Raw genomic sequence first — 72,089 nt, 5'->3', positions numbered from 1 at the left:
TTTTGTTGCCTCAAAGGAACTTCAAATTCATTTATATATAGATAGATATATAGATATATAGATAGATTCCATCAGAAGTTCCCCATGGGGGCTTCCAGGAGCTTCTACTGATATCTCTTTTAAAGATATAACTGGGATTTCTCTGGGAGTCCTTCAAGAGTTTCTTTCAAGATTGCTCAAGGCATTCGTTCCATTATTCCCCAGAAGTTGCTAATGCGACTCCACCGGGCATTCTTTCTGGGACAGCTGGAGGGATTCCTTCCGTGGTTTTCCAGAACTTTTTTTATGACATTACTATAGAGGTTCCATCAAGGACTTTTCCAGTGGTTCTTTCCGATATTCCTCCAGGAAGTCCTTCCGGGATTGCTTCAAAGATTCCTTACGGAAATTCTCTAGGAACCCCTTTCTGAATTTCTCTGGAATTCCTTCTATGACTCATCCTTTCGCGATTTCTCCAGGAATTTCTTCTGGGATTCTTGAAGTGGATCCACCGAGGACTTCTTTAAATTTTCTTTCTGCACAACTTCCACTTTAAACATTCTTTCTGCGTTTAGAAAATCCTGTAGTACTTCTGGGATTCCTGTATCAAATTTTTTAATGATTATTCCAGGAACTCCTAGCATTCCTCCACGAGTTCCTTCACGGGATCCTTCCATAGCTATTTCTAAAATTCCTTCACGATTTCTTTCTGAGATTTCAGAGGGAGTTTCTTCTGGGATCAATAGGATTTCCTCCTGGATGTCTTCTATTCTGGGATTCCGCCCCTAATTCATTCCGCAATTTCTCCAGAAGTTTTTCTCGGGATTGCTGCAAGATTTTTTTGTGGCATTTCATCCAAGACTCCTTCAAGAATACTGTGCGAAACTCTTTCAAGAGCTCCTTCAGAGACTCCTCCAGGTTTTCCAGGTGGGTTTTCTTTTGGAGTTTATCATGTAATCCCAGCAGATCCTTATTTAATCTCCCCGGGAGTTAATTTTATTACAAAATCCTTTTTGAATGGAATTTATCACGGAATTGCTCCAGGAGATCCGTATGGAGTTCTTCCATAATAAAATTCCTACAGATGTTCCTTGAAGAAAGAAACTCTTTAGGCATCTTAGAAAAAAAAAACTCCTGGAAGGATCCCAAAGGAACTTCTGAAGGAATCCTGTATAAACCCCTGGAGGAATCTCTAAAAAGCTCCCTGAGAAATCCTAGAAGCAACTCCTATAGGAATCCTGGGATAAATTTCTGAATAAACTGCGGAAGGATATCCTGGAATAATCCCAGGAAGAATACTGTGTGAATCTCAGATATAATTTCAAGATGTTCAAGCGTAAACTTCCGTTTTGAGTTTTTTTTCCAGCGATTTATCTGGGAATTCCTGCAAGTATTTCTTCACGAGTTCCTCCAAGAATTCTTCCAGGGCTTTCCAAAGGGATTCCTCCAGATAATCCTCTAGGCCTTTCTCCAGGCATTGTTCCAAGAACTCCACCAAGCATTCTCTCTAGGAAGTTCTTCAGGCATTCCTCCAATATTTCATCCAGGAATTTCGCAAAGAACTCCACGCATTTCTCCAAGATTTTTTTTTTGAATTCCTCCAGAAATTTCTACAGCTATATCTTTTGGAATTTATCCACCAAAATTCTCCAGAAATTCCCCTAAAAATTCTTGTTTCAGGAATTTCTCCAAGATATCCTCCAGGGTTTTCTCTAAAAACCCTCTAGAAATTCCTTTAGATTTCTTCAGGAATTCTTACAGGGATTGCTCCAGGAATTCCTCTGGGCATTCTTCCAGGAATTTCTCCGGGCATTCTGCGTCCAGGATTTCGTCCAGGAATTTCTCCAGGGACTCCTCTAGGCATTCCTTCAAGAATTTTTCCAGAAATTACCCCAAGAATTCCACCAGACATTCCTTCAGGATTTCCTATAGGGATTCCTTCCGTGATGGCTTCAGAGGTTCCTCCAGGAATTGCTTCATTGACTCCACGAAGGGTCCATCAATTCCTCCGGAAATTCCTCCAAAGATTATTCCAGGATTTTCTCTAGAAACGCCTCTATGAGTTCCAACACCAATTCCCAAGAGATTTCTTCAGAAATTTCTCCACGGATTCCTCCCAGAATTCCTACAGGAGTTCATCCAGGAATTCTTCCAGGAATTTTTCCAGGAATTCGTCCTTGAATTTTTCAGGAACTCGTCCTTGAATTTCGACAGGGATTCATTGAGGTATTCCTTCAGAAATTCCTCCATGGATTCCTCCCAGAATTCGTCTAGGGATTTCTCCAGGGATTGTTTCAGGAATGTCTCTAAGATATCCTCCAGGGTTTTCTCTAAGAATTCCTCCAGAAATTCCTTTAGATTTCTTCAGGAATTCTTCCAGTGATTGCTCCAGGAATTTATCTAGGAATTTCTCTAGGGATTCCTCCAAGAATTTCTACAGGGACTCCTTCAGAAATTCCTTCGGGAATACCTCAAAGGTTGCTCCAACGATTGTTTTGGGACTTATGCTTGGATTCCTTCAAGAATTTCATCAGAGGTCTTCTTTCGAGTTTTGTGTAGAGATTTTGTCAGACTTCTTTTTTTTTTAATTTCTCTAAGAAGTTCAGGAATTCGTCTAGCAGTTTCTTCAGGGATTCCATCAGGATTTCTTACCAATAAGTCCTCCTGGGATTCTTCCAAGCACCACACATGTTACAGAAGAGTCACGGCAGCGGAGGTTTTGGTTGCGCGGAAGGCACAGTGACTTACTTTGAACAAATAATTGAATAATGTTAGCGTAACAGTAGGGCCAGCTAATGTTCTATCTAAGTTTCTCCTAGCCTAGCATCTCGCTTATTATTTTTAAAATGATACAGAATATAATTCCATTTCCACCTAAAACAGTTTCAAACAACAAACAACATCCAAACGGGCATAATCGATCATGTTTGCTCCACCAGAACAAACATCTGGGCTCCCGGACGCCTTCCGGAGGTTGAAAAGAAAATCTACACCCGTTTCCGGTCCGTCAACCCGACGACTGCAAAAACTTTCCACCATCATGGGACCGTAGAAAGTAAGGGACTCCATATGGCCAAAATCCACTTTGTTTGAGCGCGGGTGGACTTCTGCCCTGCCACTTCTCAGGAAGCTACCCGTCTGGAACGAAGTTTTCCTCGAGCAAACAAATAAATTTAATATCGATATGATTCTATTTTCTTCGGAACACAAAAACCAACCCCCGCCCACCCGAGTTTCTTCGTTTCACAGTCAAAGATCCCGAGGCGAAAGTTTTCTTTTGTTCTGGTGCGGTGTGTGCAGGAAGGACAAGGACAAGGGTGAGAGTTTCGGTTCGGTTTGGGATCCCTTCCAAGTCATAAATCGTTGGTGATTGTATCATATCTTGATTAGATTTCTCTGTTTCCGACGCCGGGAGGCAGCTGGCGGCGGTTCTGTGGGTTCTTCGAGGAGGAGCGTGATGGTTTTTCGGGGCTACTCAAAGTTGTAATGACTCTCTTTTTCCCACTCTCGCTCCGCCGCCGGTTCAGTTGGGTTGGAAGTAGGGGATAATCACACTTTCATCCTTCCCCTCGGGTCGTTTTCGTCCGGAAGATGATGCTGGCTGGCCGGCTGGTGGAAGGCAATCAAACCCATCAGCGAGAGTGTAATTACGATGATGACTGGCGGCAAATATTTGCTGATTCTGCGGTGGAAATAACCATGATGGGATATTCTTTATCGGGTTTATTGGGGATCATAGTAGGTCCACTCAGGATTGGTTAAAGATGCGAAAACCGGCCTACTTTTCACACGCTTGGATCTGTCAAAAGTTCGTCGTCGCGTCGTTTTATGTTTTGACATCGAGTGCTCGCTGTTCCACTTGATCAAAAATTCATGCAATCCGGGCGTCTTTTACCCCCATCTCCTCTTCTTACCACACTAAGATTGTCGTCTGCCCAAACTGACAGATCAATTAACTTTTGCGACATCATTGTTCCATCTCACGACTCGACAAAAGTTGACGGGCGTTCCGTCCCGTCCCTCCTATTGCTTCCCGAAACTGCTCATGATGTTGTCTAAATTTTCTTACAAACATATTTCCTCATCCAACGATCCCGGTTCGAGGCATTCTTCGTCGTAGTAGCACCACAGAGAACAGACATCCAAGTCTAGTTCCGAAACTGTTTTGAAATCGGCAACACAAGTGGCAATAGCGTGGCGCTGCAATCGGTTAATTTCCCATACTAATTTAATTCATCACTTGAAATGTTTCAATTCACCAATGACTGTGGCAATATGGTGTTTGGTGGCGTTAATGTTGTCATCGTGTATTGGTTTGCAACCTTACTAAAGTAAAGATTCAAATCCTTACACAGCTTTCCGAATGAAATTTGTTCTAGCCTGGATGTCTGTTCTCTGTGGTAGCAATTTTGTTTTCTGGGAGCGGAAAACTTTTCCGCCCCCACTCTCCCCTATTCGCTTAGCTGTTTGCTACATCCTTGGTTCAAGGCACAGAAGGCACAATACACTAATGTGTATAATTGTATTCTCATTTATGGAGGAGTTTTGTACGCCACTTGTGCTTGCCAAGCGCAAAATATATACACATCACCCAACCATGATACAGCTTGATCCCTTGATTCGTTATGAACTGTTTCGCCTAGCTACTAACAATAGACTTGTACTTCTATTCTACTAACTAAGCATTATTGTCATCATCATCGTCAGGCTTTGCCCTATAGATGTTTAGGTGTCCTTATGTGTAGGAAGTCTGAGACTCGTTGAGATGATCAAGTTCAACATATATTAATGAATCAATGAAGCCAACTTTTCCGCTACTCACCGCATCAAAACAAATGCGCCACCGTATATGGACCGTAACACAGTGACAGCAGTCGAGTTACGTCAACCATACAAGGCTACGGTGGCGCAATCTATTCATTTCATAGTGGCCGTTTTGGTTTGGTACTTTAGTGATCCATTGAGAATACAGTTGACTCACAGAGAACAGACATTTAAGCTCGAACAAAAATACGTCGAAATCGTGTGTAAAGGATTTATGTATACCTCAACGCTATCAACGGAGACTGCCCCACTTATAAAGTCGATTTGACCCCACGATGGCAGTGTTCATCGTTGAAATACACTAGCCCACAAAGCGACACGAGCGCCAAACGGTAAAAAACGACGAGCACTGGAAACTAAAATGACAACACAACACTGTAAGTGATGGGACGCTAGCGCCACACAACGGGAGCATAACCACATACTCCGAAATGACCGTTACAAAGTTTTACACAAGGCAGAAAGCGAAGATAGACGTCTGTTCTCTGTGGTTGACTCTCTACATCTCGATATTGAAGAGACCATCGAGATAGGGAGAGATCGAACTCAAGAACAAATTTGTAATGCACACTAGATTGAAAAATCGTCCGTAACTAGGAAAAACCGTCAATAAACAGATGTCACTTCACCTTCCCAGAATGTTTTGCACCTAAGAAACGAGATCTAGCAACCAGTAAAAACGGGCACATCGAGATATGGAGAGAAAATATCGAACAAAAACGAACGAGTTCGCATCGAGATAGGGAGATACTTATCGAGATGTAGAACATCAACATGTGGAGAAACGACTGTAATGTAAGGTTGGTTCGAAAGTATTTGTTGCAGCGGAATTTAAGGACGGCACAGACCGATCATGCTTACCTTTTGTTTCTGCAAATCAATTGAATTGCCAAAATTCTTCTCTATCTCTCTCCAATTATAAATGCGACAAATCTATTACATTTGCTTTGTTTACCCAACCAATTGTTACCCTACCAAATGAATTGTATAAAAGGAATCCCAAATGCACATCGAGTTTAGTTTGAACGTTTGAACCTGTAAATCTACCCCGTTTCGTTCAGTTTATTTCCCCCCGATTCACATTACCGTAGTTCATCGGCGTTTTTCGGACCTCACGGAACCAGTATTCTTCGGTCAGTTGATTTCAAAGTTCATTGCATATCATTGAAGCCAAATTTTCCGCTACTCACCGCACCAAAACAAAAGCGCCACCGTATATGGACTGTAACACAGTGACAGCAGTCGAGTTACGTCAAACACACAAGGCTACGGTGGCGCTATCTGTTCATTTCATAGCGGCCGTTTTAGTTATTTTAGTGATCCATTCGAACCAATATTCCTGATTCAACAATAAAGAGTTCCGTAAACCCCCCTGCAGTTCCTTCAGAGATTCCTCTTGGTATTTCTTCTCTATTTTCTTTTGAAATACGGTCAGAAGTTTGCTTCAGGGATTCTCAGAAAGAATTCCTGGAGAAATGAAATCCTTGAAGGAATTGTTGGAGGAAACTCAAAAGGAACTGTGAGATGGGCTAGCCTAGGGCTGCAAATCTCTTAAATAAAGATAATAATAATAATAATCAAAAGGAACTCCAGGGGAAAATCTTGACAAAACTGCTGCAGAAATTCTTTATGAATATGTTGGACGAGGAACTCCTGTAGAAATTTCATTAGTAACTCATGGAAGAATTCCATACGGAACTGATGGAGTAATTCTACCCCAGTCTGGAGTTCCTACGGAAATATCATAAATTCCGGAAGAAATCTCAGAAAGAACTCCATAAACAAATTCAAAAATTTATCCCAGTAGCAACTCCTGTAAACACTTTAAAAGGAACTCCTGGAAAAATACCACACTGCAGTTGTTGAATCTCTCAGTACACCCACAGAGAAAGGACGTCTATCTTTGCTTACTGGCTTGTGTAAAACATTGTAACGTTCATATCAGAGTATGTGGTTATGCTCCCGTTGCGCGGCGCTAGCGTCCCATCACTTACATTGTTGTGTTGTCATATTTGTTTCCAGTGCTCGCCGTATTTGGCCGTTTGGCGCTCGTGTCGCTTTGTGGGTTAGTGTATTTCAACGATGAACACTGCCATCGTGGGTTCAAATCGACTTTATGTGTGGGGCAGTCTCCGTTGGTGGCGTTGAGGTACACTTAAATCCTTTACACACGATTTCGACGTATTTTTGTTCGAGCTTAAATGTCTGTTCTCTGTGCTTCCAGTGAGCTATTCGCTCTTTGAAGGAAGCACGGCACTAGACAACGGACTAGCATGCAATCCTCAGAGGCACAGCCGAAAACTTTTCCTGACAGCTGCGGCGGGAATCGAACCCGCGCTCCTAGCACGATGCGACTAAATGCTTGGTGACACTAGCCGCACGACCACGAAGCCGCACAAGTAACTTCATTAGATACGCTTACAGTAATTCAATAAGGAATTTCATTAAAAAAACTGTATGAGAAATTCCTTAGGATTTTCCTTAAGCACATCTGAGAGAAGTTCCCGGAATGATCCCTGAAGCAATCCCGAAACGATCTTCTGGGGGATTCTCGGAATAAGTTCGATGGAGTTCCCGAAAACCCCCTAAAGTAATTTTCGAAAGAATCTCGGAAGTCGTTCCTGCAGGAATCCTGGAAAGAGTTCTCGGAGGAATTCCCACAGGAATTTCGGAAGAAGCTCTTGAACCAACTCCGGAAGTAATTCGTGAATGAATCCCTGAAGAAGTTTCTGGAGAAATCATGGAGGAAGATTTTAGAGGAATACTGGCAGAATTGTTTGAGGACTCCAGGGAGGATTTCCTAGATAAATCTCAGAAAGACATTCTGAATAAAGTTCAGAAGAAGTGCTGGAAGAATCCCAAAAGGGACCCCTGAAGAAATTTTGCAATACATTCATACATACATACACACATACAGACATCATCTCAATTGATTGATGAACTGAGTTGATTGGTATATGTGACTTGCCCTTCCGAACCTTTTATCGAAAATTGTTTTTTTTTTTGAGTGAACATATTGCCTTTCAGTATGGAACATATTGAACATATTAAACGTATTGTCTTTCATATTGGTGTACGAGAAACGAAAAAACTATAAACTTCTCATAAAATCCTCCTAAAATTTACCCGAAGAATCCTCCAGAAATGTCTTTATCATTCACATTTTTTCGTAGATGCTTTTTTCATACTTTCAGAAATTATTCCGAGGCTTCCTCCGGACATTGCTGCTAGAATTCCTTTCGAATGTTTCGACGGGGATTCCTTTAAGGATTACTCCGAAGACTTCCGGAATGTTTTTCAAGTATTTCTACAGGAATTCTTCCAAAAACACTTCATCGAGGATTGCTCTAAGAATTTTTCTAAAATTTCCTTCAGAAACTCTTACGAAGGTTTTTGTCATCGATTCCTTTATATTTTATTCTGGAAATCTCCCAAATGTTCCTCAAGTAACAGCTCCCAGCATTCGATTTTTTTTAAGAATTCGTTTAAAATGTTGTGAGAATTTCCCCTAGAAAATCATTCTCTGCCATCCTGAATAAATTCTTCGAATTCTTAAGTATTGTTACGAGAATTTTCCAAACGTTGCACCTTCAGAAATTTCTCTGAAGATTCCCCTAATAGTGTCTCCGAAGATTCCTACAGCATATTTGCATCACAAATTTCATCTAAAATTCTACGACGGACCACGTCAGCTTTTTTTTTCAGAAATATTTCAGATATTGCCACGACTTACCTTAACCTTACCGGTCAGACTAAGGCCTGAGTGTCCTCTGCTGTACGAAGGAGTCGTCTCCAGTCTACTCGGTCCATGGCTATGTGTCTCCAGTTCCGCACTCTGCGAAGAGTCCGCAAATCGTGCTCCACTTGATTGACCCATCTAGCTCGACGCGCACCACGTCTTCTTGTACCGGTCGGATGACTCTCGAGAACCATTTTAGTCGGGTTACTATCCGACATCCTGGTGACGTGACCCGCCCAACGTAGCCTCCCGACTGTCGTGGTTTGGACGATGGTTGATTCTCTCAGCCACTGATGCAGCTTGTGGTTCATTTGCCTACTCCAATTCCCGTCTTTTATCTGCACTTCACCGTAGATGGTACGCAACACCTTCCGCTCAAAAACTCCAAGGGCGCGTTGCTTCTATGCATTTTGCCACGAGAAGCCCTCTTAAATTTTCCTCTTGAATTCTACCTGTAATTTCTCCAATGGCTCTGCTATGAATTCCTGTCATGATTCCTACAGAAATTCCACCGAAGATTTTTTCTAGAATGGCATTCTAAGATTCCTCCTGGAATTCCTTAGAGGTTTGCTCAAAGATATTTTAGAGTTCCTTAGTTCCACCTCTAGAGATTCCTCAGTGAATTCTTAGAGAAATTTTTCCAATATGTCTTCTGCCAGTTTCAGTCAAAACTAATCCAGAAAAAAACCGTAGATTACTCTAGTTTTTTTTTGAAAATTTATCCTCTGAGAATTTCTTCCGAGGATAATTCCTAAAATTTTCTCCTGAAATCGTTCTAGAAATAATATTTTATTTTTAAACGGCTGTTCGAGTCCGTATGAAGTTGATCATCAATATTAACTTCTTTTCTCGATCAGCCTAGATAGCTGTGTAGTGTCGGTAGCGATTGTCTCAATTGGCTAAGAATAACACTACGGACCGCCTGTTCCGGTGGTAAGAATCCACCAACAGGTGACCCCTAATTCATGGTGTGATGCGGCTTTATGCTTACCGTGCCTAGGAATGAATGGCTAGGGGGGTCTAATAAAAACCTAACCGCTAACGGAGCCTGTGGAGTACCAGGGCGCCCTCCACAGTATGTAGCCCTTACTGCGCTAACCGGAGCAATGGTGCAGTGGACCTTGTGTTTCTCCGAGACAATCAGCTGCCCTTCTTTAGTCTCACTTGAGGCTAAATAAGGGCGGGATTATGAAGATGTTGTTAATTAGTTTAAATTTTCACCTATATGGTTTCGCATTATGCGATTTACACAGTGTATTCTGTGTACCCTCGCCTTTGGCGTTTTCCAATCGATACCGATTTGGTTTTATTGTTGCTGTTCTTTGTTGTGCTGTTGTTGCGAAGAGTTTAATCTTACCTAGTTTGGGTAGTGGCTACGGTTAGGATAGCTCAGATCAATCTTCAGCATAAAAGAACAGCAACGATCAATCTTTGCAGACTTATGCAAAATGGTACAGCCCAAGTGGCCTTGGTACAAGAACCTTACTTTCGTAAGGGAAATTTCTATCTAGGAAACCTTGTGAACCCGGTGTTTGCCACTTTCAGTAAACATGAAATGGCAAACTCGCGTGTCATGCCTCGAGCCTGTGTGCTTGTCAACAACGCAATAGTTGCTACACTCATTTCTGAACTAACCACCAGAGATGTATGTGCTATCACAATTGATGTATCTGTTGGAAACCTCAACAGGAAATACGTCTATTGTTCTGTGTATTTACCACATGATGAACCATCCCCTACGGATGCTTTCAAACAAGTCATCGCATACTGCACTTCAAAAGGCCTTCCGCTAATTGTTGGCAGTGATGCTAATGCTCACCACATCATCTGGGGCAGCTCAGACATTAACTTGAGAGGCTCCAGTTTGATGGAGTACTTAAGTAGTACAGATCTTGCATTACTTAACATAGGCAACCGCCCAACCTTCATGGTATCTGCTAGAGAGGAAGTGTTAGATATAACGCTTTGCTCTAGCAGAATTAGTCACGAGCTGACCAATTGGCATGTGTCAGATGAAGAATCTTTATCTGACCATCGCTATATCTTTTTTGAACATTTAAATGTTACTTCGCAAACATTGCGTTTCAGGAATCCTCGGTCAACAAACTGGGATCTTTATAATGATTTGGTTGCAGCCAAATTTCATGGATATTCACCATCCATTGACTCTCCAAGTGATTTAGATGATGCCGTTGATACTACAACGACCTTCATCATGGAAGCTTTTGAAGAAGCATGCCCTCTACGGTCTGTGATGATCACAAGAGGAACCCCTTGGTGGAACTCTGATCTGGCGAAACTCAGGAAACAATGTAGAAAGAGTTGGAACAGACGACGTTCGGCTGGTTCGGAGGCTTTCAGGTCGGCTCGCAAGGCCTACAGGAAAGCTCTCCGGTCTGCTGAACGATTCGGCTGGAAAAACCTTTGTACAAATGTTTCCAGCTTGAGTGAAGTCAGTCGGTTAAACAAAATCCTTGCGAAATCTAAGGATTTCCGGGTGAACGAACTTCGTTTGCCAAATGGCGATCTGACTTCCTCTGATGAGGAAGTTCTGGAATGCTTATTCAGCACACACTTCCCTGGATGTGTGGATATTACATCTTCGGATGATCCTGATGTCTTTTCTTGTAGTTATGATTCTTTAGCTTCGGCTCGGAGTATTGTAACTATAGAATCGATTGAGTGGGCTCTTAATAGCTTTGCTCCTTTCAAATCTCCTGGGGCAGATGGGATTTATCCTATTTTGCTTCAAAAGGGATTTGATTATTTCAAACATGTTTTGAAAAAACTACTTGTTTGCAGTTTTGCTACAGGGTATATTCCCAAATCCTGGAGGAATATTACTGTAAAGTTTATTCCGAAAGTGGGTCGTGCGTCGTATGAAGAAGCAAAGAGTTTCAGACCTATCAGTTTGACCTCTTTTCTTCTGAAATGCTTAGAACGCATTGTGGATCATCACATCCATGATGTTCATCTGGCCAACGTGCCTCTTCATGTGAACCAACATGCCTACCAATCTGGTAAGTCCACTGTGACTCTTTTACACAAGGTTGTTTACGATATCGAGAAAGCATTCGCTCAAAAGCAATCTTGTTTGGGTGTTTTCTTAGATATCGAGGGTGCCTTTGACAACGTGCCTTTCGATGCCATATTGGAAGCCGCACGGAGTCATGGTATATCTCCAATGATTTCCAATTGGATTCACCAAATGCTCAAAAACCGATATCTCTTCTCGACATTGCGTCTAGCAGGGATTAGGAAATTGAGTGTTTGTGGATGCCCCCAAGGGGGAGTCTTATCACCGCTTTTGTGGAATCTCGTAGCAGATACGCTATTGAGGCAACTCAATAATAGCGGTTTTCCTACTTATGGTTTTGCCGACGACTATCTAACATTGTTAGTTGGTATGTGCATCAGCACCCTTTTCGACCTGATGCAAAACGCCCTTCAGGTAGTTGAGGGTTGGTGTCGCCAATATGGCCTTTCGGTTAATCCGAGTAAAACATCTATTGTTCTTTTCACGGAAAGGCGAAACCGTAATGGCGTTCGACCTTTGCGTCTCTTTGATTCTGAAATCGATGTGACTGAACAGGTAAAGTACGTTGGAGTCATTCTTGATTCCAAGCTTTCCTGGACACCTCACATTGAGTTCAGAATCAAGAAAGCTTGTATGGCCTTCGGGCAATGCCGGCGTACTTTTGGTACAACTTGGGGTCTAAAACCCAAGTATATCAAATGGATTTACACAACTGTGGTTCGGCCAATATTGGCTTATGGATGTCTTGTGTGGTGGCAAAAGGGTGAAGTGAGAACGGTCCAATCAAAATTAGGCCATCTCCAAAGGATGTGCTTAATGGCGATGTCTGGAGCGTTCTCTTCAACTCCTACGGCAGCGCTAGAAGTTCTCTTTGACGTTGCCCCACTACACATTCATCTCAAACAAGAAGCCCTTTCTTGCACTTACCGGTTACGGGTACTCGGTCTACTAGAGGAAACTCCTGTGAACCGTAGTTCAACACACATCTCGTTGTTTCCACTTTTGGTGAATTGGGACAAAATTGTCCTTGCTCCAAGTGATCTTACAATTGCTTGTAATTTTCCATATAGGACATTTTCCACGAAATTCCCTGCCCGGGAAGAGTGGACATCTGGTTATCTGGAAAGAAGTATTTCAGACGGCATCGTATGTTACACTGATGGCTCCCTTCTCGAAGGTCGAGCAGGTGCTGGTGTTTATTCTCGTGAGCTAAGGCTGTATCAGTCTTATTCACTTGGTAGACACTGTACCGTTTTTCAGGCCGAAATCTTTGCTCTTATGTGCGGAGTGCAATCAGCACTTCAGCAGCACGTAATGGGCAAAGTAATATACTTCTGTTCAGATAGCCAGGCTGCTATTAAAGCACTTGCTTCGGCCAACTCCAGGTCGCAGATCGTTATCGCTTGTCGAACTCAAATCGAGGAGCTGAATTCAGCAAACGCTGTTCACCTTCTATGGGTACCTGGTCATTCTTCCATCGCTGGAAATGAATTGGCTGATGAGTTAGCTCGCTCTGGAGCATCACATGACTTCATTGGCCCTGAGCCAGCTATTCCGATATCGAAGTGTTGGATTAAGCTTCAGATTCACACCTGGGCTGTCACTCAACACAGACAATATTGGAATAGTTTGGAGTCATGTCGTCAAACCAAATTGTATAGTGCTGAGCCAACTCTACGGGTGGCGAAGTATCTAACTAATCTGTCTAAGCAGAATTGCAGCATTATGGTCAAAGCATTGACTGGCCACTGCCGACTCAGCTATCACATGGCGAATATTCAGCAAGCTGATTCATTTGCCTGTGATAGCTGTGAATCCGATTATGGAACTTCGTATCATTTGATATGCAACTGTCCAGTTTTCGCGCAACTGCGTTTCCGAGTATTCGGTAAACACTTATTAAGTGAAACTGACTTCAGAAACCTGAATCTTCAGGATATTCTGTTGTTCTTAACCCGCTGTGGTAAAGAGCTATAGGCTCTCTTTCGCTTTATGCGTTATTACAGTGCCCTTTTCAGGGCGCTGTTTGAACCCATTGTGGTACGCTTGTGCGTTAGTACCCTCTTCCAGGGTATTTTTCCTATTTCCCTACCTGTCCCTATCCCCATCCAAATCCTTTTTCCTTCCTTTTCCCTCAGGTAGATGATGAAATAGGCTGTTATTTTGGCGATGGCACAAATGTCCCAAATGGAGGATAACGTGCCTCTGGAGCCGGCCTTCTGATACCTGATACCTGATACCTGGAATTCCTTAGAGGTTTGCTCAAAGATATTTTAGAGTTCCTTAGTTCCACCTCTAGAGATTCCTCAGTGAATTCTTAGAGAAATTTTTCCAATATGTCTTCTGCCAGTTTCAGTCAAAACTAATCCAGAAAAAAACCGTAGATTACTCTAGTTTTTTTTTGAAAATTTATCCTCTGAGAATTTCTTCCGAGGATAATTCCTAAAATTTTCTCCTGAAATCGTTCTAGAAATAATATTTTATTTTTAAAGCAATATCTTTAAAAATGGGAGGAAAAAAAACTTTTGGAATTTGTAAATGAAAAATTGTTGGGAAATGTCCAAAGGATTTTCTTGAAGCACATATGAATATTTTTTGTAAGTATGTCGAATGAAGTTCGTGCTGGATCTAGTGCTGGATTTTAGAAAAAATCTGCAAGAAACATTGAAAAAGCATCACTGTTGAAATTTTAAAAAGCAAAAATTTTAAGGTGCAACTTTTCAAAAAAAAATCTTTTATTTCTGTATGTTGCTCCTCAGTGTAGCCCTTTAGTGCTATTTTTTTCATAAACTTAAGCAATACCAATGACAAAATAGACAGTATATTGACGGACTTTTGCACAAACAATATTGGAAATAATTGCGAACTTTTGTGAAAAAAAAACTAAAACTAATTTGAAAGAAAACATATTTTCATGCAAAGAAGTATGTTCGAGCTACTCTTTAAGTAAATTCAAGAAACAGACAAAAGGTTTCCTATCACATTCAATTACAAATGGTCAGAATCGTTTCCAAGAGTTTCAACTGCGTTGCAAGGACTCTCATGTGTTTCATGAGCATAACCGGGGGTCTGAGAGTTTCAGAGGAATTTCAGAGAATTTCCGAAACACAAGGGGCGGGTTCAGGAGCGGGTTCGGAAGCTTCTTAAAATTTCAGTGGCGTTATAGGGGGTCTGATGAAGTTCAGAGGGTTCTTGGGGACCCAAAGAGCACCTATAATTCCATGTAACGCCAATGAAACCCGCGAAAAATCTCTCCCTAAGAGTCTCACGAGATTTTTTGCGGTTTTCATTGGCGTTACATACACAGACCGAAAAGGTAGTGTAAATTTCTGTGGCATATAATGCACATAATTGGAGCGTGCTATTTCACAGAAGTTTACATGACATGTCATGTAAATCTCATAAAATCTCATGTAAACTTCCATTATATGTCATGTAATTCAGCATAACTCAGAGTTTTTACATGACATATAACACAAATTTACATCATATATCATGTAAACCATCATAACTGGAAGTTTACATGACCAAAATGAAGTTTACATGACGTGTAATCTTCATTATTTTTATCTGTGTGGGGTTAGAGGGGATCTCGTTTTGGAATGCATTTTAGGGAGGTTTCAGTGGGGTTTTTGGGGCGTTAAGGGGGCCTCACGGGCATATTTGGGTTTTTCGGAGAGTTGTAGATGCATTACTGATGATCCTAGAGTGTTTCAGGGAGTTTCAGAGTCTTTTCAGTTGGTTTCAGAGGCATTACTATAGTGGTTTATGTTTTTTGGGATTCTGCGAGCTTCAGGGGCGTTACAGGGGAGTTACAGGGGTTTCTGGAGGCATTTTAGGGAGTTTCAAAGCGTTTCAAAGTACTTTCAAAGAGTTTCAGAGGCGTTACAGGGAGTTTCAGGAGGGTTCAGGGAAGTTATCAGGGGTTTTCAGAGTTACTTCAGGGGCGCTGCAGGGAGTACCAATCAGCTAGCTTATTTCCAGCATAAACCATAGTAAACTAACTAGTTCGACTATTTCTACTTCTTTTGTATCATTTCGCCTACAAAAATCCAAATTCCGAAATCTTCAATGGACGCAAAACCTCTTATATGCGACAACGGATGGGCTTCATCAACTCAAAAAACTTGACTCATCCGAAACTGATATTCATATGAGTGAGTGGCAGCTGCAGGCCCTCCACGCTGATGAGTTTTGGCGCCCAACCAACAAAACCAACCTAATTTTCCACATTATTTCTGAACCGTATTCAGTTCACCCGACGAACCAGTATATCTGAAATTAACATCTCCTCTCATATTGTTATCATCATAATTCTCCCACTCCGAGTTGAGTTGAAGCTGTTTTACCGTAGTGGTGGCAGGCGACGCGCGAGAAGTGTGTGAGCTGGTGGACGGGGGATAGGAATCTGAAACTGAAACTAAAACTTACTTGCGTATTGTCATTCCCATTCATTAGAAGGGTGGGAAATCTCCGTCGGAATCAACCATAATGGATATCGTATTGTCTCCTTTGCAGCTTATTTTATGTCATGTGATATTTAATATGCGAAAAGTTTTTGTCAAACACAGAAGATCTTCTTCGGTCCCGAAGTGTGGTTGGAAGTTCTCCTTCGGATCCATTCCGCCAACTTTGATGAGGGATGTGGTGGAGCAAACGTCATTCATTACCAGTCGACGTCATATTTAATAAATTCATCCAAGGCTTACTAGAAAGGAATGGCGTATTTTGGCTAAAGTAGCGACGGTTGTAGATGACACTCGTTCGCCTGCTGAGACTGATAGTGATGCATGGGCAACCCGTTGTTGCTGTCCGCACCTTCCTTCCCCTCACCCTTTGACGGCTTAACCAACTTCAATGAACAAACACAACACATAGTATCATTTCGCATGGAAACAGAGTAACAGTACCCTCTGTTTGATGGTGGCTCCCGCGCGATAATAAATATGCGAATAAATCGGTGTCGCTTATGGTTTTAATTGCACATTATTTTCCGCTGCCGACCGTTGTTGACTGGCTGGAAAAGCGCAATGGCCTCATCCGCCTGGAGTGGCAGCAGTTCTCAAATGACACTGTTTTTGATGACATGCATTTTAAGAGCGCTTCGACAAACTTAGCATTAAGCGCTTATCTGACTCATCAAGATACATAAATTCTTCAAAAACTTCAAACGTATGTCCATCCGTTGTTATTCGATCCTCGAGAAAACCTGCCCGGTATTGGCCGACAGAAAAATCCTTTCCATTTTCTTGTAAGAATCTGGTAAATTGATTGATGCAATGGCTCGGTTCCAAAATCTTGTTCTTCCAAGCAGTACTTCCACCGCTTGACCATCATCAACTGTGATAATCCTATTCCACGCTACACCTTCATGCCTTCATTATTACAGTTTAACAAATCTTCGAAGGGACTCTCCGCAAAACCTCTGCATATTGTTCCCATCCATGTTTTCCGGCGCTTCAGCAATCACACGCTCTTCTTCGTGAATTTGTTTTACTCTTGGTCTAACCACTCTTGATCCAGGTTGGGGTCTGGGATTCGACTTCTGGCAAGAATAAGGACTGTTCATTTTATAAAGAGGACAACTTTGCAAGGCTATAAAAAGAAAACGCGTAGTTCAAATTTGAGCAGCCTTGGTTAGTTGTTCAGTACATTATATTGGCAGATAATAACCATAATTAAATTGGGTTAAAATTATTAAACTTCATGGAAATGCGGAAAAGTGTTAGGAGAGGTCAATTTTTCGATTCCCAAAAACTAAAGATAAAAACAAAATTACTGTGAAACATCGGTGTATCGTTTTAAATTTCATAAAAGTGTTTGCCATACTGCAGCAGTATGAGTGATACATATTCTGGCAAAATATAAACCTAATCGGAATATTAGTTGTTGAGATATTAAAGTTACAAGTTGGACTCGATTTTCAGAACAAAATTTATTTGTTAAACAAAAATGTATGAAAATATAAAATTTTGAATGTTTTCAATGGATCTAGTCGAAAGTACTAATAATGCAATTTCAAATGCAGAAAACCGCTTCTTGATAGCATTGTTGGCTCGGTTACTGTGCTTCATGGAAGTTACCGGAGGTAAAACAGCTTCATTCTTTGAAGGTTCTTCTAAATAACGATGTAACCTTTTGCAAATACAACTTAACAATGATGGCGAAAATAAAACTTAGCATGTAGTTATGTTCAAATAAGGTATATAATCACATAGGGTCAAGCCTTGCTGAAGATAAACAATAATAAGCTTCTCTAGAATCGAAAACTTGCATTTATGGAGCAAAAAGTATGCAATTTTTCACTATGGCCATCATGAAGGATTAAATTTATGATGAAGAACGTACTTTAAAGCATATTTTTCTTCAGTATCATTAAGAATGCGATTCTCTTCTGTACTGGACAAATTTTTAACTGAATCCATAGTGTTATTGCATCACTGGACTTAAATAAGTATTTTTTATCATTGCCATTGATAACAAGGCAACTCACTATATCAAGTTGTGTAATGCTTGGTGCATTATTACTGACCAACTATTACGCTCTACCTTTAGGAGAATGGTATTAGATCCCAACACATTGAAAAGTTCATGAAAATTTTAAAGTTAAGTATGTAGAAAGTGGTGTAGAATTTTGAGAAATTAGGATTTATTGAGCTTTAACAAACACCGCTTCAGTTCCATAACTAAGGACAATTTGTATAATGTTATATTTTTCCTACACTGTAGAATACCTATGGAAATTTATGCAAAAAAACTGATAATGATTTTATTGAAAAATAAAATAGATATCACACAAATAAGGTGTCCTCTTTATAAAATGAACAGTCCTTATAAGAGGTTCCTAGAACCAATATGAAATAAAAGGTATTCGGGTTTATAACGATTCTCAAAACCTCTACCAGACTAACTGTCCATTAAAATGTTACTTGGAAACACTCCCAAATACACTCCTGCATCAGTCTGAGACCCTCCGATACGCCTCTGACATGTCCTGAAACCCCCGCGAGACCTTTAGCACAGTGGGCTTTGGGAACGTTCAAAAGGATCTCAGTGTCCGAGTTTTTCACAGGGTCAATGCACGGGTATTCAGCAAGACCATGCTGCTGAATACCCGTGCATTGACCCTGTGAAAAACTCGGACACTGAGATCCTTTTGAACGTTCCCAAAGCCCTGAAGCAACTTTCAAGTATTCCTACAGGTTTTTTTTTCTGAAAATCCTTCTTCTCCCGTAGTTCCTTTAGAGATATTTTCTGCATATCCCATCACGAATTCCTACGATTTCTTCCTGGATTTTCTCCCAGGATTGCTTCAAGGGTTTGGTCCGGGCTTCCTCTAGGATTTCTTCCCAGCAGGCATCATATGTTTCACCCACGTGATCAAATTCCACGGATTTATCCACCTCCGCGATAATGAATTTTCACTACATGGGATGAAAAGTAAAGTCTCTCACTTCAGCACTCATGATAATCTCCGTACTCACTTTTCTGTGCCGAATCACAATTGTCACAGCATAAGCTTATCCGGACAAACAACAAAGCACCACCATCACTGCCTCGGAGTCGGTCTCCACCGATACATGAGAACAATAATGTGATGTATAGTGGTACCGTGTTTACATAAAATGTGCTTGTTTCCATGGCCGTCTTGATAACACAGTGCCGCTCAGACGTCTTCCGACTTTCCGTCATTGATTTCTACCTGGATTCCTTTACGGATTTTTTCTGGGACTCTTTCCGACATTGTTTCAGTTATTCCTCCCGAGAACCATTTAGGAATTCTTCATGGTTATTTTCCTGAATTCCTACAAAGATTTCCTAAGAGATTTCTTCACTGATTTCTCAACTGGTTCCTTTTGCGATTTCTCCTGAAATTGTTTCCTAGATTCATTAATTGATACTTCTCGGCGTTTCCTTAGAGGTTTTTTTTTTCAAAATTCCTTCGGTGATTACTCCAGAATTCATTTGTCAAAGGTTCTTCCATGGATTCTATCTGGAATCCCGTTATCAATTCCTTACGGAATCCTTACACTGATTCCTCCCAGGATTCCTTCAGGGATTTCATTCGGGCTTGCTTTAGATGTTCCTTCTATGATTTATTTAAGAATCCATCCCAGGATTCCTTTATGGATTTTCCCTGATTCCCTTTAGACATTCCTACCGAGATTCATTCAGGGCTTCTTTCAAGGGTTATGCGCTCCAGGGATTCCTTGAAGAACTTTTTCCGGAATTGTGGAAACTACGTGGATTCCTCCCTTCCGTGATAACTTCAGGAGTTATTTTCCCGGTTTTCCATCAGCAGTTTATCCCAATATTTCGGGATTTCTCCCCAGGTTATTTTTACTATTTCATCTGAGCTTATTTCAGGAAGGTCTCCAGAGACTTCTTTCAACATTTCTTCCGGAAATTCTTCTGAAAATCCTCCCAAGGTTTCTTCAAGAATCTTTTCCAGTATTCACTAGAAATTCCTCCCGGGATTCCTACATTTGTGTGGTACTCCTCCAGGGGTACCTCAGGGGTCTCTCTAAGATTTTTCTCTGAGATCTCTCCGCAATTCTTCCAGAGATTCCTTAAGGATATTCTAAAGGACATTTTTCTGCATTCTCCAGGGATGACTCCCAGATTTTTGAGGTATTTTTTCAGGGTTTCCCCAGGGTTTTTTTATTTCAAGGAATCCTTCTAGAATTCCTTCAGGAGTTTCTGCCAGGACTCCTTCATTGAGTCCTAACGGGATTCTTTCATTCACACTTAATTTAGAATGCCGAATCTCGATTTACAAATGCCGAGATTTGCACAGCCGAGTAGTCAGCTAAATGTGTTGATGAGAAATCAGCTTATAAATGCAGAGAATCAGTATAGCATGCCTTGTTGCTAAGCAACCTACCATCTTGTTAGCTGAGTCTCGGTTAAAATTCAGAAACCGAGATTTGCACAGCCGAGCTCGTGAAATAAATCTGAGTGTGTTCATTCTTCTGAAAATACCTTGAGAAATTCCTCCCAAGATTCTCGAGCATTCTTTAAACGATTTTCCCGGGATTAACCCATTTATTCAGCTTTCTCTCAGGTATTCCTCCCGATAATCATTAAGGGATTTCTTCAGAGATTTCTCCCTTGATTTTTTCATTAATTCTTTCCAGAAATCTTTCCGAGATTTTGCTCGGGACTTTTTTATGTGAAGATATGGCAATCCATACCTCGAATTTTCAGCAGTACAAATCTGAAGAACCGAATAACAATTTGCGTTGACCAGCAGCGTGTAAACATTCGGTCAACTTTTCAGAGCAAACCATTATTTTGTTCTTCAGATTCCTGGTCTTGAAACCTTGAGAAGTGGTTTCGTTACACTTCTACTCTTCTAATGCTTTTTCCAGGAATCGTTTTGGGATTCTTTCCTCTCGGGAATCATTTCCAGGTTTCTGCTGGGATTCCTTACGGTATTTTTTGAATCCAGGATTATCTCAGAGACTACTCTTGAGATTTTTTAGGGATTATCTAATGAGATTCCTCCTGAGACCATTCAAAAAATTCTCCTGAAACTCCTCTGTAGAACTGGCTCGGGATTCCTACAGGAGTTCCTTTAATCTATATGGATAAGAATGTAACGATATTCCGGATCCGGTGATCCAATCTGCCACAAATCCGGCATGGCTTCTGCTCCCTCCTATTCTCCTCCACGTCATGCAAATGCACGTAACCATCGTACGTTCTGCTTGTCGACCCTCTCTTCGATCTCGATTCTCCGTAACGAGGAGTTCCTTTGCTAGCGTTCTTCACGATCTTTGACCAGAAGTTGGAGAACGTCCACAGCGTCACCACTTTTCTCTTTCTGCGAGATACCTTACCCATTCCAGCTGGGTGTCAGCCAGCAGCTTCTCCATAAGCTTCTGGATCACCATGAGGTTGACCAGGTGCGTCGTGAACTACCCCTCCGAAACAAATGAAATTCGCCAGCTAATCCGCTTTCGGTGGCGCTGTGTGGCAAACCTTCGCTAACAGTATGTTGATCATTCGCCTGCCGTAAAGCATGCGCAGGGTCTTCACAATCTTTGGGACGGATTTCGGCAAAAGAAGTCTGCTCCTTACCGCCTCCAGAACCTCTCCTTTCAGGCACTCCCGTAGAAGCCATGCCAAAATTTCCACGCCCGAAAAGCCGCACGACTTTGTTGACGTCTTGTAGCTGCTGATGAGCATCGGCCATTCCTCCATTCCTGCCAGAAAACGTTGGCAACTTTCTGGACAGAAATTGCCGAGCGGAAACTTACATCTTCGCCGGCTCTCGCTGCCGATTCTTCCGCCCATTCTTGCCTTTTCCGCTGTTCCAACGCCAACGCTTCTCTTCCTTTCTCTCTTCTTCGGAACTTTCTTCGTTGCCTTGAGAACCCATGGTCGTCCGAGTCGATCCAAAAAACTCTCCGGCAGACTCGATGGGCATCCAACCGGCTTCAGTGTTAGTTTGCGAGAAACTTGCGGAGTCGAGGGTCTGTGGTACACTCCTTTTGGATCTTCGAAGTCTGCTACCGTTGCATCCACTTTTCCAGACTTTTCAATCCTCGACTTTTTCTTCTTGAGTCCTTCTCTAGGCTTTGTCTGCTCCGATTCCGTCATCATCTTTGTTCCACTTTTCGAGCTTCTCACTTTACTGCCTACGACAGCTTCCTCTAGCTCATTTCCACCATTGACTGCTTCCGTATTCCGCTTCAGCTCCTGCTTCAACTGCTTCAGCTTCTTTTCCATCTCCGTCCGCATTTGCTCGAGTTTCCTCTGATGGGCCTGCTCTTCGGAGATCTTCTTCTCCATCTGCGCCTGTTCGAATTCGAGTTCCATCTCCCGCTTCTCTTTCTCCAAGTGCTGGCGCATCTCGAAAAAGCTCCTGCTTCGTTTCCAGACGTTTCCGGAGCAAAATCTTCGGTATTTCCCGCGTCTGCTTCGCCTTCTCCGTTTCAAGCTCTTTCAGCCTCTCTTGCACTGCAGCAGGAGCAACACCTTCACTGTAATTTCCGATGTACCGTGGGTACACAGTTGTGGATCACACACGGTTACGGATCAATTCGTTGTTTACGGTCAAATGTCGCCTCACTGCACAGCATGACATAACATAGCATAGTCTCCATAGCATAAACACTATACTATGCCACGCCATGTCATGCTAAGCTGTAACATGCGACCGTAAACATCGAATTGATCCGTAACCGTGAATCCAAACTTCTGATAACACCAAGAAACGTCCTTGACATCAGCTGTGATGGCAACACAGCCAAAGCTATACTACCACTGGCAGTGATCAAAAAAGACCACTTGCAACTCCTCGTCATCAGGTCGGTGGCAAGCCGCGCAATTAAAACCTGTCTTATGGGTAGTACCACGGCATAAAAATCACAAGGCAGGCTAGTAACCTACAGTATCGGACAATAAAAATGCACCAGAGCCGTTTTCCCATATAAACTAGTCAACTTTGGATTGCCATATCTCAGTTATTTCTTAACCGATTGTTTTTATATTTCTGTGACGAACTAGAAAACATCTCAATTTTTGAAAACTATTGAAAAAGTTCGGTGATAATTATTGATACAAAAGTTACAGATAGGTTGAATTTTGACAATACAAATGCACCAATGATAAAAAATGGTACCGTAAACCGGGGTCTAATTGATCTCCGGGTCGAAATTGATCAGGCGTTTTTCAGTATGATGAACCATACTTTGAAGAGCTTCTTTTCAAGTATCGTGCTGTTGGGATCTGATACTAAACGGTATTCGTGAGGAAAATATTTAAAGTGGGCTTCTTCTAACAGAAAACCGCCTGATCAATTTCGACCCGGAGATCAATTTGACCCCGGTTTACGGTATAGCAAAAAATGGTTACGTCATATCATTATGGTGTCTTCGGCAAATATGTTTCTTGTGTGATGACGAAAAAAACTGCTGAAGAGACTAACATGATTTGACTTCAGCATTTTTTGCTATAAAATTTTTGGTCTTGGTGCATTTTTATTGTCAAAATTCAACCTATCTGTAACTTTTGTATCAATAGTTGTCACTGAACTTTTTCAATCGTTTTTAAAAATGGAGATGTTTTCTAGTTCGTCACAGTAAAATGAAAACAATCGGTTAAGAAATAACTGAGATATAGCAATCCAAAGTTGACTAGTTTGTATGGGAAAATGGCTTTGGTGCATTTTTATTGTCCGATACTGTATGTAAACATACATTTTGGATGTAAACATGTGACGTCATTCTAATCGTTCTTCACATGATCAAATTGATGTGGAGTACTAGATCGCCTCTGAACGATTTGAATTACGTCATCAAAAAACTGTCAGTTTTCCGGAAGATATCAACTTCTAAATGTTGTACACCGTGGGTAGTACGCTGATCGCAAGAAATTTCTTGGCCTATCTCGATGCGTGGAAAATTCAGGCAAGGAATCGCTCAAGAAATAATAAAGCGTCGCTTTATTCCGGTGTAGTGGACCTCGCGTCATGGTAGTGAGAACCCCTGGGTAGATCGAGGCGAACAGAGGAGAAGGATTAGTGTGGAGTGAGAATCAGGATAGATCGGCAGTTTGAGTGAAGTAGCTCGGAGAAATTTTGTTGAATTATATAAAGAAATAAAAGGAATAAAATAAAAGTTGAATTGGTGAAGTAAAAAAAGAAATTAAGGAAGGTGGAAATAAGTGAAATCATCACAGTTGGAGGCTCCGGCGAGATGATTCGTTGGGAGACGGATCGACTTTGAAATCAAACATTGAGGCTTTGATAGAAAGTGTTGGAAAATATAATGATTGCATAACGGATTTTAAGTGCAAGAAAACAAAAACGGTTTGAAAACGCGATAAACAGAAAAAACTGTGCCTTAAAACCTTAAAATTACGAGAAGTGGCTACATGTGCGATCATAGACATAACCTGGGCAGAAATGAGATTGTGAGACGTGAGAAGTATTCAAGTGAGATGTTATGAGGGATGAGCAGTGACTGCGATTGTCAGTGTGACACAGAACTGTAAAAGACAAACAGGAAGAGCAAAACAAAACAAAAAGTGAAATTTTTATAAATAAATCAGAGCAGACAATTTTGGACAATTGGGGAGCAAAATTTGTAAATACAAGGCTTACGTGAAAGCCAGGAAAGGTTAGTAGCGTTCCTATATCCATAAAAATCGTCGTTGGATCTACCTTGGTCTGTGGTTTACAGGGGACCCGTGGATCATTGGAATGTTTCCAAATCTTCAACATCAGCGGCATCCCGCCTTGGGCATACAACAACATGCAAGGGAATTTGCCGATGAACGAACGTAATTCTACACTACGGGAATCGGTAATACCACCTCCGTTCCTGCCTCAGGATGTGGAACCAGGATTTTTGAGGCCACCAATGCCAGCTCGAGCGGATTACCGTAACCTATTGGCTGGAAGCACTACGCAAGCGGACGGTGATCAGGCCAGCAATGCGTATCAAGCCAGCGCAGTTCAGGAGATACCGCTGGAAATATCGCAAGCATCGCAAGGGAGTCAAACGCAACCAAACGAAAATAGTGATGGAGTAAATCAACAAGGACGAAACACTGGCGGGGATGGAGAAAGAGCGAATGTCGGAGAAAGCGGAGGTGTACACAATGAAAACACCCCAGTACAGACGGATCCTGCAGTATTGCAATCGATTCAACAACTAGCAACGGCAGTACAGTCACTGGGTCGGCGGCTGTCGGACATCCAAAACGTTCAGCTCAGCAGATTCCTGGCAGGGGGACTCCCGGCAACCATGGCGCCAGGAATGATGGCAGAAAACCTGGGACCTGCGAGAATACCTATGGGATGTAACACTTCGGCTTGGCCGGGAAACACCGGTATTCCGACGGGGTCAGGATTGCCGGGCTGGAACAGTGTAGGCTACGGATCAGTTGGGTCTTCGGTACCAGCAATCAGCCGAAATATGGCGGTAAATAGTCTGCTAAAACCAAAATTCAACGGAAATTTCGATGAGTGTCATCCAGTTGAATTTCTGCAAGAACTCCACATCTACTGTGATAATCTCGGATTACAAGCTGCGGAACGACTACAAATGGCGTTGTCGTGCTTGGAAGGTGAAGCAAGAACCTGGTCACGGGGATTCGGATACCTGTTGGCAGACTACGGAAAATTTCAACAATACTTCAGAGAGCAGTACTGGGGACAACGCGCCCAACGACTTGTTCGGGATGAACTCATGCATGGAGCATATGATTTTCGATCTGGTCTGAAGATGACGGAATACTTCCTAACGTTGGTGACAAAAGCAAGGTATCTGGATCAGGCACCTCCGGAACGGGATTTAGTGATACAGCTAAGTAAACACTTCCCTCGCAATGTATCTTATCTGCTGCATACTTGTGAGGATTGTATTGCAAGTGCCCATTCGCTTTTGCAAACTGAAGATCAGTACAGTGGAGGCAGGAGTGTGATGCAGAATCGACCTTTACAGAACACTTGGCGGAACCGATCAGATGAACAGTCGAACTCACCGCGATACAACAGTGCAGCATCTAACAGCAATAACGGAAGACAGAATACCCGGGAAGTGCGAACCGCCATAGTAGACTTCGGAGAAGAAGAGGTAGTTCGAGATGAAGGGGCAAACTTTCGTACAGCGGCGAGCGTTTTTGTAGGATCAGATGAGTTACTAGCGGATGACGAACGAGATGGAGAGATGAAAGAAATCCCTTACCGACCATCGCCGAAGGTAGAAGTCCAGATTGGAAACGTGACTGTTTTGGGCCTTATCGATACGGGTAGTGAAATCAACTGTATCTCGCAGCATCTTTTCGACCAACTCATCGCGGCAGGGGTAGAGGTGGAAGAATTCCCCGTTACGAAAACATCGGTTCGGGGAGCAGTTGGAAAGAAAAGTAGCAAAATCTCAGCGCAGATCTATGTCACCGTGCAAATACAAACGCTGTCGTTCGACCTGGTACTAGTCATAGTAAAGGATCTATATTGTGACCTTATTTTGGGAGAAATGTTCTTACACGAAACGGGAGCCCATATTCGCCATCAGACTAAGGATATTCTGTTACGTTCGGAAAACGAGGAGATCTTAGTGAAATTTTCCGGACAGAAGCAAGGGATGGAGAGTGAAGCACAGGTTGGAGAGTTGAAAGCGGTCCACGAGCAGGACCAAAATCGCATGCAGTATGACTACTTGACCGAAGCAGAAAAGGAAAGCCTGATGGCATTGCTCGCTGAATTCCAAGATGTATTCTCGGATATACCTGGGCGTACATCTCTATACGAACATGGGATTTTTTTAACTGATGATGCTCCATGAAGCAGTACCCTATTCCATACTACTACATGGATAAAGTGGCGGCACAGATTCGACAGATGGAGGACTGGGGCATTATATCCCGAGCCCCTACACAGTATGTGAATCCCCTGGTGGGCACCCCGAAAAAGAATGGAGAAGTACGAACCTGTCTTGATGCGCGCCGCCTCAATAGGGTGTTGGTTAAGGATAACGAGAAGCCCCCGGAAGTTCAACGGATTCTGCAAAAGTTCGAAGGGGCTCGTTATTTTTCGACAATCGATCTTACCGCTTCATATTGGCAAATTCCCATTAAACCAGATCATCGCCAGTATACTGGTTTCATGTTCGATTCCCGTACTTATGTTTACAACGTCCTACCCTTCGGACTTTGTACATCAGCGGCTAGTTTCAGCCGTGCCATGGATGTAGTACTTGGACCAGAAGTTCTAGAGTTCATTGAAAAATACTTGGACGATATCTTGATAAGTTCAGCCACCTTTCTAGAACATTTGCAGCATTTGAGAAAGGTTCTGACTAGGTTGAGAGAAGCAAAAATGACCATCAGCGCAACCAAATCAATATTTGCAAAGTCCGAAGTCACTTTCCTTGGCCATATTGTAGGGCAGGATGGAGTAACCGTCGACCCTAACAAAGTATCAGCAATAACGAACTTCCCTCGACCGAAGGACGAACGGGACCTGAAAAGTTTTTTGGGCTTGGTCAGTTATGTTTCTCGCTTTGTACCCAGTTTCGCTTCAACCGCTAAGCCACTTTATGATCTTATAAAAAAAGATGTCAGCTGGAAATGGGAAGAAGGACAAACTGCTGCATTCGAAACATTGAAGAAACTTTTCCTGGAACACACAATGCTGAAGTATCCGCTCTCCGTTCAATTTGCAAACGGACAGTTCCTATTCCGGCGTCGGAGCGGTTCTGTTTCAACATGATGAAAGCAATCAAATTCGGGTAGTCAGTTACGCTAGCCGGATTCTAAGACCTGCGGAGATCAACTACACGGCTACGGAAATTGAAGCTTTGGCCATAGTGTGGGCGGTCACCAAATGGCGTCAATATTTGTTGGGAAATCGGTTCGTGATCATCACAGAACATCGAGCCCTGATCTTCTTGAAAAAGTGTCGTCTGTTAAATGCCAGGCTCACTAGATGGATTTTGTTTTTGCAACAGTTTGATTTTGAAATCGTGCATTGCAAAGGTAATGATAACACTTGGGCCGACGTGCTTTCTCGCCACCCAGAAGGTCAATTGGAGTTCGGGGACAGAAGCACACTCCTTACGTTAGCGAAGCTCACATCGGAAGAACAGCAACTCAGATCCGTATTGAAGCAGTTGGGCAATGCGCAGGAGGCGGACATTTTGTTGCAGCAGTTCAGGGATATGGAGGAAGGAGACCTACGCGATGGACGGATGTGTACCTACCGCCGAGAAAAAAGACTACTATTCGTCAAGCACGTGAACGGTTGGAGGCTTTTAATACCCGCAGCAGCTACAGAAGCGGTACTGAAATATTTCCACGATCACCTGGGACATTTCGGAGCGAACAAAACTTACAGTCGAATGAAACGTTCCGTATTCTGGAAGGGAATGAGGAAGCAAACCAAGGATTATGTCCGTCATTGCGTTGTCTGTCAGTTGGCTAAGCCAGCTAATATGACTCTTTCGGGGACGACAAGAAGCATTCTGCCCAATGCAGTCAATGAAATGTTATCTATCGACCTATTCGGACCACTTCCACCCGGAGTACCGTCGTGCGGGGCTACTTTTGAAATGCGGGGCTACTTTGGACACTTTAGAATATGGATTTTTTGAATTCGAAATATGGTTCAAATCTGTTTGATGTCTTTGGAACTATTATGAAGCAATAGTTTTCCCTCCATTTGGTTGAAATTATTTTTCAAACAGACCGTTTATTGCTCGTCAGGACGCGAAAAGACATCGAATAAATCAATAAAATATACATATCGTATCAGAACATTTGGTCTGTAAGCATTGTTTCTACAGTTCATAAATTTTAAAGGGTTGATCAATTCATTCAAAATATATCAACGTAGCATATACAATCTAAAATTTGTATCATTATACATTATAAATGACCATTTCACCCAAATAAAGGATTGATGGTCCCTTTTTTCAGGCTATTTATATAGCAATATCACGCTGTTCATAATACCAAAGGTAGCACAGAACCATCTTCAAACGCATAAATATATTGAAATCATGTCTGATATAGTATACTACTGTATTGGTACAAAGTAGTGTTCCTAATAAACCTGGAATTTGAAATGCAATTTTGTTATAGATACAAATGTCCAAAGTAGCCCCCATCCGGTTCTATATGAGATGTGTCCGATTGGTGTATGAACAACTTTTTTGTTTATTGATGGATTTAGTTCAAATTTTGCATACATCCTACATACATACTCACAATTATTTTGTGTAAAAATTGTAGAAATCCATTCACTACTCTGGGAGTTATAATGTCATAAAGTTGAAAAACCATGAAAAAGTGTAAAAAGTAACCCCGCACGACGGTAGCTGGAGTTCGTCATGTACTAGTGATTATCGACGTATTTTCGAAGTTTGTCACTTTATATGCTATTAAAACACCAACTGCGAAAGTTTTGTACCGTCGAATGGAAACCCATTTCAATACGTACGGAATACCATCGGCTGTATTATGTGACCAAGGTAGCCAATTTACGTCCAGTCACTGGCTACAATCAATGGAGAAGTTGGGCATACGCCTCATACACACATCGATAAGACATCCGCAGGCTAATCCAGTAGAAAGGACCATGCGAGAGCTCTCCCGACTTTGCCGAACTTATTGCCAGCATAATCATAAAGCTTGGTCAACAATGCTGCCGAAATTTGCAGAATGGATCAACGGGGCGGTTCATGAGTCCACCGGACTCGCACCAATCGAGATTCAACTAGGACGGAGACCACGAGATGCAGTGCAGGATTTTCTACGCCAACCTTCGGACGGACCCGTAGAGGTTGATTGGGGGCAAGTTCATACACACTTGACGCTGGCGGCCGAGAAACGTAATAAGGATGCCAGGCGACAAAGAGTTTTTTTTAATCCAGGAGACTATGTGTTGGTGAAAGCGAACCCATCATCCTCAGCAATCGATGCAGTAACCCGAAAGTTTTTTTTCGTCTACGAGGGACCGTTTGTGGTCACTAAAGTTCTACGTCCGGATGTGTTTATGCTGAAGAACCCGAAGAATGCAAAGGAACGAGGATTTTTCCATATCAGCTTACTCAAGCCATTCCGTGGTCAAATGGGAGAACAGGATGAGCAAACCAAATCGGATCGCGATCGTCACTGTGTTTGCTGAGGGGGGCCGTTGTAGTGGACCTCGCGTCGTGGTAGTGAGAACCCCTGGGTAGATCGAGGCTAACAGAGGAGAAGGATTAGTGTGGAGTGAGAATCAGGATAGATCGGCGGTTTGAGTGCAGTAGCTCGGAGAAATTTTGTTGAATTATATAAAGAAATAAAAGTTGAATTGGTAAAGTAAAAAAAGAAATTAAGGAAGGTGGAAATAAGTGAAATCATCACACCGGATCCTAGTACGGAGCTGAAACGAAACGTCAAATCAAATGGGGCTTGCTGTGTTAAATTTCTTGACCATTCCGGTCACGGTAAAATAATGCACAGAACGAGAATTACTTGAGCGATTCCGTTTGAAGTGCATTCCTCGCATTATAAGGACTTTGCACTTTGGGTTTGGTAAAATTTTCAAGACTGTTCCTTTTTGAATTCTCACAGCAGTCAATTGAGTTTTTTAAGAGTTTCCAGATTGTTTCATAATCGGAATCTCCGGCCTCAAATTAGTCGATATCCAGAATTTCATAATTTTCAGTGCCCGGAAACTATTTTTAAAATGCATTTAAAATGTGTATGGGGATTTTTTTTTGTTCGGGGCGAACTGTCAATCTATCGAATGAACTGTCATTCTATCCACGGAAATCAAAATTGTTTTGTTTATTTAACCATCAAAACGAAAGAATTGTAATGCAATAAAATCACGTTATACTCAGACAAATTAGCTCTTTCGATTAGTTTATTGAAAATAGCAATGTTTTATTCACTAAAGAACCCAATTTATACATTTGCAACAACTTTAAACTGTTTATTATTCGAATATGGACATAAACACATTTACATTTTAATAATCATTCTTTTTAGCATTTTCTATTATTAACTTACATTTTATAGTTTCTTTTGCGATTATCCTTCTTCCTCAACAGGTATGGCGGTTCACGGTTGGGTGCTTTTACCGTATCCTAATCTGCCTAAATTGAACACTCTTAGTTTCACATATTTATTCATTCCAAGTTGCCCTTACCTCAAATAGCGCTTATTTCAACGCAATTACACCTAATTAGCACACAAACTGGTTTTTCAACCAGTAACAATCACTTTTATAAATTGTTCTGCCTACCACAAACTACACTTTTGTTTAGTCAGAGCCTAGATTGTCCATTTTTCTAATCATTCTTCATCCTGTTTTTGTGCACGATTTCGCCCCCAACCAGGCATGCCAGATGTGAAGACATGACTTCAAATAGAAGACATTTATTTTTGTGAAGACATATGGAAGACATTTCAAATTTTGTGAAGGCTTTTGGAAGCTGAAAAATAATGTTTATTTATGTTGTTAATCAAAACCATTAATTAAAATCTTGGAACAATTTCAGACGAAATGCGTTTCAGTTTTTGAAGATAAATTTCAAACTTTTAAATCCTTAAACTTACAAATTCCTAATTTTTCAGTCTTTATATTGGCAGAAATTTTGAAGCAGTTTTTAGTTAAAATACGAATCAAATTAGATGCCCACCACTTCATAGAAATTTTAGGAAAATGTTGAACTATTGAATTAATTTTTCATTAGCAATAGTTTATAGAAAATAAAATTTTCAAATTTTGGGAACTGGGAATTCAACTGGGTATTCTCTATTTTTTTCAAAAATCTCCAAAAACAGAGGTTGCTTCTTGAATATTACCAAGGTTTTTTTTGGAAATTCTGCCCAGAACTTTGTTTGAATTTTAAACAGAGCTTCATCCTGAATTTTCCGCAGATTTATCCGAAGATTTGTCCAAGCCTATTGAGATTTCTCCAGTAGTCACTCGAGAATCTCTCTGGAAATTCCATCGGACTTTCTTCAGGATTCTATCAGAAATACCTTCCGGGTGCTCCTCGGATACATCACCTGGAGTACCTCAGGAATTCTTTCAGTTAAATCCTCCAGGAGATTGCTGATTTTTTTTTTCAGGAGAGCCTCGGAAATTCCTACAGGAGTTCAACGGGAGTTCATCCTGGAGTTCATCCTGCAGTTCTTCGGGAATAAGGTGTTCCTCGAGAATTCCTTTAGGAATTCCTCGGGATTTCCTCCAGGAGTTGTTCGGGAACTCTTCCATGAGTTCCTCGAGAAATCCTGTCTCGGAAATTCCTCCAGGACTTCCTCGGGAATTCATCCTGGAGTTCCAAGGGAATTTCTTCGGGAGTTGCTTGGGAATTACTTTAGGTGTTCCCCGAGAATTATTTTAGAAGTTCCTCGGTAATTACTGTAGCAGTTCCTCCGAAATTCTTCCAGGAGTTCCTCGGGAATTCCTCCGGAAGTTTCTAGGGAATACCTTTAAGAATTCCTCGAGAATTTCTTCAAGGAGTTCCTTGTTAATTCCTCTGGAGCTCCTTAAGAATTCTTCTACAAGTTCCTCGGGAATTCCTTTAAGGGTTCCTCAGTTAATCCTCCAAGAATTCCTCAGAAATTTTCCCAGACGTTTCTTAGGAATTTTATCAGGTGTTTCTTGGGAATTCAACTAACAATTACTCGGGAATTCCTTCAGGAGTTCCTCGGGAATTCATTCTGGAGTTCCAAGGGAATTTCTCCGGGAGTTCCTCGGGAATTTCTCGTTCAATTGCTCGGAAATTCTTCAAGAGATTCTCGGGTATGCATCTAGGGGAATACCTCTAGAAGTTTTGGAAATTCTTCCAAGAATTTAATAATAATTCTCAAGGGAGTTTTTTTTTTAATTTCTCTAGAAGCTCCTTGGAAATTCCTCCAGAAGTTCATCGAGAATCCCTCTAGCATTTTTTTCGGGAATTCTTCCAGAAGATGGGAAATGTTTCAGGAGTTAATCAAAAATTCATCTGGATCCTGGAGTAGATTTTCTGGAAACCAAGAGGAATTCCCTAGAAACTGCCGGAAAAGAACCTCGAGAAACTATGAAGAACTGCACGTGGAATCCTTGGAGGGAGTCCCGAGAAGCATGTAACTCCTCAGAATATTCCCGAGGAATCCCAAGAGGCCCAAGGAACTCCAGTTTCCGGAGAAACTTTTTAAGGAATTCCTGAAGGCATTCTCGATGAACTTCTAGAAAAATTCCCGAGGAACTGCTGCAAGAATTCTCGAAGAACTCCCGGAAGCAATTTACCGTGGATCTCCTGTAGAAATTCCGGAGGATCTCTTGAAGAAATTCCTGCGGATCCTTGTATGAATTCTAAAGGAACTCCTGGAGAAATTGTTGAGGATTCTTGTCAATTTCCTCCACGGATCTCCTGAGGGAATTTCCGACAAACTCCTGGAGGATTTTTCGATGATCATCCGACGGAGTTCTCGAGGATGTCCTGGAGGAATTCTCGTGGAACTACTGGAAGAATTAGCTCCGGGAGGAATTTCCAAGGAACTCCTAGTGTAATTCCCGTGCAACTTCTGGAGGAATTTACGAGAATCTCTTGGAGGAACTCCCGAGATTCTCCTGCAGGAATTCCCGAAACTTCTTTTTTATTCTTAATCACTTAACCTAATTTACAGCTCTATTGTCCACTGGGGCACTACGTGAGCAATTTCAATTGACAGCTGCACTAACATTTTGTACAGCGCCTAGATTCTACTCTACTTTATCGAACTGGTTGCCTTTCTGCTGCTTTCACTTTTCTTCTTAATACATGGTAGAATGATGAGCACAAGGATGATGATGGATGGCCGTTGTTCTTTTCCAGTCCGATTGGGAGTCCATTATGAGTAGCAGTTCGCCGATGTCCAGGTATCCGGGTTCGTTTGAGCCACGGGGCTCAGAAGAGGGTCAGTGTCAACCACTCTCGGAGGAAGAGCAGCTGACGAAAAATTGCGAGTGCCGGGGCTGGGAATCCAACCCATGACCATCCGCATATGAAGCGGACGTGTGACCAACTACGCCACGGGCCCCGGCTGAGTCGAGATTTCTTCAATAAGAATTTGCAGAGTTTCTCTCAAGATTTCACTTGGATTCCTGCGAATTTCTTATAAGGAATTTAGAAAGTTAGAAGATATTCTGAGGAAAACCCGTAGAAAAATCCTTGCAAGAACTCTGGGAGTACCTATTAAAGAAATCCCTAAGGGAGTATCCAAAATCTTGGGAAACTTACCGATAAAGATTCCCGGGAGGAATAAAGCCTGTATCCGCAATAATCGGGACACAGAAGTATGGCTATAGCTCTGTAATGAATCGGTAAATTTGGCCGGTAATTGACTAAGAATTCTTCGGTGTATGTTTATTATTTGTGCTAAGTTTCATAAAAATTTACGCATTACTTTTAACTGTGGATGAACAACAAACAGACTTGGTTTTAAGCATTTTGTACAATCATGACCAATTTTCATTCGCATAATAGATATTTCATTTACGTTACAGTTCAAAGCTCTGTGATGATCATTATGAAATTTCTTTAGCAGTTATGATACTTATAGAGACACTTTCTTGCGAAATTTCATCAACTTTGATCGATTGGTTTGAAAGCTACTGGTGTTGATAGCGGTGAGTGTTAGTGAAAATATTTCGTGTTTTTTATGTGCGATGTTTGCCTATTCATAACTTTTGAATTTATCTGCCGATTTTCATGAAATTTTCACAGGGGGCAGTTGATTATGTGTATATGTATTATTCCTGCAAAATTTGATGATTATTGATATAGTTCTTTCAATAGTACAATCGAAACAATAAAGGGTGCTGACCAATTGCTGTCTGAGGGGCTAAAATCACGTTCAGTCCCAATACATGTTTCGACTATAAAATTATCGATAGTGCATCGATTTTTTTGAAATTTTGCCAGTGCAACAAATGTAGATTGAAAGGTTTGTGTTCAAAATTTCAGACGTTTCCTTTGCCAAATTTAAAAGTTACAGCGCTGATAAGCAAAAGTAGGGGCTGTACAAAATCAATGGCGCTCATTCTACTCATTCATTGCTACAACAAAAAGTACTGCATCGATTCAAATGAAATTTTGTAGGTAAAATAAACACATCTTAAGATGATATTAGGTCAAATAAGAGCAAATTCAAAGTAACTTTTGCAGAGTTACAGCTGTATTTCTGTGTCCCGATTATTGCGGATACAGGCTTTAATGCAGAGAAAATCTGTAAAAAAAATATTCTCATGTGGGTCACTACATGAAATCCGGTACAACTACGAGGAAGAGCCTGGCTCTGAAAGAAATCACGGGAAGAAATCAATACGAAATATCAGCAATAGCTCCTGTAAAAATCCCAGAAGGCACTCCGGAAAAAAATCTTAAGAGAAAGAAAGAAAGAAAAACCATCGGAAGGAATCTTCTGAGAGAAATTCCAGGAGAAACTCCTAAGGAAATCTCACGTTAAACTTCAAAATGTACCCAGCGACAATTTTTAAGAAATACTCTAGCTGAAATTTCTATAGCAAACCAGAAAAGAACTTAAGAAGAAAGCTCACAGTAATTTCTTGAAAATATTACAGGAAAAACTTTGGAAGAAATCTCGGGAGGAACACCCAGCAGAAAATTTGTGAAAAACTTCTTAAGAAATCCTTGGTAAAACTCTTGTAAAATCCCAGGAATAACTCCAGTAGCAACTCTGAGAGAACTTCTGGGAAGATCTCCTGGAGAAATGACATGAGGAACCCCGGAAGGAATCGCGTAAAATCTCTCAGAGGAATCTCGAGATAAATTCTGGGAGAAATCCTACGAAAATTTCATTGAGCAAAACGCAGGAGGAACTCCAGAAAATATCCCACGATGGGCTCTGGGTGCAATACCGGCAAGAAATTCGGTAGCATCCCCGTGAAAAACTCCAGGAGAAATCAGTCGAAATTCAGGAATCCTGGAAAAAATGGTGGAAGCAATCCGGAAGTGTACCTATTCGGGAAAAATTTAGAAAGGAATACCAAGAAAAATGGCGTGAAAATTACGGAAGGAATTTTGTGAGAAATTCCAGGAGGAATTTTGTGAGAAATTCCAGGAGGTTTCAGAAATACCTCCTGGAATTTCTCACAAAATTCCTTCCGTATTTTTCACGCCATTTTTCTTGGTATTCCTTTCTAATTTTTTCCCGAATAGGTACAACAGGAAGAAACTCTGACGGAATTCCTGGAAAAATCCTTGTAGCGGAATTCTTACATGGATTTTAACTTCCAGGTTCATCCACGTCCACGTGAAATTTGCAGCCGCTTATCGGAGTCGTCGGCTTGTCGGAAATATGTATCTGCTAGGCCTCTAGGAGCCCTCCTCGTGTTCCACGATTATCCAGTTGCCCTTGATTTAAGTTGCTTCGCGAATGATCATTCAGATGAATTTTTCACGTCTTCACGGAACCACAAGCTACCAGTAAGAACCTGCAGCATAACGTGAAAAAATATATGTTTTGACAGTTTGTTCTTACTACAAACATGTAGTAAAAGCTTATGTTAGAAAGAGGAAAACACTACATACTCCAAAACTGTTTTATTCATACCAACAATTCAGTAATCTCTATGGACTCTTCCCAATTAACATTTTTAAAACCAATTACACTTATAGAGGTTTTGAAAACCGTCACAAAACCAAATACCTTTTAAGTTGATTTCATGGTGGTTCTAAACACCTCTTCTAGTCTAATTAACTAAACAATGTTACTTAGGTTCTTTTGAGTATATCTATGCCTTGGGGTCGAACCAGCACAATTGCGCTGGTCCCACTTTGACCACCCAGAAATCTTGTGCTTTTCAACAAAGTACCACTTTTTCTTCGCCGTTTTGCAGGACTACTCTTTTTCTATCGATTTTTACGTCTGCATACCTGGATTAAACAAATATTTATAAAAATACGACAGATAAAACTTCCTTTACCTTTTGTGATTTCTATCGGAATTGTTTCATGGATTCATTAATTGATCCTTCTCAGGGTTTTCTTAGAGATTTTTCTCAAAATTCCTTCAGGGATTATTCCAGGATTTTTCAGTCAAAGATTCTTCCAGGGATTCTTTCTAGGATTCCGTTAGCAATTTCTTGTGGAATCCTTCCACTTGTTCCTCCCAGGATTTCTTCGGGGATTTCATTCGAGCTTTCTTTAGGTGTTTCTTTTACGATTTATTTAAGAATCCATCCCGGGATTCCTTCATTGATTTTCCCAGTTTTCCTTCAGACATTCCTACCGAGATACATTCAAGGATTTCTTTCGGAATTGATTCTGAGATTTCTTTGTGGATTTCTCCCGGGATATCTTCTGGAATTATTTCAGATATTTCTCGCGAAATTCATTTAGGGTTTCTTATTGGGATTTTTCCCATATTCTTTCAGGGATCTCTCCCGTGATTCCTTCATTAATTCGCCCCGGTTTTCCGTCAGCAATTTATCCAAATATTTCGGGATTTCTCCCCAGGTTATTTTTATAATTGCATCTGAGATTATTTCAGGAATTTCTCCAGAGTCTTCTTTCAATTTTCCTTCCGAGATTTTTTCTGGAAATCCTCTCGAGGTTTCTTCAAGAATCTCTTCCAGTATTCACCATGAATTCCTCCCGGGATTCCTACATTACTTTTGCTTCGAATTCCTCCAGGGGTTACTTTAAGGGTTTCCGTAAAATTTTTTTGAGATCTCTTCCGGAATTCTTCCAGAGATTTCTCCAGGATATTACAAAGGATATTTTTCAGATTCTTTCAAGGATGATTCCCAGATTTTTAGGTATATTTTCATGGATACCCCTCGTGTTTCTTTCATGGAATCCTTCCGGAATTCCTTCAGAAGATTCTGCCAGGATTCATCATTCAGTCCTTACGGAATTCTTTCATTATTTCTTCTGAGGATTCCTTTAGGAATTCCTCCAAAGATTCTAGAGGATTCTTTCAAGGATTTTTCCCGGGATTCTTTTAAATATCCCTTCTGGGATTCCTCCATTTATTCAGCATTCTTTCAGGTATTCCTCCCAGTATTCATTTAGGGATTACTTCAGAGATTTCTTCCGTGATTTCTTCATAAATTCTTCCCAGAAATCTTTCAGGGATTTTGCTCGGGACTTTTTATGTGAAGATATGGCAATCCATACCTCGAATTTTCATCAGTACATATCTGAAGAACCGAACAACAATTTGCGTTGACCAGCAGCGTGTAAACATCCGGTCAACTTTTCAGAGCAAACCATCATTTTGTTCTTCAGGTCTTGAAACTTTGAGAAGTGGTTTCGTTACATCTTCACCTTCAGGGATTCCTCCCGAGATCATTCTGTTGAGTGTGTATGAAATGTTACAATCGGTCAACCCTCATATCGAGACAACCTCTATGAAATAGACACACCATGAGTGTGTTTGAAATTCTTCTAATGATTTCTCCAAGAATTGTTTTGGGATTTTTTTCCTCTCGGGAATCATTTTCAGGTTTCTGCTGGCATTCCTTTCGATATGATTTGAGAATTTCCTCAGGATTCTCTCAGAGGCTCATTTTGAGCTTCTTCTAGGGATTACACTAACCTTATTTTATGCACATGGCATGCAAAATATGCATAAAATAAACAGGCATTGTTAATAGAGGGAAATTTGTGCATAAATTAAGTTTGAGCTTCAACGAGGGAATCTAGTTCGCGAGAACAGGTCTTGCTTCTGGGCATTTAAGGTGGGGCTAAGGGGGTTTCCAGGAAGTGTCCAGAGAGCCCAAAAAGGGAAAAGGGGGTTCCTAGGGGCTTCAGGGGCGTTTCAGGGGGTTGTTTCAGGGATTTCAGAAGCCTTTTAAAGACATTCTGTCAGGTTTTATTGGCGTTTTAATGGGAATATGGGGCATTCTGGGGCATTTCTATAGTATTGAGGAGGAGGGGGGGGGGTTCAGCGACGATTCAAGGGGCTTTGAAGGCAACTCAAAGAGTCTCAGTAGCCTTTATAGATCGTTATAAGGGGTTTGAGAGGCGATTCAAGGCATTTCAGAGTAATTTCAGAGGGTTTCAGGGGTTTCAGAAACATTTTACGGGTATTACTAGAAGTTTTACGGGCGTTTAATGGCATTTCAGGGACGTTTCAAGGGGTTTTCAGGTGCATTTCAGTGGATTTCTGGAGCCAATTAGAGGCGTCCAGAAGGATTTCACAGTCATTCCAAATTGATTATCAGCATTATGAGCATTTCAAAAGGATTACGGAGGTTCCAGGGGCGTTTCGAAGAATTTCAGGTTAGGGTCGTATAAGGGGGTTTCAGGAATGCACTTAAATCAAAGAGCATTTCTGGGGTTTTTCAAAAGATATTGTGATGAGGTATGTGTAAATCCTCTGAATCTTCTTGAAACGCCTCCGAAATCCCCCTGAAACCCACTTGAAGCCCATGTAGCGCACCTGCGACCCTCCGAAACCCCCCGAAATGCCTCCGTAATGCCTCCTAAATCCTCCTAAAACCCCCTCGGACCCAATGTAACGCATCTTAGACTCTCCGAAACTCCCAAAAACGCCTGCGTAACGCTGAATCCTGCTTGAAATGCCTCCAAAATCCTGCCGAAAATGCTCTAAAATTTCCTGAAATGCCTCAAAGATCCCCTAAAATTCCCTCGGACCCCATGTAACGCACCTGAGACACTCCGAATCCCGGAAACTCCTCCGTAACGCCTCTGAATTCTACCGAAAAAGCTCTGAAACTTCCTGAAATGCCTCTGAAACCCCCCTGAAACCCCCTCGGACCGCATGTAATGCACCTACGACCCCCCGTAACCCTCGAAAATGCCTCAAAATTCATCCGAAAATGCTCTTAAGCTTCCTGAAATGCATCCGGAATTGCCCTAAAATCCCCGCGGACCCTATGTAATGCACCTGAGACCCTCCGAAACCCCCAAAAACACCTTCGCAACGCCTCTGAAACTAGCCTAAAGCACTCTGAGACTTCCTGAAATGGCTTCGAAACCCCCACTTGGACGCCATTAAACGCACGTGAGAACCTCGTAAACCCCCGAAAACGTAACCCGTAAAAATCCTCTGGAACTCTCTGAAATCCTTTCGAAAACCCCCGTCATAGTGATACTCACGGTACATATTCTCCTTTTGCTCGAAACGCCATTGGGAACCACTGGTAAACATGAACACGTCGCTTTAAATTAATACTTTCTGGGAATATGTAAAAAATTAGCACCCTGTTCATCCCCACTTTCATAACGCTAGGGATGGTGAATGAGTTATACACACACATTTTGCAACATTGAATCACAGCAGCTATGGAGGATCGGATGGCTGGCTGCGTGCGCCGAAGTGTTCACAAATTATGTACTCACAGTAGGCCGACCGGCAACCGCGTGGTGTTTCGCATAAATATGAGTCAACAACATAATGCACCACCAGCAGCCAGCTGGCGTGCGCCGTGCTTTATCCACGTTTGGCAGCCGCTCGCCATATAGTCAGCCAGCCAAACGAGAGGGTACTAATTTAAATTTGATTAATGTGCAACATGTTGATGAAAAATACACGGGTCTCTGAGCCAATTTTGTAGCCTCGCGCCTACATGTATGCAATGCATGCTTCCGAACGGATCGCTGCCGCGACGCCTGAATGTTATACAGTATCAAAGTAGGCGCACGTGTTGCAATTAGTGGCATTTGGCTAGTCTAGCTTGTTCCAGGCATTTTCTTTATGAGAAATCGAAGGATTCATCATCGAGTCATCCTTGAGAATATCGAATCTTCCGTACGAGTAGCAAACTTAAGCGATTACTTTGATCGTAACCATTAACTAAGCTGCCCGTTCCTCTCTTCTTCCGGTGAAGGTATCCAAATCGCTATCCAACACCAAACACATACCGGTCGGAAAACCGGAAAAGCCACAGGGGAGAGATAAATTCGATGACCAGACAGGTAAATTGAGTTAGCACCAGGGCAATTAATTTCGGTCAACTCGGTTTCGGTAGCGGTGGCGGCGGCGTATCGGCTTATACCTTACCTACATATCGTGGTCGGTTTCAGTACACATGGACTGAAGTGTTGGGACTCGGAACACGTGTGGAAAAGCGTTTTTCCGGCGTTCCGCAGTTAAGGAGGAAGGGGGATGGTTCATAATTAATGGTAATCGATTTAGGTATTCAAACGTGAAAATAAATTAGATGGAACGTTTGCGACGGGGAAGCATGACTATACGTAGTGGTCAGCTGAATGGATGTGTTTTTGCTGGTGATAAGAGATGTGAAACGAATCTTAGAAATGCACACACGCTACACGTTATGTGAAATACACCTACCATTCGGATGAGCTTCTAGGGAGTTCAGTTTGCAATAAACCACCAAAACCAACAGGTAGAGTGTAGTAGCTGAAACGGTTGAAAAAAACATGGATTAGAACGATATGCACAGATTCTATGCAACTGTGTATGAAATGCGGATGAAGATTTACGGTTAAAAAGTTGTTCACTGCATGTTTGAATAGCCTTTGTGCGTTATCTACGGAACATGATTTGAGCTGGAAATGAATTAGGAATTAGGAAAGCTATTTATTTTCAAAGCTAGACGAACATAACTCTGTAACGTTTTCTATTCAGTACGTAGATGCTATAGACTGTTTCGAATTCACAGGTAATTTTTCAGCTTTCAGTCTGTAAAGCGATTTGAAACGTAGGGAATCGCGCCACTTGGGCGGTGGCTTCTATATTCGTCTGTTTTCCACTATAACTCAGTCAAATTTGAACCAATTGACACAACTTTTGGAATGTGGTGAGATATGTATAGTATCTACCCGTGTAGAACATTTCAAGTCAAGTGTTCCAAAATTGACTGAGTTATAGTGGAAAACAGACGAATATAGAAGCCACCGCCCAGTGTCGCGATACCCTATTGGTTGAAATAATAATGATCAATATCGCCTTCTACCACTACGTCCATTCTAATTAATAGAACAAAAAATCTCTCCCAAAAGGAAAGAAACTGCACCGTCATTAATTAAAAATTCTTAAAAACATTCTCCGGAAATCACGCCGCTGGGACATCCTCTCGGTTTGAAGACTGAAAAAAATATCAACCCCTTTCGTCATGCAAGCAAGAATTCCTATTCCCCGTGGATGATGGTCCCCGTCAGGTCATTTAATGAAGTAACAACAAGCAATTTTAATGCAAATGAATTGCCATGCCCATAAAATTAATCTCACCAGCGGCCTCACGGCCGGATAGCCCAACAGAAAGGTGGTATTGGGTTGGTGGAAGATTGGTTCCATCGGTAGTAGGTAAGATGCATGACGACAGTGCACAAGAAAAAGGGTTAAATCACCTTAGAGTTTTCCTCCGTTAGCATCGGTCGGGTCAACCCAAACAACACCGGGGGTGTTGAGGGGGTGTGCAGCCAAGAGGGTTGATTGTGAGTTATGGACCACTCCGGGACGAAGGATTTTTGCTACGGCTTCCGATGGCATCTAATTAGTGGGATGCTAGGATCTTGATTTACGATGATATTTTTTTGTTCGTAGAAGTGATTTTTGTTTAAAAAATGCATCTAGCTAAGATTGATTGCTTTTTTAGAATCATCCAAGCCACGATTTTCTTTACCGGTTTTTGCACATGACTACGTTCGGTGAAACTGCTAGTAACAAAGTAAGTAATATCAGACCTTAATTTATTTGTTACTCCTGTTAGTCCTGCTATCTATAACATTCGTTTTCGCGTATTCGATAAAATGTTAAAAAGGAAGCAATAGGTAAAGTACTAGACTGAAAGTAGTGATCTGGATTTTTGAAATGGTGCAAATGATACCCACGGTTTCTTTTCTAATTCGTTTGTTTGAGCAAAATTTTGAGTTAGTGTTGTAGATGTAAAAAACGGAAAATACATCAATACAGTGACCAAGAATTTTGCTCAAACAGCTTCGAATTAGGCAAAAAACACAATACCCACGTTGTTGCACCATTTCATTGCAGAAACGGAGCATTTATCATCTCACCATACAAAAATCCAGTTCACTATTTTTAATGTAGTACTTCACCTAATACTTCCTTTCGAGTCTTTAATTTCTGTTCTCTCTTTCATCATTTTATATTTTATTTTTAATCTATTTCATAAATCTCCAATATTCTATCTTTTACCTTCGGCCCAAGTTTTTTGTTCTTTTTCCTATTTTCTGCCTTCTGTTTTTATCCCCTTGTATATCTCCTCCTGTTTTTACTTCTATCTACTACTCTAACTATTTTTGATGTTACATTTCTATTCTGTACTTTTTCATTTGTATCCTACTTGTTTCATAACTTTTAAATATTTCCTAATCTCCATATCTCCATATCTTGAAGCGATTTCGTTCGTTTTTGTTCTAGATTCTGTCTCCATATATCGAGATGGAGCCATATTGAATGGTTTTAGAGCCTAGAGTCTCCATTAAACATCCACCATCTTAAATTTAAGACCGCCATCCTGGATATTTTGGTCGATATTTTTGGACTCTAGACATCTTTCCCATACCAAACATACCCATATTACAGAGTTTTAGAGCCTAAAATGCCCTTTAACAACCACCACCTTGATTTAAATAGAGCCACCATCTTGAATTTTGAGCCACCATCTTGGATAATCTGGTCGCCATTTCTGGAGTCCAGACTTCTTCCCCTTACCAAATATACTTAATTGCAAGGTTTTAGGGCCCAAAATACCATTAAACAGCTGCCATCTTTAATTTTGTGCCGCCATCTTGAATTTTGGACTGCCGTCGTGGATATTCTGGTTGCCATCTTTGGAGTTCAGACATCTTAAAATTTAAGCTTATATCTTACGGGTTCCCAACCAGAAGTCCACGGCCCCCTGGGGGCCGTGAAGCCAGAATTTTGTGTTATGCGTTTTTTTATATTGGTTATCAGTAACACGTCAAATGAGAGAGAGGTACAAACCAGTGGTTCCCAGAGTGGGCAGAAATCGGGTCGAAGGGGGCGAAAATACTGAAAAAGCGACGATTTTTTTCAAAAGTTTCAGTAAACATGTCCAGATAATTATTCATTCATGAAGATTACCATCCCTAACATTTTTAGATTTTTTTTTCCTCATGATTTAAGATTGCTTGTTCAACATCGACTCGGATCACTATCTCGTAGTTAGTAAGATTCGAGCTCGGTTATCAACCGTGTCGGACTCTAGGAACCGGCGATCGATGCGTTTCAATATCCAGCGGTTTTCAGCAGACGGTACGGTAGCTGACTATCACCAGAAGCTGGACGAGCGGATAAGTGAGATCAACGAGAGCGATAATCTCAACACTCTGTGGGAGTCTATCCACGGAGCGATGAGTACAGCAGCGCGGGAGGTGATAGGTACTGCTCGAAGACGACCTAGAAACGGGTGGTTCGACGAGGAGTGCCAGAGAGTAACGGACGAGAAGAATGTTGCCAGAAGCCGGATGTTGGTGTCGGGGACCCGGCAGAGCAGGGAGCGATATAGGGAAGCAAGAGCAGCCGAAAAACGAATCCACCGCAAAAAGAAAAAAGAGCACGAGGAAAATGTGATTGCTCAGGCGCAAGAGAGTATGCAACAGAATGATATGCGGAGATTTTACGAAACTCTCAATGGCGTGCGGAGAAAAACAGCACCTTCTTCCGTCATGTGTAACGATCGTAATGGAAACTTGCTGACAGCCAAGACAATGGTGGCTGCCAGGTGGAGAGAGCACTTCGAGGTATTGTTGAACGGTGGGAGTGAAAGAGCGACGGACAGAATTCGAATCGACGACGACGGACAAGCTGTGGAACCTCCAACGCTAGACGAGGTCAAGACTGCCATTAGGAGACTGAAGAACAACAAGGCTGCTGGGAAGGACGATCTCCCGGCCGAGCTTCTCAAGCACAGTAGTGAGCAGCTGTATCAACTCTTACACCGTATTATAGTGAAGATATGGGAGGAGGAAGAACTGCCTGCTAGTTGGTTGGATGGTCTCATTTGCCCTCTTTTCAAGAAAGTGCATCGACTGGAGTGCGCGAATTACAGAGGAATAACACTCCTCAATTCAGCGTACAAAATTTTGTCCGGAGTTTTGTTCCACAGGCTGAGGCCGATTGAGGAGTCCTTCGTCGGCGAATATCAGGCAGGATTTCGTGAGGGCCGATCAACGACGGACCAGATGTTCACCCTGCGGCAAATTCTCGATAAATTTCGGGAGTACAACTTGCAGACCCATTATCTGTTTATTGATTTCAAGGCGGCGTACGATTCAGTGAAGAGAAACGAGTTATGGCAGATTATGATCGAACATGGTTTTCCGGCGAAGCTGATTAGACTGATTCGTGCGACGCTTGGCGGATCGAAATCAAGTGTACGGGTTGCGGATGAAATTTCGTCATCGTTCGTAACCTTTGACGGACTGAAGCAGGGCGATGCTCTTTCAAACTTACTGTTCAACATAGCACTGGAAGGAGCGATAAGGAGAGCTGGTGTGCACAGAAGCGGAACCATTGTCACGAAGTCGCATATGCTCCTGGGCTTCGCGGACGATATCGACATCATCGGAATCGACCGTCGTGCCGTGGAAGAGGCGTTCGTACCTTTTAAGAGGGAGACTGCGAGGGTTGGACTTACGATCAACCAAAGACTAAGTACATGATTGCTGGTGTTCAACGTCGCCGTGGTAGTGGTGACGAAGTGGTGCTAGGTGGGGAAAAATTTGAAATTGTGGATGAATTTGTTTAGCTTGGTACTCTAGTGACGTGCGATAATGATGTTACCCGCGAGGTGAAAAAACGGATTGCGGCTGCAAATCGGGCCTTTTTCGGTCTGCGAAACCAGCTGAGGTCCCGTAGGCTGCAAACGAAGACTAAACTAGCGTTCTACAAGTCTCTGATTCTCCCGGTCGCTTTATACGGCCATGAAACTTGGACGTTAAAAGAAGTTGATCGGAGAGCCTTTGGAGCCTTCGAACGTAAAGTGCTGCGAACAATACTCGGCGGTAAACTGGAGGACGGCATCTGGCGGCGTCGCATGAACTACGAATTGTACCAGGTATATAAAGAGATGGATATAGTGAAGCGAATACAACACGGCAGGCTGCGGTGGGCTGGACACGTAGCTCGTATGCCGGAGGAACGACAAGCTAAAATTATATTCAGCAGAGAACCAGGAAGGGGTCGTTGGCTTCGTGGGAGACCGCGCACACGTTGGCTTTTTGCAGTTGAGGAGGACCTAAGGACTCTAAACGTTCAGGGCGACTGGAAGCGATTGGCCCAGGACCGAGGCCAGTGGAGGCGGATACTTCATTCGGCGTAGACTCACCGCTACGAGTTGTAGCCCATCAAGTATCAAGTAAGTAATGATCGAATCTAAATGAATAGGAAATAGCACAGTCAAAAAATATAATGTCGTGAAGAGAGACCCATTACTTGTAATTTGAAGAATAATTGTTGAATTATTGAAACTTTTGGGTGTTTCAGAAGTGTCAATAGCGTCTTAGGGGTCTCAGAAGGGCTCAGAGAAGTTTCAAGGGTGTTTTAAAGAATCTTAGGGGGTTTGAGGGGTGTTTCAAGGGTGTTTAATGAGTCTCAAGGGGTCTCGGAAGAATCTCAGGGAGTCCCAAGGGGTTATAGGGGCTTTAGAAGGTTTTATGGCTCTTTCATGGTTTTCAGGGGCGTTTGAGGTGATCTCAGAGAGTCCCGAGATACTCAGCTAGTTCGGTGAAACTGATTAGACTGATTCGTGCGACGCTTGACGGATCGACGGATCGACGGTTTCAGGGAGTCCCAAGCACTTAGTTGGAAACAGTACTTAACTCGATTTTCTATTACTTAGTCCCAAGTGGTTTAGGTACGTTTGCAAAATGTTTTAGGGGATCTTAGAAGAATTTCAGAGGTGCTTCAAGGGATGTCAGGGTTTTCAGAGGCCCCTGATCTTCACCCCTCTTAAGGAGTTTCAACACGTATCAGGGGAGTTTCATGGGGTCTCAAGAGTGTTTCAGGTGGTCCCAGAGGATTTTAAGGTCGTTTTTGAAAGTTTTTAGAATGGGTCTCAGGCTGTGATCTAAGGGGATCTCAAAGGTGTTTCAGGGGCTTTTCAGAGGTGTTTTAAGGAGTCACAAGGGACATCAAGAAGTGTCAGCGGAGTTTCAGGAGAGTTTCAGGGTCTCATGCGGCCTTAAGGAAATTTCAGGCTCGCTTCACCGGCGTTCACGGGATCTTCAGAGGGTTTGAGGGATGTTTCAATGGGTTTCAGTTGATCTCAGAGGAATCAGTCGGAGTTCAGATGTATTTCAGAGAGTGTCTGAGAGATTCAGGTTGGCTCGGAAGATTTTGGTGTGTCAGGGAGGAGGGGGGTGTTTCAAGGAGCTTCAGAAGGCTTCAGGGGGATTTGAAAGGGCTTAGTAACCATTAAAGAAGCGTTTTAGAGCATTTCTGGAGATATCAGGGGCTCAATGGGGATTTCACCGGGTTCTCAGGTGAATGTCTGTAGCGCCCTGAATCTCTTTGAAACTCTCTGGAAATGTCCTTCAATCTCCTCCATTTAGGCTCCCGTAAAACTTCTGAGAACTTCTTTGTGAGGCATGCCGGACTTAGAAGATGTTACTAGATTGGTAGTTAGTTATCCAATACTTACTTACTTTCAGCCCTTAACACCCACGGTGGTGCAGAGTGCCGAATTGAAAGATTTCCATCCTAGGCGATTACCCGCCATAGCCTTGATCGCAGCCACTTCAAATTTCTGTCGATTTGCTTGATTTCGTTTTTGAGGCTGCGCCGGCATGAGTCTCTGGAGCTCTGAGTCTGCCTCTGCTGCGTTATTCTGCTGGGTTCCAATCTAAAGCTTGTTTGCTAGATTTCGTGTCCGCCCCTGCGTAGAGTGTGGCTGACCCACCTCCAAGTTCGCTCCCGAACTTCTGTCGCTATCGGCTTTTGATGACATCGACGATGTAGCTCCACGTTGGAGATCCAATTGAGAGGCCACAATGCACGAATAATATACCGCAGACAGCAATTGATGAAAACCGGCAGCCGTTCAGTGTTCTCCACTGACACATACCAAGTTTCGCTGGCGTACAACAATTTAATGCATTGACTAAACCGACCAGGCAAAAAAGCCATAGAAAGACAAAGGATGAACTACGAGGCTGCCCTGGTCACCGTTGAAAGCTGAAAAATACAGCAGTCAAGGCCGAATTTGGCATGAGTTAGTGTAACTGAGAACAGGCCGTCACTAATCGGATGCTATCTATTCCGTTCATCCACCAAATCAAACTCGTTAAGCATAATGGTACCAATTATTGCTTCAAAAAACTCACATCCGGCTATGTCTTGAATTCCACGACCGATGAATGATCAAAGGCACACACAGTAATTAAAATTCTAACGTTATCCCGCGAATAAATTTTCCGTAAACAGTCGAACCCCTTTTTTGCAGCACTTCCACCATATCACTCGTATGTCGTAGCCGTAGGTACGAGTCAGCTGAACTGAACCCCCTGTCCCTGTTTGTCCAGCTCGTTTGCCAAATTAGAATAGATCCAAGGGGTGGTCACTCTACACAGTGTGCCAAACACATACTGGGCACATCTTTGGCACAATATATCACAATCATAGGCACCGTTGGAAAAACAAACCTTCTTTGATTAAAAACGAAGCTGACAGCCGTTTAGTCAAAACAGTTACCGCAAATGCAAACGGGATATTCGCGTCGCGCTCTGCCGCGTATTTTATGATCTGTATTGGACGTATGTTTTTGGAATCGGTATAGAGACAACCATAGATCTGGTAAGTCATTTCAGAAGGTAGTGAAAGTTCGATACTTGATGATCCCGAGTGTCATTAGACCCTTAGGAGAACCATCCATGTACCGTGGACCAAGCCATGGACTTTGTTTTTTTAAGATACTTTGTAAAGATCATTATATTTTTCAGACATACTTTCGGAGCAAACTAGAAGCTGCGTATGGAACCATAAGCAAGCACCTAAAACATATTTTAAGGATTAAAAATTTATGCAACCAATCACTTGCACGGCTTACCGAAAAAAGGATTAACAAGATAGCGCCAAATTGCTCCGGGATTGAAGAAGGAGACAGCCTCAGATGACTTTTATTTTCATTTTTATTTCTGTGATTTTTAACAATTACCAATTATTAAATCGCAGGTGGCACTCCTCTGGTAGATATAAACGAAATCATGTCCTTTTAAAAACTATTTAATATTTAACCCTGCGGACGGAGAACAGAGGGACATCTTTGTTTTGGGAAATTTTTCATGAGCTTCAGGATCATACACTGCATCTGAAGCGAGATCTGAAGAACAAAAAACACAAGAATGCTGTCGTCAATTAATAGTTGTCGCACGTTGAGCAACCGAAATCAAACTCCAAGAGTTTTATACTATCGGCCGATGCGATTCAGCATTTGAATAAGCTGAACTAACAATAAGCTCAATAGTTATAAACATAAAAATAATTTCAGTACCTGTAGAATAAAAAATAGTATAAAAATAGAAAAATAAAATAAAAATACATATGGTGGAAATAGAAGCCGTCATATCCCCTTTGAATTTATCCACGATAACGTCACTATTCAACGAACTGCAAAATGTGAAACGGTAACTGCGAGCCGCGTTTGCTATCACTGCGCGCATCTGGTGAAAACCGATGAACATCCAGTGAATTTTTTAATTTTGAAAACACCGTGAATGAGTCCATTTGAAATGAAGAGTCATTATTAACCCGGGAGCGGTCGCGTCGCGTACTGAGTACACGCACCATGAAAAAAGCTCGCTTGTGATACACAGTGTGTGCGCGGTGTCGCTGAAGGTGGCCGAAGACGCGACTGCTCGAGGGTTAAGGTTTTAAAATTACTATCTTTACCCGTTTCTCGAAAGTTTCAAGAAACTTTTAATTTAGCTTGCACTTGAGGTTGTGCATAATTTACAAACGTATTGATACAAACGATTCTTCAATATTGTATACACAAACTTCTCTTTTGTATACACATGCATTAATATGCATAGAGCAACCAAAAATATATTTCTCAGAACACAAAAATCTTGAAATACATATTCATTATAGGTCATTAAATACACATTTTATTATCAAAACATTTCACTTCAGACTTTTTATGTGTTCTTCCGGCACATCCGGAAATCAGCGAAAGAAATCGTTTGGGCGTTTGGGTATGTACGAGTGGATTATTCATGGTCCTATGTTTGTACCGTTGCCATTCTCTTGCAAGTATCCTGCTGCCGTTCGTGCAGTATGTTACACAAGTTCACACACCTAGATCGTTCAAGCTCAAGCAATGGCAGAATAATTGTACAAAATGCTGCAATGGAAATATTGGGTTAACTAAATTAAATTAAATTATGAACAAATTTATCTGCATAAGTGCTTTATCTGTCAAATATACCAGATTGATAAACATTCCAGACTTTTCACAAACATGCGCTGGCTACTATGTCAGGCACAGTTTGGGCACAGTCGGCACATAGGCAGCACATCAGAAGCGCACTAAACTGTGTAGAGTGACCACCCCTTGAATAGATCCGTAGTACGCAAACTTCCATTATAATCCCAGAACAAATTGCTCCAATTTTGTTACACCACATTGGAGAAGATTCATCTCCGGTCGCCGCTGCTGAGGCACCAGCTTATGCAAAAAGCGCGAATTTCCCCACGACGCCCCGCCCTCACCATGCCGTAGAATTTAGTGCCCCCTGGAGGAAAAGCGACCCGATTTACCGAATCCCAGCAGCAGTAGTAGGCAGTAGGCCGCGAGGAAAAGTTCACGAGAAGTGCTCTCAGGAGTGCGTGCGAGCGAACGAGCGAGCGAGAGGGGTAATTAATGTGCAATTAATTTTTCGGACCGAACATTATCGTTTTTATCTGTTGCATTTAATCTAGGTTTAATTATAAAATTGAAAATTTATTAACAAAAGTATGACAGTTTATGAACGGTCGCGGCGCTGCCGCGGCTCGCGCTGTACTCTGGGGAAATTTACCGAACGCGAATACCGCGAAATCACGCTGCTCGGAGCAAGCCATGTGTGTTACCTGATTGTGCTCACACTCTGTGTGGCGAGGCCTACTTTGTTTTCACAAACGCCGCGGAATCGGCTCCAGGATCGACGAAAAACAGAGTAAGGGGGTTGAGCTTCCCATCGCCGCGCCGAGAGTGCGTCATTAAAAACTGAAAATGGATATGATACAATTTTGCCTGCCGGATTTCAGGAATCATCATCACCGCGTCATTTCATCCCTTGCTTCCATGGTGAGAAGGGTGGGTAGTTTGCGGCACACATATGTTTTCGCTTGGTGTAGTGAATGTGCCTCGGGGAATCACGTTTTCAACCCTCTTTCAGTGAACACCGCGTTTTTGGAGCAAGCCAAGGACGACACACTCGCTCCAGAATGGTTTATGGCCTGCAGGTTGGTACGGTCGGGCGGTGGCAGTTGAGCTCATCGGGCTGGAAGCCGTAGTCAGGTGATGGAAGCAAAATATTGAATTTACCGATTAAGCGGTGTACGTGTTTAGTAAAAATAATAACGTTTAATGAGATGTGTCACCCTGGGGAAGGAGATGGAACTCGACATGTGAAATAGGTTGAAGTAATTCAATCTTCTGCGAAAAGCTGTTGTTTGAATTTGCTAGCTTTAACAACTCTGAAAAGATTGAAAATAGAAGCGAGAACATATAGAATAGATTGGAAAAAAGAGAAGAGGTTGAGCGATATAAGGACGATAGAAGAAATAGAGGATATGAAAAAGACAGAATATACAAAAGAGGTAGAACGAACAGATAAGATAAAAATATAAACAAATAAAGAAAATAGATAAAACAGAAGGAATAAAATATGTGAATAGCAGTGAAATGAGGAAAAAGAGATAAGAAACAATGAAGAGAAAAAATAAATACGAACTAGAAGAAAGAGATAGAAACAAAGAAAAAGTTAAATGAGATGGAAAATAAAAAAAAGAATTCAGAATAGATAAAATCAAGAGGTGATCAAGTATCAGAAGTCTAAGTAACACAAGCAATGTAACTTACAGAACGAACATCAGAACAACAAAAACAAACAGTAGATCATATACCATAGGGGCCGTTCATAAACCACGTGGACTTTTTGGGGGAAGGGGGGGGGGGGGTGTTGGTTCTGGCAAAAGTTTACGCTCCATACAAATTCCAAAATTTTTGTATGGACAAAAGTCTACGAGGGGGGAGGAGGGGTCTGAGATGGCTGAAATTTGGTCTACGTGGTTTATGAACAGCCCCATACCAAGAAAATGAAAAAGTAACATGAAATGCAACAGCCCATGGAATTAAACAGCAAAATGCAATGCAATCGGTTGATAATTGTGAAAACAGCTGCGAACAAGCAGTTAAGTAACTATTTCACAAATAACGTTACAAGATACATATCAAGCGAAGTGAAGGAAGAACGAAACAACTTAAAGAACAACTAGTAAACCAAACAATAAAGTAAGTACTAGTACAAGAAACAGAATAATATGTTTTGCTAAATGGCTAAAAGTGATTATATTTCGTGTGTTATTGTGTTTGCGAGGCCCCGTGGAACCTGTACCAGGTATTCCGGGCAGTTACATCAGTTGATACATACTTCAAACAATTTTTTCTGCCACATTCTTTCGAAATCATGAAAATTTATAAGTCGCACGGCATGTTTTGCTTGCAAACCAGAAATGTTCCCGATGACACCCCCGTGGAACCTTTGCTAGATGTTCCGGGGTAGCCATATTAGTTAATACAGACTTCAGTCTATCGTTTCTGACTCAGCCATTCGAAATCATGTACACAATAACACACGAAATAATCGCTTGTAGCCATTTTGGGAACCCCCTGACCCCTGCACAATCCGGAATTTCCCCGTAATGGTTCTAGATATTGCATGGCCACTAGAGTATAATAAACTTGCACCAATTTATGATCGATTGTGAGCGGCTTCAAAAAATCGGATGAAAATCGTCGAAATGGCAGCATTTTGAGAATGAGTTGTCGGGGGTCGGGTAAGTGAAGGTTAAAAATAAAGTAAGAACAAGAGAATAACCTTGTAACATCAAACAAACAAATAAGCGTATTTGTTAAAGGATAAGCAAAATATGATAGAATAAAAAGGTACAAAACTGATTACACTCATTCGAAGAGGGTATTCTGCTTAAATGGTTCGAAAAAGTCGGTAGAAGATCAAACAACGGAGAATAAAGAACAATAGCTTGCTGGAAGAAGGCTTGAAAATACAACAGAAAAATAAAATAAAATAAAAGCATTTATAAACTGGAATAAATTTAGAGAATCTATAGAAGGAAAGAAAAAGTAGCGCAAACTGTGATATAAAAATAAAGCAAAAACCTTGTCGAAAAATTACAAGAAAATCAAAAACAAGAAAAAAAAGCAAGAAGTTAACACCGGAAATCCCATTAAAACTGTATCTTTAAACAAAACAACAACCAAATACAAACATTCAACAGACGTCCTAAAGTCTAATTGAACAAACCAATATTAACTTTTTTTTTTAATCTGTATTAACGAGATTTTTAGCCCTAGGCTAAAGCCTTCTGAAGGAAGAACTCACATTTTGCGAGTTTGTCGGGAGTGGGATTCGATCCCAAGTCCTCGGCGTGATGGTCAAGTGTTCTAACACTTCTAACCATCACACCACACGGGGACAGGACTGAAAATACACAGAAAAAAACCTCTAGCTCGTCGAGATGTCGAGATCCATACTTGGTGTCTTCAGAGAAAATATTTCTATGAACAAGATCGATATTCTGAATGGTAGTAATTTTTTTACGTTATTCGCATAAAAGTCTTATAAGTCATTTTGGCCTTCTTTCATTTTAGTGATATAGTGTCTGCGGCAAATTTGTCCGGCTATTTATGCTAAAAAAAATGCCGAAGACGTCAAATTCCCAAAGCCTACTATTCTTGAGATATTAGTCGTTTTATGAAATACCTACCTATATCGAGATTTTTCATTAAATTACGTGCTGAAAAATTAAAATTGCCAAGAAGGTAAGTTGAATCGATATCGCCTAATATGACCTTAGCTGCAAATAAGGTTTTCGGTTTAGTACACCGTGTAGAAAGAGCCAAACTATTTTGAAAGCGAGAACTTCTTAATCAGTATCTAAATCTCGTTTATTTGGCATCTCGAGGAATAATGATTTGATTACATATCCATGGAAATCCCCAAATTATGCTACTCAATGCCTTTTTTACCCCTTTAAGAGAAAATAGAAAAACCCTCATTATAGCGGCGATGGTGCCTTTCTCGTGCTTTCATACACCATTTCAACAGTTTTTATTCGTTTAACCAGATTATAATTAGTGAGCTGGATTTTGCATGTTGAGATGATAAACTCTCCAATGAAATGGTGCAAACAGCGTGGGTATTATGATTTCTTTACTAATTTAGTGCTGCTTGAGCAGAAGATTGTTTGTGATTGTGTGAAATTCGTGGCCATGCGGTTAGCGGCGCCAGCCGTTTAGGCGTATTGTAAGCCACGGAGTGTGGGTTCGATTCCCACTCCAGTCAGAGAAAACTTTTCGTCGATCGGAAAATTCTTAGTTTGGCCACTGGATGTCGTATGGTCAACACATTCCGTTATCTAATGTACGTTATTTTCAGTCTGTACAGCCTCTGGCTGAAGACGGTGTAGTGTCTTTACAACTGTGTTGTTGAAATTGCAAGAAATATATAATACATAATACAGTAAAGTTGAGACTTCTATAGGACGTTGCCACCCACTTCACGCAAAATCGGATAAATATATCACTCAAATACACTAAAACAGGAACTGCTACTAGTATTACCTAGAGACAAATTAATATTTAATTCCTCAAAACACATGATAGTTGCAAGAGTGAAATACAATTTCGAATATGCGCTCTCGTTCGACTACTGCGATTATTGTTTTCTGTTGCCATGGCAACATGTAGGCTGATAAACAAGAGATTTACATAAAAACGCAAATTTTAACGACTAAACAACAGAAAACAATATTCGCAGTAGTCGAACGAGATCGTTTTTCCGAAATTGTATTTCACTCTTGCAACTATCATGTGTTTTGAGGAACAAAATATTAATTTGTCTAGGTACTACTAATAGCAGTTCCTGTTTTAGTGTATTTGAGTGATATATTGTCTATCCGGTTGGAATCAAGACAGACATCCAATCAAAAACTGCCATTTTCTGGGTCCACAAGTGTCGCAACTATTTCGCATCTAGTTCGCTGTGTTGCTGACAACAACGGGAAGGATGCGCACTACTTTTGACATGTTTCAAAAACGTCGCAAGTTGGGTCGCGTCGCGACTTGATTGTGCGACGTCCGGTTTGGTGGCGGCCCGACAATATTTAGCGTAATCTGGTTTTGCGTGATCAATCTAATTAAACGAATAAAAACTGTTGAAATGGTTTATGAAAGCACAAGAAAGGCACCATCACCGCTAGGTGGAATCATTAGGGTTTTTTTTAACAAAAACTATGACAGCTCAAGATGCAGAGAAGCTTTTTCGATGGCACGTAAAGTTCAGGAGGATACATCATTCGTAAGTAGAAAGCGATCATTTCAAAGTAATATTTTAGTAGTTATTGTGTTGGTAGGCTTATGCGCATTCAATTTTATCGTGAATATTGGGGTTGCAGAAACATAAAATTAATGCGCTTCGAAATTGGTGAATATTATCATCTTGGAATTAAATAAATCAATTTGTTGATTTAGTAAAACTTTCTCGAATCACAAGAAAACTCAGCTGAGAAAGTTTATTTATGTGAGTATGTTATGGATATGGCGGCAAACTATCAATTCATTGTTTATTTGAGCAAAATTAACTATTGTTCATTCATTCCAAACGAAAGCAAGTTTGCTTTTATGATGACCGCAATAAACCTAGCAGTGTCGCAGTTTCTGCTTTTCCACCAACAGATGTCGTTACTAATCCAACGGATTGCCATCTGTTGAGAGTTTGAACAGTTTTATTGTGGCAATAATGGTTGCCAGAAGGTTTACATATCGGAGAGTTTTGTTTACTCTTAAAAACTGGCTTTATGGATATCTTCAAGTATACTACAAAACATTTTACCAATGGTTTTCATAAAAGTAGTCATGGATATCTTCAAGTATACTACAAAACATTTTACCAATGGTTTTCATAAAAGTAGTCATAAAACTGCGAGTTTCAATTATTGCTGTAATAAAACCCTAATTAAAATCAAACAAGGCACGGTAAAGGCTGGGTATGCTGCGCAATTCAGATCGCATTGTGATCCACTAGCCTCTGCCCAGCAACTCCTATCCCTACCTCCACGCGGTATCGGCCGGAAACTATGAGCAACCTTAGGGAAGATCGGGTAACCAACTCCGGTGGGACCTTTGGTTGTAGGCTGACAGGGAAGGGGGGGTTTGCTTCGGCAAACCTGAGCGTCTGTTCTCCAGGAGGAGCGGCTCACAACAGCGTCTGATCCCCATGTTAGGGGCGGCTGATCTACGTCCGAGTGCCAGGGAAGGACTCTAAGCTCAACTGTGCACTATGGTCCTCCGGAAAGTAGGGGGTTGGTGTCAGGCCCTACGAGCCAGCCGTAAAAACCCATTGTAACGGAAAATCAGCAACAGAATAATACGAACCGAGACCAACGGCAACGACCCCAGCGAACAAAAAGGACTTGCGATTGGAAACTCGGTACGTGGAACTGCCGATCTCTCAACTTCATTGGGAGCACCCGCATACTCGCCGATCTACTGAAGGACCGCGGGTTCGGCATCGTAGCGCTGCAGGAGGTGTGTTGGGCAGGATCCATGGTGGGAACGTTTAGAGGTAATCATACCATCTACCAGAGCTGCGGCAACACACGCGAGCTGGGAACAGCTTTCATCGTGATGGGTGATATGCAGAGGCGCGTGATCGGTTGGTGGCCGATCGACGAAAGAATGTGCAGGTTGAGGATCAAGGGCCGATTCTTCAACTTCAGCATAATAAACGTGCACAGCCCACACTCTGGAAGTACTGATGATGACAAGGACGCATTTTACGCGCAGCTCGAACGCGAGTACGATCGCTGCCCAAGCCACGACGTCAAGATCATCATAGGAGATTTGAACGCTCAGGTAGGCCAGGAGGAGGAATTCAGACCGACGATTGGTAAGTTTAGCGCCCACCAGCAAACGAACGAAAACGGCCTACGACTCATTGATTTCGCCGCCTCCAAAAATATGGCCATACGTAGCACCTTTTTCCAACACAGCCTCCCTTATCGTTACACCTGGAGATCACCACAGCAGACGGAATCTCAAATCGACCACGTTCTGATTGACGGACGGCACTTCTCCGACATTATCGACGTAAGGACCTATCGTGGCGCCAACATCGACTCCGACCACTATCTGGTGATGGTCAAACTGCGCCCAAAACTCTCCGTCATCAACAATGTACGGTACCGGCGACCGCCACGGTACAACCTAGAGCGACTGAAGCAACCGGATGTCGCCTCAGCATACGCGCAGAATCTCGAAGCCGCGTTGCCAGACGAGGGCGAGCTCGATGAGGCCCCTCTAGAGGACTGCTGGAGTACAGTGAAAGCAGCCATCAACGACGCAGCCGAGAGCACCATCGGGTACGTGGAACGGAATCGACGGAACGAATGGTTCGACGAAGAGTGCAGAACGGTTTTGGAGGAGAAGAATGCAGCGAGGGCGGTAATGCTGCAGCAAGGGACTCGACAGAACGTGGAACGTTACAAACAGAAGCGGAAACAGCAGACCCGCCTCTTTCGGGAGAAAAAGCGCCGCCTGGATGAAGCGGAGTGTGAAGAAATGGAACTGCTGTGCCATTCCCAAGAAACACGGAAGTTCTATCAGAAGCTCAACGCATCCCGCAACGGCTTCGTGCCGCGAGCCGAAATATGCAGGGATAAAGACAGAGGCCTCTTGACGGACGGACGTGAGGTGATCGAAAGGTGGAAGCAGCACTTCGATCAGCACCTGAACGGCGTGGAGAACGTAGGCACGGGAGCCCACGGCAACGGAAGGAACGACGACGCCAGTGCAGCGGAGGACGGAAATGAACCAACTCCCACGCTGAGGGAAGTTAAGGATGCCATTCACCAGCTCAAAACCAACAAAGCAGCTGGTAAGGATGGTATCGCAGCTGAACTCATCAAGATGGGCCCGGAAAAGTTGGCCACCTTTCTGCACCAGTTAGTAGTCAGGATTTGGGAAACCGAACAGCTACCGGAGGAGTGGAAGGAAGGGGTAATCTGCCCCATTCACAAGAAAGGCGACCATTTGGAATGTGAGAACTTCAGGGCGATCACTATTTTGAATGCTGCCTACAAAGTGCTATCCCAGATCATCTTCCGTCGTCTGTCACCTAAAACAAATGAGTTCGTGGGAAGTTATCAAGCCGGCTTCATCGACGGCCGGTCGACAACGGATCAGATCTTTACCGTACGGCAAATCCTCCAGAAATGCCGTGAATACCAGGTCCCAACGCACCACCTGTTCATCGACTTCAAAGCGGCATACGATAGTATCGACCGCGCAGAGCTATGGAGAATCATGGACGAAAACGGCTTTCCTGGGAAGCTGACTAGACTGATTAAAGCAACGATGGACGGTGTGCAAAACTGCGTAAGGGTTTCGGGTGAACTATCCAGTTCATTCGTATCTCGCCGGGAACTGCGACAAGGTGACGGACTCTCATGTCTACTCTTCAACATCGCGCTGGAAGGTGTGATGCGACGAGCCGGGCTCAACAGCCGGGGAACGATTTTCACAAAATCCGGTCAATTTGTGTGCTTTGCGGACGACATGGACATTATCGCTAGAACATTTGGAACGGTGGCAGAACTGTACACCCGCCTGAAACGCGAAGCAGTAAAGGTCGGACTGGTGGTGAATGCCTCAAAAACAAAGTACATGCTGGTAGGCGGAACCGAACACGACCGGATCCGTCTGGGTAGTAATGTTACGATAGACGGGGATACTTTCAAGGTGGTGGAGGAATTCGTCTACCTCGGATCCTTACTGACGGCTGACAACAACGTGAGCCGTGAAATTCGGAGGCGCATCATCAGCGGAAGTCGGGCCTACTACGGGCTCCAGAAGAAACTGCGGTCGAAAAAGATTCACCCACGCACCAAATGCACCATGTACAAAACGCTAATAAGACCGGTGATCCTCTACGGGCACGAGACATGGACCATGCTCGAGGAGGACCTACAAGCACTCGGAGTTTTCGAGCGACGCGTGCTAAGAACGATCTTCGGCGGTGTGCAGGAGAACGGTGTGTGGCGGAGAAGGATGAACCACGAGCTCGCTGCACTTTACGGCGAACCCAGCATCCAGAAGGTGGCCAAAGCCGGAAGGATACGGTGGGCAGGGCATGTTGCAAGAATGCCGGACAACAACCCTGCAAAGCTGGTGTTTGCAACGGATCCGGTTGGCACAAGAAGGCGTGGAGCGCAGAGAGCACGATGGGCGGACCAGGTGGAGCGTGACTTGGCGAGCATTGGGTGCGACCGAGGATGGAGAGCGGCAGCCACAAACCGAGTATTGTGGCGTACTATTGTTGATTATGTCTTGTCTTAATGATGTTGAACAAATAAATGTATGTATGTATGTAAAATCAAACAAAAACTTACCTATATAAATAAAAATGGAATGGTGTTTGTATGTCACGAATATGCTCGGGAACGGGTCAACAGATCGACATGATTCTTTTACTGTTGCTCCGATGTGTTCGTACGAAAAAATAATTAGAAAAAGTGATCGAGAAGGGCCACCCCAATTTAGAAGAAAGAAGAAAGCAGCACGGGCAATAATGCTGCAGCATAGTACCCCGCAGAACGTGGAACGTTATAAACGGAAGCGGAAGCAACAGATCCGCCCTTTTCGGGATAAGGAACGCCACCTGGCAGAAATGGAGTGCGACACATTGCAACTACTGTGTCGGGCTCATGAATTTAAGGTGTAAAGTGTCACCTCTCTGTACCGGCTGATAGTGAGGATTTCGAAAACCGAACAGTAACCGGAGGAGTTGAAAAAGGAAGAGGTAATCTGTCCCATGCACATGAAAGGCGACCATTTAGAGTGTGAGAACTTCAGAGAGACTACCATTTTGAATGCCGCATTCAAGGTGCTATCCCAGATCATCTCCATCGTCTGTCACCTAAAATTAATGGGAAGTTATCAAACCTGCTTTTCTGACAGCCAGCCGTGAATCTCAACGCACCACCTATTCATCGACTTCATGACGGCTACGATAATATCGACTGAACCGAGCTATAACAAATCAAGGATGAGAACGGCATTCCTGGGAAACTGACCAGACTGCTCAAACGCAACGATAGATGGTATGCAAAACTGCGTGAGAAGTTCGGATAACTACACGGTAACAGTATTAACACCTTTTTGTGTACGAGTGGAACAGCCACACCGGTACACATTCACTGCTCTGGCTCATGCGCTGGCATACGGTTAAAATTTACAATTAATTTGTAAATGAAAGAAGAAAGTGTCGGAACGGTTATCCGCGGGACGCTTGTCCGCGGAACGATTGTCCGCGGAAAGGTTTTCCAGACGCTTGTCCGCCATCTTTTTTCGTCGCGCAAAAATTTCACACGTCCGTGTGCTACAACTATCGTTAACGGAATCCCGAACGAGTCTCTTGGTCAGAACCACAAACCCGACGATGTATTGTCGTCGCGGTTGAAACCCGAAGATTCCCCACACCCGACAATCGAATTTTCTCAAAATCCATGCGTGAAACCTAACGTCGGACGTAGTGCGCTGGACAGCGGACCTGGCCCTCTATCCAGCGCACTGTGCCCGACGTACGTCCGACACACGGTTTGGCAGAAAAATCGATTTTCGCGTGTCGAAAATTCCGATTTTCAACTGCACGAACAATATTCGAACACTCTTGCTCTCGCTCGTATTCTCTCATTGCTCTTGCTCCAATCGATCTCGCAGTTTGGTTGGGCTCTATTCAAGGCAGTGGTGCTATACATGCAGATTTCTCTGTAATTGTACACATCTTTGTACTGATAATCATTTAGAAATCTAAAAATGAAGATTTCCGGATTATTTACACACTTATACATATTTGCATGAATTTACAGAGCTTTATACAAAGTTCCATCATAACATGCATAATCTATGTGGCTCTTACGAACCAACGGTCAAGATTTTTTTTTTTTTTTATGGAGGGTGAAAATAGATATGAAAATATGACCACACTGATTCTACGCATTCCAATGATTCGCTCTCAGAGCGCGATTCAGGACACGAACGAAACCGAAAGTTCTTGTCAGTGATGCCATATTTGATTATTTTCTTTTTTGGATTTAGAAATTCACTATTACAATTATTATTATTACTGATTTAATTTAAATATTAGTATCAGTATTATATATGCTCTCCATCCACCACATTACTTCCCTTCTCTACTCTTAATCCGAACACTTTGGTGTGTCAAATTATAACTGATATCTAATGTCTGGGTCTTCCACCTTCTCTCTATTTTACACATATTCTGCATTGTTAAAAATAATGAACACAATGCAGTTATTTTTTTTTTTTAATTTGAATTTGGAGCACTATGTATGAATTTGTCATATTGGATTAAATCGACCCACCGTTCTATCGCTATCGTTCTACAATTTATATTATGTTTCCAGTTCAAAACCGAATTAGCGACATTTTTTCTTTGACTTCCGTTGCTTTTGCCTTGCTTTAAACACAATGTCGGAAGTGGGGCGCTGTATTGTACACCTGGTGCGCTATACAGCGCCCCACTTCCGACATTGTGTTTAACGCAAGGTAAAAGCAGCGGAAGTCAAAGAAAAAATGTCGCTAATTCGGTTTTGAACTGGAAACATAATAATATAGAAGGGCATCAAACATTGAATTTCATCACATTATTCTTTCCGTGCGTTGAATCGGTTCAATCGGTTTGCATGTGGCACAGACCTGTTTATCCATATTTATCGAACTGATCGAAACCGACCGACCGAGCTGAAGCTGACAGAGCAAGTCTGTCAAAGTCCGTGTTTACTTTTCGTCACGAAACATTTTGGATCATTTTCATTCCGAAAAGTTCTTTTTTTTTTGCAATTATTGCAATACTTAGTGCCATAAGACTAGCTGTAATCGAGGAAATACTGTTGCATAAACGATCGAATCGTAGACAGGACGACGTTTGAACACCGACAGCAACAAACAGGTAGGGTAGTTGATTTCAATGTTGCAGTTTTTTTTTTTCTACTTGTCCTACCATCAGATGTAGGATGTAGATTCTACAACGATTTTAGACAAATTTAGACTAATTTCAACTCATATTTCAGCCAAATCGCTGCTGGTTTTGGTCTGGTTCTTGGCCTACTAATCGACGCCCCGAAGAGTCACATCCCAGAGCACACATCAAATTCTAGGATATCAAATTTAATGCGGGTAACGGTTTTAAAGAAGAAATCGCCCAGACGTTGTTTCTATGCTACCAGCGACGTTGTACTCACGCAAATTGAAGAATATCATCCTATCTGGAGGCGGCCACGTAAAATGAGATAAATCATAACAAAGTTGGGGCATCCAGCCGAAGGCCCTTTCACCGAATAGCCTGACACCATCCATAACTACGACAGTTGCATTGATCCAAAACTGGGAATGCAATTCTAAAACGAGTCCGACAGCGCAACTTGAACGTGTGTACATTTGAATACCCAGGTCAGCAAATCTTTCATTTATAATCAAACTTGTTGTGTACTACCATTTACTACTTCATTTTATTTTGATTTCTTTTGTGAACAATGTACATTATTAATAATAGTGATTAACAGTAAAACGCCATTCTTCCTTCACTCAAACACATTATAAATGTAGTCGCTGTTGTACCTAGATGGTTTCCTTAGGTTTGAACGAGTACGTAGATGAGGACTGCTTCCATTTGCACTTACTTCGGTATCCGTTTGTACGATTTGAGTGTCAGTAGGATCTGGCCTATATGGCAGACTCTCGTTGGCCGGTGGTTCTCCAGTTTCCATCTCCGTGCCAGAAGCTCTTCTGACGTCCTGTACATTTCGTGCGTATTGGATTCCACTTTTGCTCACGACCACTACCTTTGGCCCCTCTCTTGCAACGACGGTATAGCGTTCCGATGAAAAAGTCGGATCAGTTTTAGTTTTTCGTTGCTGGCTTAGATGTACGACGTCTCCTACGTTGATGTCCGACGGTTTCGCGCCTCGAGTCTTATCTGCGTAGCACTTACTGATAAGCTTTTCTTCCGCGTCTTTCTCTCGTATATCAGTGCGATCTAAGGTATGATTGGAGCCCCAAAGACTAGGGAAAGTTCCTCGAAACTTCCAACCAACCATCAATTCAAATGGTGTGACATTTAATCTGGCGTGAGGTACTAAAGTGTTGTGGTTGTGCACGTATTGTTCAAGTGCTTTCCTCCAGCTCTCCCCCTCGATCTTAGACGCAGCTACCGCTTTTATGATACCCTGATTCTGCCTCTCTACTGCTCCGTTCGACTGGGGGCTTAGGGGTATCGCCTTGCGGACTTTTACGTTCTTTTCCTCCCAGAATTTACAGAACGAGGAACTTTGGAACGGGGGTCCATTATCGCTTTGGATGATTCGTGGAAAACCCCATCGTTTGAAAATGTCACATAACGCTGCATTTGTACTGTCAGCGTTTGTTCGACGCATTTCAACGACTGAGAGAAACCGAGAATAAATGTCAACTACCACTAGGAACTCACCTGATCCACAGCTAGGAATTTCGAGAAAGTCGATCTGAATCACTTCCCATGGCGCGTCTGGCAGTTCACGAGACGAAAGCGGTACCGGAGGGTTCTTCCGGGCTAACTGGCAACATGTTGAACACTGCTTCACAAACTTCTCAGTTTCGGTTGCCATTCCAGGCCACCAGAAGAACTCACGCATTATTCTCTTCATTGCGACTTCCCCGATATGCCCGGCGTGTGCTGAGGTCAAAGCTTTAGTTCGAAGTGAATTTGGTAGGATGATTCTTTCGTCGTTGATTATTAGTGATCCAAGCGTGTGTAGAGTCTTCTTCTGGGCCTCATATTTTCGCAAATCTCGGGGCCAGCTTCCGTACTTCAAAGCCTTCCGCAACTTCTGTAGTTCCTCGTCGTTCTCTGACTGGACTTCGATGTCAGCTAGTGTGATGTCCATATATCCGGCGTCTAGCGCGAACAAGTAGTGGCCTTCGTCGTCATCCTCGAATGGAATTGCTTCTTCGGATGCTTTGATTAGCCTCGATAAGGCATCCGCTATATTGTCCGATCCTGGCACTCTTTTAATCGCGAAATCGTACGGTTGAAGCCGCAACGACCACGCTTCTGCTCGGGAAACAGCCCGCTTTCCAATCCGGTGTTCGCTTTGGAAGATAAACTCATTTGCTTCCGAGTCTGTTCGGATGACAAACGAAATTCCTAATGTGTGAAAAGATATTATTTGCTTATGGCGTACATAAATTTCAATATGATTTTTCATCTTACCAGTCAAGTAGAACGTGAATCGTTCAACTCCCCAGACGACAGCGAGTGCCTCCTTATGAGTTTGAGGATACTTCTGTTCTGTGGTCGTTAAAGATTTAGATGCACATGCCAAGATTCGTGGAATACCATCCTTGTTAAACTGGACTAAAACCGCTCCGAGGCCTATCGCTGAGGCATCAACGAACAGCTCAGTTTTATCTGTTGCACAATAGTAGCCTAGTTTCTTGATGGCATGCAGTGCATTGGTTTGCAAACATTTGAATTCTCGATCCTCCTCCGGCGTCCAGTAGAATACATCAGCATTGGCTAGAGCGCGTAGTCTTTCAGTTTTTGTAGCACGGTCGAGGATAAATTTGTCGATATAGGTAATAAGCCCTAGAAAGCTTTTAACTTCTGAACACGTTTCAGGCTGTCGGAAGTTTCGAATAGCGTCCAGTTTTCCCTCATCTATCTGCCATCCGTCGGGGGTCACGACAAAACCAATGAATTTTACGGATTGGCTAGCGAATACGCATTTTGAAGAGTTGATCTTTACATTATGCTCTTCGAGTCGCGCCAAGACTACTGCCAGATTTGTGTCATGTTCTTCTTTGGTTTTTCCATGGACAAATATGTCATCTAAATAATTTTTGACCCCTTTGCAGCCGGCTAGAATCTTTCTTTGCAACACCTCCTGGAAGATGTCCGGCGCATTACAAAGCCCAAATGGGAGTCGGACATAACGGAACATACCGAACTCCGTGAAAAAGTTTGTCAAATGACGGCTGTCCTCATGAAGCTCTATGTGAAAAAAGGCGTTCGTTAGGTCGATTGTTGAAAACCAGTTTGAACCGTTCACATCGACAAGGATCTTCTCAAGAGTTGGCATGCTGAATGGTGTGCGGTTAATGTAGCGGTTAGGGCCACGCAAATCTATGACGAGCCGAATATCGTCTCGTCCCTTTGGCACTACCAACATGGATGAGCAAAACGAAGTATTCATGTTTTCGGTGACTCTTTCGATAATATTGGCCGATAGTAGTTGTTGAAGTCGGTTTTCAACCAATGGCTTCACAGCTGGCGGAATACTCATAAATATGTTTCTGCAAGGGGGTTTCGTTTTGTCGTAGCTAATTTGGATTGGTGGCATGTTGAATTTTGGGAATATTTCATTCTCTTCAACCATAGCAATACCTCTCGCGGTATTCAACGGAAACTGGGAAAGTTCAGATGACACCGGGACTTGCAATCCCAGCTGAAGCACACTGTACCGAGTTGCTGTGTGTCTGCCCAGGAGGGATCTACACTCGTCCACCACGTAAAATTTCTCTAGCAGGATGGGGCGATCCTCTGATACGTACAGGAGAGCTTCGAACGTACAGAGTACTTTTATATCCCCGGCTGACGCGTACGCCTTGAGTGGACGGTCGGGTCGTTCCTGGATGTTGTATACGCCTTCTCTGTATTCATGGTTGTCGAGAAGCACCTTGAATGATTCCTCGGTTAAGGTATTCACCTGGGCCCCGGAATCAATTAGAAATGTGCAGTTCATTCCTGATACCTTCGCCACAATTAATCCACAGTCATTTATATTTTTTGATAATTGGTTCGAAACCCCGAAACACGGCATCGGAGTTTTGTTTGGTATCTGTCAATTAAATATCAAATATTATGAAATTGCACTTTCTAATGAAAACGAAGTCAAGTCATACTACTATGGGTTCATGAAGAGACACTAACACGAGTTTTAAATGTGTTTTATTCCACTTGTGAATTTATTGCAACAAGTTTCATAAACAGTTCAATTTGGGAACTAATTCAACGTTAAATAACTTCATTTGTAATTAAAAAGTGTATGAAATGATCGATTAATTAATACATCTTGTCACCTACATCGGCTTCCTTCGGTCGCTCTTCCTCCTTTGTGTTTTCTTCCTCGTTCACCAATGCGATTCTCTTCGATTCGATACCCGAGTTATCTGATTCGCTCTGTCGTTTGCTGCCACTCCGGATAAGTGTCTTGCAGGCCCGCTTGAAGTGACCTTTTCGGCCACATTTCAAACATGTCTGATCAATCGCAACGCAATCGCTAGGTTTATGGAACATGCTGTTGCACCTGAAGCAGCGTTCTCCACCTGGAGCTTTCCATCCGGACATCCCAGGTCGCCTGGCACCTTGCTCATCCCAACGTCGAGGCTGATGATTTGCAAAACGCCCAAGGTTCGATGGAGCTCGTGAGAAGCGCTGCTGACTTCTTCCTTGACTAACGCTTACCGAAGCGACTGTGGCTTGTTCTGCAATTCCGTGTCTGAGGCGGTAGTACTCCTCGTTCATGGCGACGGCTTGAATTTCACGAACTTTGTCAATTAGCTCGGTTAGCGTTCCCTTACGGCTGAGCATCCGTAGCGCAGCTGTTCGCACTTCTTTGTTCCTTGCCTGTTCTGCCACGGTGCTGACAATCTCCTCAAATTCCTTTTCGGTACCATAATCGCACATTCTGGCTATGGCACCCACCCTCATAATGAACGAAACATCGGATTCGTCTGGTTTCTGATTCATCATTGCTAACTTGCGTCGCTGGAGCATGATGTCCGAGCTAGACCCGAAATATGTCTTGAGCCGGTGCATGGCGTTCGTGAAAGGAAATGCTTGAGGGTCTGGACTGTCCATTGTTGTTGCCGTATTTTTGAAGATCTCCATTAACTTTGCGCCTGCTTTGACCTTAAACACCACAAACTGGGTTGGCTCATCAGTTATTCCGGCGAGTGTCATAGAGTCTACCAGTAGGTCCTTCCACGATTCAAACTCGAATTTCCCGATTCCTTCACCTTCCACCGACGACTTGCATTCCGGAATATTGATTGTGGAGACCGAAATTTGGTTAACTGACGACATAAAACGTGAGACTTCCATGGTCGGTTCACCTCCACTATTTCGATGCAAGCTCGAAGGGCCAATGCCGTTTCCGAGTTCTACACCATTCACTTCAACTGTGTTGATTGGAGGTGCCCGTCCACCGTGGCGTCGTGTGCTTGAAGGGCCAATGTCGCTTCCGAACTCTACGCTGTTCGTTTCCATTGCGCTGTTCCCGGGTGCGCAATATGGCGTCGCACCACCATTTCGAAGCGCGTTCGCAGCGCCAATGTCACTTCCGGATTCCAGGCTGTTTACTTCTACCGCGTTATTTCCAGATGCTCTCAACGTTGCCTGGAGCGATAGTATAGTTTCGTGTGCTTTTTCAAGCTCAGTGCGCATCAGCTCAGCTCTAGCTTCCGACGCAGCGAGCTCTTTAACCGCCACGGTTAACTTTGAAGTTTTTTTCACCGTTGATTCAGATTTCGAAGCTTTTTTTTCGTTTTCCTGCAATTGATTATAGAGAAATATGCACATATGTATTTTTTTTAGATACATTTTCTGAGCAAGCTTTAGTTTAATTTTTTTTTTTCATGATTTGAAAGGGCTTATCACGTATTTTAATTTGTTTGCCATGAGAACCGACGCTCCTTTTGTTTTTGGCCTTTATATTTATTGCGTAATACCTGGAGTCCTCCCACTCTTTTATTTTTTTGGTATTTTATTACTATTTTTTCTGCCATGAGACCTTCCGCTCTTTTTGTTTTTGGCAAAATGATTTTTTTTCGCTTTTCTTTCTCCGCCATTTTTACGATCTCAATCTTTTGATTCGTTTCGTTTTCTTGTGCCATAATTTTTTTTTTGTATCAAGTTTCAGCCAACAGTGTTTTTTTTTTACCACATTTTGCTGCCTTTACATAATTAGTATCAACCTTCACGATTCTCCTGAAGAAAATCGTATTATACTTACCGACTGGGAGCGCCTTCAACCACGCCATTGTCGGAACGGTTATCCGCGGGACGCTTGTCCGCGGAACGATTGTCCGCGGAAAGGTTTTCCAGACGCTTGTCCGCCATCTTTTTTCGTCGCGCAAAAATTTCACACGTCCGTGTGCTACAACTATCGTTAACGGAATCCCGAACGAGTCTCTTGGTCAGAACCACAAACCCGACGATGTATTCGAACACTCTTGCTCTCGCTCGTATTCTCTCATTGCTCTTGCTCCAATCGATCTCGCAGTTTGGTTGGGCTCTATTCAAGGCAGTGGTGCTATACATGCAGATTTCTCTGTAATTGTACACATCTTTGTACTGATAATCATTTAGAAATCTAAAAATGAAGATTTCCGGATTATTTACACACTTATACATATTTGCATGAATTTACAGAGCTTTATACAAAGTTCCATCATAACATGCATAATCTATGTGGCTCTTACGAACCAACGGTCAAGATTTTTTTTTTTTTTTATGGAGGGTGAAAATAGATATGAAAATATGACCACACTGATTCTACGCATTCCAATGATTCGCTCTCAGAGCGCGATTCAGGACACGAACGAAACCGAAAGTTCTTGTCAGTGATGCCATATTTGATTATTTTCTTTTTTGGATTTAGAAATTCACTATTACAATTATTATTATTACTGATTTAATTTAAATATTAGTATCAGTATTATATATGCTCTCCATCCACCACAGAAAGAAGCTACAAAATGACAGGGGAGATACAAGAAATGTAAGTGTTTTGAAGGACAAAAAACATAGATAACTCTTCTATAAACAAAAAGAACAAACAAAAGAGAGCGAATAGATGATACGAATACAAACAAGAAGACAGAAACAAGAAAATACAAGAGACAAAAAAATACAACGGGTGGTGAAGATTAGTGATGGAAGAGGTTAAAGAGATGGAAAAAAGCTGACATTGAAGAGCTAGGGAAAAAAAAAACAGAACAAGTTACGATTCTGCGGAATAGAAAGTCAAACTGGATTCGTTTTTTCACAACTTCATTCACCTAGGATGGATTGGATAGGTTGTTTCTGTATCCTTGTGTATTTTCTTTGGTGGTGTGTCCGACTACAGATGATCCACCAAACTCACAATATATAATGAAGACCGATGAAGTTCATTCTGCGACTGGACACATCTATTGTCGTGCAACGTTTAATGTCTTTATATTTCTCCATGCAAAGATAAACAGCCCAATTATCAATCATTGTCCACGACCACCACGATTAATACTCGCCGAAGAATCTGCAATTCCTGTTCTCTTGATTCACCCCAACCAGCAACCCTGCAATATATTCCCTCAGTAGGCCGATTTGATTGAATGACTCGATCTTCATCTCTATCATATTCATTCAAACCAGTCCAGTCGGTCGGTCGGTCTACTTGGATTGGCCCCGAGACACGACCAAGTAAACGAATGAATGAAGCCGGTCGCGTGTAATGCCTGCTTATCTTTATCTCATTTGGAAGCGATGATTTATGATGTGGTATTTGTTACGGAGAAAAACCCGCTTCCCAACTCGGTTGCCTTTCATCCATCGGAAGTGGAATGCGAGTAGGGGAAAACCGGAACAAAGGACTTGTCCGCAAGGAATCAATTTTCCTCAAGATGATATCTTGAATTGTGTGGTTGATGTGTTATTCCCTTTTTGAACACAAAAGGACCTTCAATCACTCGAAAAGTGAATACAATTTCCTCGTTTTTCAGATTGTCTACAGTATCGCAAATCCCAGCAATCCGAAAATTAATAGAAAATTAAGACGTCCACAGGCTACTGAAAAATTCATAAATTTCACTTAGGTAAATCCCATTCCATGCATCCCGACATACATGTGGCAAATCGCCTTGTAGACACGAGAAGGTCCGAAAAATGGCGCATTAAGATAATAATCTGGTCAGGGAATCCGTCCTCTTGTCCTTCTTGGTTGGGACCTAATCCCAGCAGGCTGCTGTTACCTCGGTAACCTGTGCAAAGATAGGAAAACACGTGTGTCACATACTCCGGTCGGTCAAACAGAAGCCGCCGCCGGAAGAAACACCAGTCACTACTGCCCCGTACCAGGAGAGCCATTTAATTTAGATATAATATCCTGTGGCTATTAAATGGTCGTTAAGTTAAATGACCAAAAAATATGCAAAACCGCCGCAGGGTTGTTACCGTTTTGTGGTAGACACACGGCCGAAACTTGCTGGCTCTCCGGCTTCATAAATTCATTTTTGTAATCTAACCGATGCGAGTGTAGGCAGGGCTTGCTACGATGTGGAAGTGCGACTCGACTCAACTGACGTAAGGCAGGCAGGGGTGTGCCACAAGGGTTGGAGTTTTTTTCGCAGTGCTTTTGGGAAAAATCCGAAAGGGGTTTTAAGCGACATTTGATGATTTATGTGGATGGAAATCTGGACCCGGCTACGAGGGAAATTAATTTACTTTTTGCTCATCGCAAACCGGAAGTTTGAGGTGATAACGATTAATCATTTTTTTCCTTTCCAAAGCCGGACTCCTTTGAAAGAAAGCGTCAAGTCATTTTGGTCAGTGTTCGCCTACTCATCTCAACCCTGGTGTCATATCGTCACATTCTAACTCGATAATCCAACCACAACAAACCAAAGCACTCACATCACCAAGGAATTGTCTTGAGTAGTCGTTCCAGACAAGGTGTAAACAAGCGGATAAAAAGGAAAATAAACACTCCTCCTTGGCAGCAAGTGTTTATTGTCTGCCAGTACGTCTTTTCCGGGCGTTTGTTTGAGGTTAGGTTATCGATTATGTCTTCCGGCTGTCGCCGGCAAGTGGTTGTTTGTCTTGCCCACCCCTACCACCACCGGCATCTTCGTAACAGAAACGAAAATACCAACCAAAATGGGGGACCATCTAATTTCGGAATCATTGCTCAATCTGACTCGCTAAATCCTTGAAAAATGTTTACACAGAATGTAAGTTGTCTCTGTCGTGTTCTGCCGTCTTCGGGTCTTGAGCTGCCGAAAAAAAATCCGCATCCCGACAGAGACGTCTGTTTTTATTACTGTCATTCTTCTAAACGACTGGAAGACGAACTTGCTCCGTCTTTGCTTGTGGAACAGAGTTGCCAGAATAGTTTAAAAAGCATCAATCCAATCCAATTCAGGGTCTGTCTGTCTGTCTGTCTGTCTGTCTGTCTGTCTGTCTGTCTGTCTGTCTGTCTGTCTGTCTGTCTGTCTGTCTGTCTGTCTGTCTGTCTGTCTGTCTGTCTGTCTGTCTGTCTGTCTGTCTGTCTGTCTGTCTGTCTGTCTGTCTGTCTGTCTGTCTGTCTGTCTGTCTGTCTGTCTGTCTGTCTGTCTGTCTGTCTGTCTGTCTGTCTGTCTGTCTGTCTGTCTGTCTGTCTGTCTGTCTGTCTGTCTGTCTGTCTGTCTGTCTGTCTGTCTGTCTGTCTGTCTGTCTGTCTGTCTGTCTGTCTGTCTGTCTGTCTGTCTGTCTGTCTGTCTGTCTGTCTGTCTGTCTGTCTGTCTGTCTGTCTGTCTGTCTGTCTGTCTGTCTGTCTGTCTGTCTGTCTGTCTGTCTGTCTGTCTGTCTGTCTGTCTGTCTGTCTGTCTGTCTGTCTGTCTGTCTGTCTGTCTGTCTGTCTGTCTGTCTGTCTGTCTGTCTGTCTGTCTGTCTGTCTGTCTGTCTGTCTGTCTGTCTGTCTGTCTGTCTGTCTGTCTGTCTGTCTGTCTGT

The 72,089-nt window shown here is 42.4% G+C and overlaps 2 protein-coding genes across 2 annotated transcripts; both read right to left on the bottom strand.

The window, feature by feature from the left end:
• Positions 1-30,448: 30,448 nt before the first annotated feature.
• Positions 30,449-66,083, bottom strand: LOC134288501 (uncharacterized protein K02A2.6-like). Its single transcript, XM_062853547.1, has 4 exons — positions 64,553-66,083; positions 63,791-64,486; positions 41,343-41,411; positions 30,449-30,459 (listed from the first exon to the last, which is right to left on the bottom strand). The coding sequence occupies exons 1-4, from the start codon at positions 66,081-66,083 to the stop codon at positions 30,449-30,451; spliced, it is 2,307 nt and encodes a 768-aa protein (XP_062709531.1).
• Positions 65,568-69,033, bottom strand: LOC115255833 (uncharacterized). Its single transcript, XM_029854022.2, has one exon. The coding sequence runs from the start codon at positions 67,940-67,942 to the stop codon at positions 66,404-66,406; it is 1,539 nt and encodes a 512-aa protein (XP_029709882.2). The 5' UTR covers positions 67,943-69,033; the 3' UTR covers positions 65,568-66,403.
• Between the last annotated feature and the right edge of the window lie 3,056 nt (positions 69,034-72,089).

Source organism: Aedes albopictus, chromosome 1, assembly GCF_035046485.1.
Source record: "Aedes albopictus strain Foshan chromosome 1, AalbF5, whole genome shotgun sequence".
NCBI classification, from domain to species: domain Eukaryota; kingdom Metazoa; phylum Arthropoda; class Insecta; order Diptera; family Culicidae; genus Aedes; species Aedes albopictus.
Note: the sequence above shows the minus strand (reverse complement) of the source record. Positions and strands in the feature narration are given on the sequence as shown.

Excerpts from the sequence above, each read along its gene's own strand:
- LOC134288501 (XM_062853547.1), bottom strand. The coding sequence starts at position 66,083 with ATGAACTGCACATTTCTAATTGATTCCGGGGCCCAGGTGAATACCTTA. Across the intron at positions 64,487-64,552 it reads ATTCACGTTCTACTTGACTG|GAATTTCGTTTGTCATCCGA; the intron begins GTAAGATGAAAA and ends TTCACACATTAG. Across the intron at positions 41,412-63,790 it reads AATTCCTAGCTGTGGATCAG|CTACTACACTCTACCTGTTG; the intron begins GTGAGTTCCTAG and ends CAACCGTTTCAG.
- LOC115255833 (XM_029854022.2), bottom strand. The coding sequence starts at position 67,942 with ATGTATCTAAAAAAAATACATATGTGCATATTTCTCTATAATCAATTG.